The sequence below is a fragment of the Lepidochelys olivacea genome (genome assembly GCF_965140295.1).
Source record: "Lepidochelys olivacea isolate rLepOli2 genome assembly, chromosome: 4".
Taxonomy (NCBI): Eukaryota; Metazoa; Chordata; order Testudines; family Cheloniidae; genus Lepidochelys; species Lepidochelys olivacea.
The window spans coordinates 140,591,609-140,663,697 of NC_140414.1; positions in this window are offsets into that span (position 1 = coordinate 140,591,609).

The window sequence follows — 72,089 nt, forward strand, 5'->3', positions numbered from 1 at the left end:
TAGCTAGAGCCTCAGTATACATGTGTAGTGGGAAGAAGCAGCACTTATGAGACTTTGAGGTGAATTGGTTTTCACGTCAGCATCAGGAAATCTCTCACCTGAATGTGCTCACTCTGGGCCTCCAGGGACTAGCTACTGAACTTGGGAAAGTCTGAGACAGAAAATAAGGGAGCTTTCAGGCCAAGTTTCTTTCTCTATTTAAATACGCATCTGCATGTGAAGCATATTTGGGAAGACCTTCAAAGACAGTGAGTCCTGAGATGGCCTCCTGAACAATCTATAGTGCCTGGCACTAAACCAAGAGTGATATCAGTTCAAGTCTCCTTTCTACTCTGTAGCTCCCTGACTCTCACAGTCAGGCTAACATGTCCATACTGCACTACGCAGATGACCTGACTCTGATGTATGGCTTAAGCTATGTCTACACCACAAAATGATAGGGCTTGGATCTGAGTCACAGCAGGACTAAGACAGCTCAGACCCACCCCGTAGCATAGTCCTAAGACCCGGCTCCTGAGCGCTTGCTGACCTGAGTCAGACTGATTTATGGGAGGACAGAAGCAGGGCTCAAACCTGAGTCAGAGTCTGTTGTAGACATATCCCTAGGCACACTGCTAAATATGAGGCAGTGCAGATTGTGCTGCCCTAGGACATGCTAAGTAAGGGACAATCCCCCACTAGGGCCCTCATATGCAGCGAGAAAGCACATGTGCTGGACCCATCTTGTTCCTCCCTACCCTTTTTTGAAGGCAATGCTCATCCCAAGGGGGTGCATGGGGAGAACAGGCTGTGGGCTCCCCCCAAGCACAGGGACTGCAATTATTCCTTGCCTTTGTGAAGGGAGTTTGAGGAGAGAGGGGGAAAGATCCCTTGTACACCCCCTACCCCATGCACTTATGCAGCAGCAAGCCTCCAAGGCCAGGTCGACAGACTTGGGTCTATGGGGCTCACACTAACAATAGCTGTGTAGACAGAACTTTAAAGTTGTGGCTTGGGAGAGAGCTTGGGCTCTGAAACATGCCTAGGCTTCAAAGCCTGAGTGCCAGCCCAAGCCACAATGTCTACACAGCTATTTTTAGCACAGCAGCACGAGCCTGGGATCAATACCGTGGGCTGTGTGAGCATGCCAGTGAATCTTACAGAGACAGAGGGATTACACATTTTCCAGAAATGTCCTTTATTTCTTTAAAGAGTTTCTACTTCGGCAATCATAAATTACATCCAAAGGGGGGAGGGATAGCTCAGTGGTTTGAGCATTGGCCCGCTAAACCCAGGGTTGTAAGTTCAATCCTTGAGGGGGCCATTTAGGGATCTGGGGATTGGTCCTGCTTTGAGCAGGGGGTTGAACTAGATGACCTCCTGAGGTTGCTTCCAACCCTGATATTCTATGATTTCTGCTTGACCAACAGTCTAGAAATCTATCCATCTGCACTTCTAATGCTCTTGGCATAATATGTAAGTGCCAGAGAAATATTTAACCTTGTCATATTAACTGAAACTGGGTACTCAAATTCCATGTCCTTGGGCTTAATTCATACAACTCTAGCTCTGTGGCAGCACCCGAAGTTGATTTTATTATGTTGTTTTATTCCTGCAGCTTTCTGTCTGAAACTTTGTGTTCACAGCTCTTGGATCTGAAGCTATTTTGAAGGCTCTGGAAATAGAATCTGAAGGCTTCTTCCTAGTAAGAGTTTGCGGGGGAATATCCATGCTCCCAGTGAAGTTGCCAATTGTGCTAGTAAGGCTCAGTTGATTGGTAAGAAGAGCTTCTGGTCATCTAAGCCCAGGTCCGTAGCCACACCTATAAAAGGCTGTTTCAAAAGAAATGCAGGTCATTATCTCGCATCAGTGGTTCTTAGACTCCCTGTCAATCAAGAATGAACTTGGGTTTTTGAATGACAAGGTGAACAGGTTTCCTCCAACTTTTGCTTTTGCAGTATGTGCAGAGAGGCCTGCTACAAAGAGGCCTGAGTTCTCTTTCCCAAAGAATAACTCTGTTGCCGCACTCTGCTAAGACCTTTGTAGGTGACATCACTTCTGGCTCTTCAAGGTGGACTATTTGTCATGTCCGTTTTCTACCAGTTCTTCCATTTGCCGTTGGGCAGCAGCCTCCGCTGGCAATGGAATATGCATTGGAACCCCTTGTGAATTTTCAATAGCACCTCCTTTGGCAAAGATTTTGCTGTTACTATTCATTGTTACAGGAGCAAGACTTTTTAGCATATGAAGATCATTACATCCTTGTCAATGAACAACCTTCTCGACAGATGGCTCTGTCGTATAACTCCAGCTAGTTCTCTAGAGTCTGACAAGTTGCTGGCAGTTGTCATCCATATGTTGAACTGCCATTATTTGCTCTAACTGGCTGGAGGGATAGTCTCTGTCATTGAGTTAATATACGCTTGGACTCCTTCAAGTTTTCTCCTTCTTTGTCATAGGTTGCTTAAGAATAGCCCCAGAAAGAGTGACATCTGTTGTCAATTTCTTAAAAGTGCAGGTGTCTAAGAAGAAAACTTTGGATTCCCTGCAGAAGTTTAACCAGGGTTTTGCACTAAAAAATGTCAACAAAGGCTTGTGTGTGTTTTTAGATGGTTGAGACTTCAAATACATTTGCAATACCATATTACTGCAAGTGTTTTTTTTTCCTCCCCAATATGAGCATGTTCCCCCTCCCCTCTTTTATCCCTATAAGATCACTGGAAATTATGGTCACTGATCACCATGCTATCTTTTTGAAATTGCATAAGGAGTGACCCAAGTCCAAAAGATGAGGCATCTGCTCCTGTGCTTTAATATATCCACAGAAGTGGAATCATCAGTGCGCCTATCTTCCTAGCAGTTTTTCTTAGAATCATAGACTACAAGGGTTGGAAGGGGCCTCAGGAGGTCATCTAGTCCAACCCCCTGCTCAAAGCAGGACCAATCCCCAATTTTTGCCCCAGATCCCTAAACGACCCCTTCAAGGATTGAGCTCACAACCTTGGGCTTAGGAGGCCGATGCTCAAACCACTGAGCTATCCCGCCTCCACACTTTGTGGGTTATTCCAGGTCCCTACACTATGGTCATGAAGGAGCTCTCTGTGCAGTTGTATAACTTGTGCAGGTTCGAGCCTGGATTTCCCTGCAGATCGGAGTTTCAAAAGTACTCAGTGTAGACTTAGCTCTGTTCTCTTGGAAGTCAATGGGAGTTCTTCCATAGAATTCAGTGGTCTCAGACAGGCCAATAATGAGCACTTTTGGAATTCCCACCTATGGGGTCTTACAACAAAACAGTGGTATTTTATGAAAACACAATTTTATAAATTGCTAAGTGTACTCAGCACTTTAGAGACGTGGAACATAAGCTCACTGCTCAAAAAGGTTTAGAGGGTAAGCTTTTCAGGGCAAGGCCCATCTTTTTGTTCTGGGATTGTACAGTGCCTAGTAATACCAAAGCGTGTTTGAGTACTGGAAAGCCTAAGATTGCTTTTATCTTGTTTGGATCAGTTCAATCTATCAGCTTTGGGAAATTGGATTTTTTGTTTTGTGAACTCCTATTTTCAGTTCACAGTAACATCTATCAAGTGTTATAAACAGCTGTTAGTTTCGCACCTAGGCATGCTTTTACGTCATGAGGGACAGTCCCAGACATTCATATGAATGCTCTGAAATTATTTAAATATCTTCACTATACAGAATGCAATGTTCTTTTCTGAATTGGCTTGGTGTTGAAGTGCAAAAGAGAAATCAGTTGAAACAGTGTCTGCCAAAGAAAGTAATTATGAAGTGTAGTTGCCAGAAGCCAGCAACAGTACCTAATTTTGAGACTACTCAGTGACTATGGAACTTGCAACCATTTGAACCAATGTGGAAATGTACAGCCCTACCAAATTCACCACCAAATCAACCCAGTCATCTCTGAGCTCCCCCAACCTCAATCCCTCCAGGTACACCCAGCATTCCACATGTCATTGCTGAAGCCTGAGATGCAAGACCCACTTCATCACTGCTCCCAACCACCACCCACTCTTGTTCTCATCCAAAGTCACAACAAGGTCATCCATAAAATCCTCCACTCCAAAAGAAAATGGGGCAAACTTTGGTATTTGATTGACCGGAAAGTCTATGGACCAGAAAAGCATTCCTGGGATTCTGCAGATAACATCCACACTCCCAAACTCATGAGGGCCTGTGACAGGTCATACCCAGGGTGCCACCTGGAACTGGGGTACAGCTGAGCCCTCTCTCTCACCAATCTGGGTTCCCTCTTGCAGCGTGACATTGTGACAAGCTGCAAAGACCTCCAAGCTTGCACTCACACCAGCAGCCACAGGCAGGGGCCACACCCAGCTGTGTTCATGAATGTTCTGGCCAACCACTGCATGAACCAACAATAGAGAGGCTCCAGGTAAAATACCCCCAATTCCCCAGCCTAGGACCCCAGAGCTGTACCCTCCTATGCTGGCCAAAACCCAATCAGTATGAATTTATTAGACAGTCCTCCACTTCTACAAAGGAAAGTGGACACGCACCAACCCTTATTCCTGGGCTGAGGTTTTCCCCCAAGCATTTTACTCAAACCACACTGTTTTAGATAAAACATAAAATAGATTTATTAACTACAGAAAGATAGATTTAAGTGATAGCAAACAGATCAAAGTAGATTACCTAGCAAATACACAAAATTGCAATCTAAGCCTAATATACTAGATAGGTTTTGCATTAAGCAGTGTCTCACCCTGTTAGAGAGTATAAATAATCCCTCAAGCTTCCATACACAGCCTAGAAATCTCTTTAGCCTGGGACCAGAACTTCCCCCAGTTCAATCTTTGTTTCCAGGTGTTCTCTTGTGTGTGTGTGGGGGGGGGGGAGTCATACCCCCATTTTATACCTTTTTCCAACTTGCTGGAAATATCTTTTTCCATGACCTGGGTCAAACAGTTCCCATTGGGTAGTGCTATCTTTGAGCGGTTTCTATTGTACCCAGTTCCTGGGGTAATCCTTGTGAGTGTGTGTATTTCCTCAATGGCCAACACCATTGTTTGGCCTTTTTATTGTCATACCTAAAAGGCTGCTTGTGGGTGTTCCCAACCTCACAACATGTTTCAGTAGCACATACACAGCCAAACTTTATAACTTAATATACAATGATAACACATACAACTTAACAGGATATTAATGTTCAACCAATCAAGACTTTTAGAACAATACCTCACAAGGCATACTTTGTGCAAAACATGTCAATCATATCAGCGGGGTTGGAGCAAGGCCAGCATGAGAACAAGGCTGGAGCAAGAGCAAGGCTAAAGCAGGCTAAGGTTCGGGGAGGCTGTTGCCACTATGAGGCAGGAGAGAGTTCCAAGCTCTGGAGTGACTTAGAGCAAACTGAGCTCTTCCTCATTTGAGGCTTCCATACCTGCTCCGAGAGTCACCAGACCAGTTTCTGGCTTGTGGATTGGCTGGACCCTACCATCACCTTACACATGGCTTTGTTTCTGGCTCTGACTCCTGGCTTGGACTCTGGGTCTGACCTCCCTTGCTCCGACCACTAGGTAAGACTGCCCACATCCTAGTCCTGATACTTCCTTTCAAAATTTTGCAGTATCAAAGTACAGTTCCTCTGAAGCTTTCTGAAGATGGCCTCCACCTGTTCCCAATCACTGTAAAGCCAGTGCACTTCATCTAGAGCTCTCTCCATGCTAGTGGGTTATTTAGGGTGGGGAGAGAGGCGGTCCTCCTATTTCTGTCCGTTTTTTGCTCTTTACATAACCTTCGGTTATGGCCAGAATCCCCACCTTCTACTCTTCTAATAGTTTCCACTGGGAGGGGATGTTTTGCCCCCACTTTTTAAAAACACTTATTTGCTTTCCCACAGCTCTTCTCTCCTCCCCTTTGTTATTATTTACAATACTGAAGCACAGGCCCATTGTTCTGCAACCTCTAAAGACAGAGGTGGACATGGTCCCTTCCCTGAAGAGCTTACCATGCAGATTAAGACCCAGTTAGTAGGTGTAAGATTCAATTGGAGGGAAGAGAGGGATGTGTGTGCATGTGAGTGAGAGAGAGAGAGAGAGGACACAGTAATTAGGTCACACCATTACGTAGACTAACAATGTGCACAGCCTGATGGTTCCAAATCTCTTTTAAACCTTTGCTGATGACAGCGGACACCAAAAAGACCATGTTGCCCCAGCCATCACTTCCCTCTATTATTCCTGGTCTCACATGCATCAGCAGCTTACGGAAATTGTTTTCATTTCCTATTGCATCACTGCAGCACCACTTATTCATTGAATTCTGACCTTTTCTTTTAATTCTTGCTGTAAATTAAAAAATACCATACCGCCCATTTTAACAGGTGAATCATTTGTGCTGCTGCATTGGTTTACGCAGTGTAATTGGCCAGTTTGGAGTTACTGTGACATAGAGAAAAAGAAAAGAAGATCAAAATGTCTTCACCTAACAATGTTCTGGGAAGGAACAGAAGAATATTACAAGATTGAAACAGAAAGGGGGCATAAAAGGGCTAACTGACAGGACACCATAGAGAGTGAAAGCATTAGCACTAGGGAGCAGGACGTCATCTTTGGGGAATTGCAGTAGGTGGAATAAAACCATATGTGACACTAGTACATAACTGGGTGAACTGATAATAAAATTCCCACTGGCTTGAATAGAATAAGATAGAATTCAAAACCTATTAGAGAAAAACATCATTGGGCTAGAATACATAATAGTTTCCTATGGGGCACCACAAGTTCACATGGTAGTTTGAAAGGCATGGTCCTTGCCCTGAGGAATTTACCGTGTAGTTCAGACAGAAGTTTATGGAATGCAGCCAAAGCAAGTGAAACACAGGACGTTTAAAGGAAAATTGGAATGTGGAAATCACCAATGGAAGTTCTGATTGTCCCTCTCCTGTCACAGTGATTGTAACAACACAACCATAGGAACCTGACAGCTGATCAACTTCTGATGATACAGGCAAAAGTCCCAGAATATCAGGCCTTATAGGACAGAACCATGTCTCAACAGCGCTTGAGAGGAGGAGGGCAGAGCTTTAGTAAACTGAAACAGAATAAAATTCGATCATCACTTAGACAGTAACCAACTCTCCATGGCCAAAACACCCCATAAGTTCCCCCTCCTCAGCAAACCCCCACACCTGAAAGATCAAAAAGCGTTAATGCAGAAGAGAATTCAAAAAACATTTACAAAACAATCAGGTTAACTGATGAGTAAACTCAAATCCCTGTTCATATTGGGACAAACAGGCAACAGAGGGTACGTCTGTGATGGGTTGGATCACAGAAACCCCCTTGGGGCTGCCAACTGATGTGCCAAGACTACTTCTGCCCCTGCTTTCCCTGCCAGCTTGGGACTCTAGCACCCTGTCTTGTTGAGCCAGACATGCCAGTCTGCTCCAACACAGATCCAGGGTCTGAACCACATGCCCCAAAGCTGCAGACTTAACTGAAAGCAACTTAAGAAGTGTTCCTGTCTTTAACACTCAGGTGCCTAACTCCCAGTGGGGTCCAAACCCCAACTAAATCCAATTTAAACTCATAAACTGTTCATCTTCTATAACACTGATAGAGAGATATGCACAGCTGTTTGCCCCCCAGGTATTAATACATACTCTGGGTTAATTAATAAGTAAAAAGTGATTTTGTTAAATACAGAAAGTAGGATTTAAGTAGTTCCAAGTAATAGCAGACAGAACAAAGTGAATTACCAAGCAAAATAAAATAGAACATGCAAGTCTATGTCTAAGAGAACTGAATACAGACAAAAACCTCACCCAGTAAGCTACCTTTTACAGACTAGTCTCCTTCTAGTCTGGGTCCAGCAGTCACTCACACCCCCTGTAGTCACTGTCCTTTGTTCCAGTTTCTTTCAGGTATCTTTGGGGGTGGAGAGGCTATCGCTTGAGCAAGCTGAAGACACAATGGAGGGGTCTCCCACGGGCTTAAATAGACTCTCTCTTCTGGGTGGAGACCCCCTCCTCTCTCCTATGCAAAGTCCAGCTACAAGATGGAGTTTTGGAGTCACATGGGCAAGTCACATGTCCATGCATGACTCAGAACTTACAGGTAGCAGTCACTGCCCACATGGTATCTTGAATGTCTCCAGGAAGACTTCTTATGTGGATTGGAGCCTTCCAACATCCATTGTTTGTTAAATGCTTCTTGACTGGGCACTTAATTTGCACATTCCTTTCTCAAGAAGCAGACCAAATGCTTTACAAAGGCTACTTAAAAATCAAGCCAGTATACAGCCAATATTCATAACTTCAAATACAAAAATGATACATGCATACAAATAGGATTAATAGATTCAGTAGATCCTAACCTTTACAGAGATATGTTACATGGCATATGTAGCATAAAACATATTCCAATTATGTCATATATACATTCATAAGCATATTTCCATAGAGCCTTATGGGGTGCACTGTCACAACATCTATACTTCAAGTTGGTGGTGTAGCTAGAGGAGACATTCCCATGCTAGCACTGATCAAGCTGTGTGCTAAAAATAGAAGTCTAGCTGTGGATGGAGAAGCGATAAGAGGGATAACTGCCCCAGTGCATACCTTCCATCCCAGATGGGATTGTACTTGCGGTGGCTAGTCCCTTGTGCCGCAGTGGCTACACTGCTATTTTTAGCATGCTGGTTTGATCAGTGCTAGTGTGGAAATGTCTCCTCAAGCTGAAATTTACACCTTGAAGTATAGACTTACCCACTGAAGCTCATGCCGCTGCTCTGTGGAGAATATGAATGAACTGGCGATAGCATTTCCATATGAAGAGCAGGCAATCAGCAGAGACAGTTCTCCTGTTTGCTTCCTTTTTGATCACAGAAGAGCAGGGCAACTTTTTTCAGCAGAGGGAAACAGAAGAAATTTTTAGGTGTACCCCATTTTACAAAACAGATAAGAAGAGAGTTTCAAGCGTAATTGCAAAAAATTGAATGACTGGAAGAATCAAAACTTACATATTGACATGAATTTCCAAGTAAAATGATGCTGAATTATAAATGATCACCACATCTCTATATGAAGTTAAAAACCAGGTTCCTCTGTTATCCTCCATCATCTTAATCTCTAGTCAGACAGAACTCATATCCAAGCATCCGCAGCTACAGACAGACTGTCCAACCACCAAGATCCTTGGGAACGGTTGTCTACTGTGAGCCTATTGAAGTGAGACTTAGTCATTTCAGATACCTCATTTAACACTGTCAAGTGGGCTGCCTACAGGAAGTAAGCAAGAATAAGGTGCATCCAATAAAGGTGTTCGATGAAGCAGAAACCACTGTTCCATTCAGATTATTATTTTCCTTGTACCCATTTCAGACAATCCCTAACAAATTGTCCTACCTCTGTACTATCTGCACACTCTGAATGAAAAATACAAGTTACAAGGAAACCAGAGTTTCAACAGTTCAGGATCAGTGGTAGAAACACCAAATATGGGGTTTAAGCGGGGAGTAATTGTTGCCTAGGGCTTGTGCTAGCCCTCTGCACAGGGGTGAATTTCATCCTAAATCTATTAACACAGCAAGACAGACATTCACCAGAGACAAGCTTCTAGGACTGTACTGTAAATACTCTGCGCAGTCTGTTCCACAGTACTTGCTAGGACGGTCTCTCAAAGCCTCTTCTCCTTAGCAGTATATTCTGTGCCTGGATCTGAGGCCACATGATCTCAAGATCCTTTGCTTTCTGTTAATGCACTTTAACTTTCTTTCAACATGGAAGGGAGAGCAAATGGCATAGTCACAGTTGAATAATGTCTCCTTCAACACAGAGAGATTCTTTCCCTAATGGTTGTCTAGAGGGCATATATTTTTCATTGGAAAAATGACAGTAGTTTCCATCAGGCACACTGTAGCTGGAATTCTGATGTCCTCTAGGCTGTTGAACAATCTCCAAATAGCAGAGCCAGCTTTAGATGGGAATGAAGTTATGTCAGAAACTCAACTTATTTAATGCTTTTATCTATTTTATTACTGGGATTTACTGTAGTCATTTGAGATCCTTCACAAGGCCAGGTGCTGAATGCATGTAGGATATTATTATTATTATTTACAGTCTCTGTGCAACATTCCAAAGACATAGATTAAACTTCACTTACCCAACCACACAGTGGCTGCTCTGGTGGGCCTGGATGTTCTGCTTTGGCACTGTTCACTATGTGCCAATCCAATCTTACAGTTCATCACCAAACTGAGCACCTAACAGTGAAATACAATGGGCCAGATCCTGAAGCGGATGTATTATGTCATTGGTTCTCCTTTCTGTGTTGGAAGAATTTACACTTGCAAAACTTGATCTATAAAACAAGTATAACATATAAAGTTTACTATAAACAGAGCCTAAAAGGGTGTTCTCTACATTTCCCTTTAAAATATTTCATGACATGTCAGTGAACAAAGACGGTCTTGTGCTTAAGATATTAACCTGGCAATGAGACTGCATGTTCAGTTCCAGCTTCACCACAGACTTCTCGTGTGAACGTATGCAAGTCACTGTCTTACTCTGACCCTTTGTCCATCTTGTTGATTTAGATAATAAGCTTTCGAGCGCAGAGGGCTATTGCTGATAAGCTTTATGTTCTTCTCCTTGTATAATCAGGTTCTGAGCTCACTTGGGGCCGTGAGGTGCTACAGAAATGCAAATTAATGATCATTAAATATAGTCAGAAAATGGGGTGTTTTTCCACACACAAATCAATGCAAACAAAATAATTCATTTTCCCATTCTAAATTCCCATAGAAAAATTTGACTTTTCCTTAAAAAAACAAAAATATTTGAAAACGGTTTTGGTTTTTGACAAAATGTCTGTGCTTTCCCTGGAAAGCACGCATTTTCAACGAAAAGTTTCCATTGAAAGACAGCTTTGAGGGAAATTTTTTGACTAATTCTAATAACGGACTGAAGCCCTAGAAAAACTGCACCATAAACAATAACGAATGGGCCTCTGGCAAAGTTGCTTCCCCAACGTGCCCGCTGATTGACTGATTAACTTTTGCTTCAGCTGCACCTACCTTCTTTGGGTGTGCTTCAACCATAGGAGTGTCCTAACCTTCCAGCCAGGCCACTATACAGAATCCACCCCAGAGTCCTTCATCGAAGTCCAACAAAAATGCATATAAAATCAAACTATCAGCCCCGCTGGGCTCAGCAGACAATCAATCAGCACAGGCAGGTTGCTGCTGCTGCTCTCTGATTCGATCAGCCCCCCCAATCCAGGGGCTGGCACACTCCTCCCCTTCCTTAGGATTTCTAGCAGGCTCCAGCTCATCATTCCCATTCCTCTTGTCTTCCAGGCTGACAAGGAAAATGTGTGGTCCCGCTGACACTGTGGGAAACACTCACCCTTTTTTGTGATACGCTTTGTTAGGATACAGATACTCAGGCTTGTCTGTAAAGGCCTATACTCTAAGAATTTAGATGTATTTTTATCACTTGGCTAGTTATAGAGGTATAAAAGAAAGAATCAAAATCACTGTCTGCCAGTGTAAGGGCCTTCTCTTACTGTGGCAGTCTGAGGCCCTGTGTTTAAGCTAAGCCCTTTGGCTAAGCAGCCATAAGCTGGGAAGCGAACAGTCACATCCTCACATTCCAACCTAGTCACACTGAAATAAGGTGCTATTGGGCTGTTAGGAATACAATCCTGTCCTGATAGTGCCTATCACCTCCAGAGAAAGGGAAGTGCCTAGAAAATGTAAAAGGAAACTTAGTTTGATAGCACCTGTCTGGCAAGAACTCACTTATCAATAGCTGGGGTGTGAAATCCTCATTTCTGTGTTGTTCTATCGTTGTAGTCCCCATTTCCCTATTGTTTGTCTGTATAATCTCTGTCTGGTTCTGTGATTGTTTCTGTCTGCTGTATAATTAATTTTGCTGGGTGTAAACTAATTAAGGTGGTGGGATATAATTGGTTAAATAATCATGTTACAATATGTTAGGATTGGTTAGTTAAATTTCAGGAAAACAATTGGTTAAGGTATAGCTAAGCAGAACTCAAGTTTTACTATATAGTCTGCAGTCAATCAGGAAGTAAAGGGGGCGGAATGGAAACAGGAACAGGGAATGGGGGTGGGGAAATTGGAATCATGTTTTGCTAAGGGAGGGGAATGGGAACAGGGACACAGGTAAGGCTCTGTGGTGTCAGAGCTGGGAAGGGGGACACTAAGGAAGGAAACTGGAATCATGCTTGCTGGAAGTTCACCCCAATAAATATTGAATTGTTTGTACCTTTGGACTTCGGGTATTGTTGCTCTTTATTCATGCGAGAAGGACCAGGGAAGTAAGTGGGTGAAGGAATAAGCCCCCTAACACACATCATCTCAAAATTTCTGTTCTGATGAATGCAGAGCTTTATTTGGAAAACCAAATAGCCCCCAACTACATATTTCTGGTGAAAAACATCACGAAAAGATCACTCCGTAAATTTGGAAATTTTTACACAGCGTTGATCCATGTCGAAATGTATAAATGTTTCATAGAATCATAGAATATCAGGGTTGGAAGGGACCTCAGGAGGTCATCTAGTCCAACCCCCTGCTTAAAGCAGAACCAATCCCCAATTAAATCATCCCAGCCAGGGCTTTGTCAAGCCTGATCTTAAAAACTTCTAAGGAAGGAGATTCTACCACCTCCCTAGGTAACGCATTCCAGTGTTTCACCACCCTCCTAGTGAAAAAGTTTTTCCTAATATCCAACCTAAACCTCCCCCACTGCAACTTGAGACCATCACTCCTTGTCCTGTCATCTTCTACCACTGAGAATAGTCTAGAACCATCCTCTTTGGAACCACCTCTCAGGTAGTTGAAAGCAGCTATCAAATCCCCCCTCATTCTTCTCTTCTGCAGACTAAACAATCCCAGTTCCCTCAGCCTCTCCTCATAGTCATGTGTTCCAGACCCCTAATCATTTTTGTTGCCCTTCGCTGGACTCTCTCCAATTTATCCACATCCTTCTTGTAGTGTGGGGCTCAAAACTGGACACAGTACTCCAGATGAGGCCTCACCAATGTCGAATAGAGGGGAACGATCACGTCCCTCGATCTGCTGGCTATGCCCCTACATATACATCCCAAAATGCCATTGGCCTTCTTGGCAACAAGGGCACACTGCTGGCTCATATCCAGTTTCTCGTCCACTGTCACCCCTAGGTCCTTTTCCGCAGAACTGCTGCCGAGCCATTCGGTCCCTAGTCTGTAGCGGTGCATTGGATTCTTCCGTCCTAAGTGCAGGACGCTGCGCTTATCCTTGTTGAACCTCATCAGATTTCTTTTGGCCCAATCCTCCAATTTGTCTAGGTCCCTCTGTATCCTATCCCTGCCCTCCAGCGTATCTACCACTCCTCCTAGTTTAGTATCATCCGCAAATTTCTTGTGAGTGCAATCCACACCATCCTCCAGATCATTTATGAAGATATTGAACAAAACCGGCCCCAGGACCAACCCTTGGGGCACTCCACTTGATACCGGCTGCCATCCAGACATGGAGCCATTGATCACTACCCGTTGAGCCCGACAATCTAGCCAACTTTCTACCCACCTTATAGTGCATTCATCCAGCCCATACTTCTTTAACTGGCTGACAAGAATACTGTGGGAGACCGTGTCAAAAGCTTTGCTAAAGTCAAGAAACAATACATCTACTGCTTTCCCTTCATCCACAGAATCAGTAATCTCATCATAGAAGGCGATTAGTCAGACATGACGTTCCCTTGGTGAATCCATGCTGACTGTTCCTGATCACTTTCCTCTCATGTAAGTGCTTCAGGATTGATTCCTTGAGGACCTGCTCCATGATCTTTCCGGGGACTGAGGTGAGGCTGACTGGCCTGTAGTTCCCAGGATCCTCCTTCTTCCCTTTCTTAAAGTTTCTTTAAAACTATCCTGGGAAGCTACTCGAGACATGGGAGGGGAAGGTTCTAAGCAGAAGCTCTATAGTAAAAAGAAAGAAAAACAAACAGTGTGCTTGTTTCATTCACCTGTTGCCTCTTAACTATAAGCTTTTTGGGTCAGGGCCTTCATTTACTATATGTTTGCATAATACTTAGCTGTACAAGTATCCAACCAGTATGAAATCTCTAATCACTACCACCATATAAATTATAATGATAGATGAGTATGGAGAAAAAAGGTATATCAGAGCATACAGATACTAAGTTCTTCAGGATAGGAACTGTGTCTTAGTCTATGTAAATAGGGTGCCTACCATAATGGGAACTTGATCTCTGTTGGGGACTTTAAGTGCTACCAGACCACAATAATAAAATAGTAATTACTGAACTGTTGTGCCCCTGTGGTGACTTATGTAAAAAATGGGCACTTCCACATCTGAGTAGTCCTAGATACACTAAATGAAGCAGTCACAAAAGAAAGGTATGTTATTTCCCTACTGTGAAAAATATAATTGCCAAGTTACTGCTGCTACAATAATTTCTACACTGGAGGCAAAATCCAATAGCTACAGATGTCAATGGAAATCTTTCCATTGACTTCAGTGAGCTTTGGATCAGACCCTACATGGAGGTAGGGGATTTGGGCAAGTTCCAGTTCAACCCTACAGTGCCAAGCCAAACATGTTTACAAGGCACCAGCCAAGACCTTATTATTTCTTCCCTCCCTCATCTCTCCTCTATTCCCTTCCCTTTTCCCCTCCTAGACACTTTCCATTTCTATTATTTCAAAAAGGTATGCTCCATTAGCTAATGTTTGTCAAGCACAATATCCGGTAAGAACTATTATAACTCATCTGCAAAGATGACTATTAAGATTCTAAGCACAACCTGCAGCAGCTGTCAGAAAAAACATCTTGTCCTACTGATGTCCTAATAGGACAGATGATACCATGAGACACAAATGCATGCATTAGCTTTTTGTTGTGCTCACAAAGTAAATTCAAAAAATGATCCCAGTAGCGTTATTTTCGGCATTTCATAGAAACACAGAATCATAGAAGATTAGGGTTGGAAGAGGCCTCAGGAGGTCATCTAGTCCAACCCTCTGCTCAAAGCAGGATCAGCCCCAACTAAATCATCCCAGCCAAGCCAGGCCTTAAAAACCTCTAAGGATGGAGATTCTACCACCTCCCTAGGTAACTCGTTCCAGTGCTTCACCACCCTCCTAATGAAATAGTGTTTCCTAATATCCAACCTAGATCTCCCCCACTGCAACTTGAGACCATTACTCCTTCTTCTGTCATCTGCCACCACTGAGAACAGCTGAGCTCCATCCTCTTTGGAACCCCCCCTTCCAGTAGTTGAAGGCTACTATCAAATCCCTCCCTCATTCTTCTCTTCTGCAGACTAAACAATCCCAGTTCCCTCAGCCTCTCCTCGTAAATCATGTACCCCAGTCCCCTGATCATTTTCATTGCCCTCTGCTGGACTCTCTCCAATTTGTCCACATCCTTTCTGTAGAGGAGGGCCCAAAACTGGACACAGTATTCCAGATGTCACCTCACCAGTGCCAAATAGAGGGGAATAATCACTTCCCTCAATCTGCTGGCAATGCTCCTACTAATGCAGCCCAATATGCAGCCTTCTTGGCAACAAGGGCACACTACTGACTCATATCATGTGTTGTTGTCGTCATCACCGGATCAGTTTAACCAGGGCTAATATATCTTTATTTTGTGTACCTTTATCTATACTGTTAACAGAAGCAGGTATGGTAATTACATAGGTCATTCATTAATTTTAATAACTAGGGGGTACTATAAATTGTTTCCTGTTATAGCAGTCATTTCCGGGGTGAGCATTTCCTTGTTGAAACAATGAATACATTGGGCCAGATCCTCAGCTGATATAAATCAAAGTTGCTCCATGGTATTGCTCGGTGGAATTATGCTGAATTACACCAGCTGAAGAGCTGGCCTGTTATATTTGTAATCAATGAAGGAAGGAACAACCCTAGGATACAGCACGAGGACAGGGTTTTTTAAAATGTAAATATAGCTCTACTCTTCAATGTTTGGTTTGCAACTGAACTTTTCACTGACCGATTTAAAAATTAACTCACCCTATACATTATTAAAACCATCTCAAGTTATATTTTATATCATGGCTGAGTCATGATCAGAACCTTGCCACCATCTGTTCAGGATTTCTGATTGATTTATTTTGCCATTTTTTAATATATCCATGTGAACGGAAGGATCTGAGAACCGGGGGCCAGCATCCAAAATATGCACTGGTACCTCAATAATGAAGCTTCATCTCTGCCTCCGGAGAACCCTGATAACTTTCCAGACTGAAAAAGGGCTACTAGGAGTACTACCGGGAAATAAACTTGAGCAGAATTAAGTCAGTCTTGGTTCCAAGGGAAGGCATGAGAAGATCCAGGTGGAAGTTGTTAACTATGTTCTTTTGCTACTGAATTATTGCTGGTTGCTGTGGATGCCATTTATATTGTGGGAGCACCTCGAACCTTCAACCAAGTCTGGCCCTTGTTATGTGCTAGCCATTGCATGTGCAGAGTAAATAATGTTGATGCAGAGTAAAGAGGTGATATCACTAGTCTATTTCCGTGTGGTGTATTTTAAGTGTTTTCAAGGGGTGCCGAAAGCAAAAAAAAAAAAAGACAAAAAAGGTAGGTACTACTTATGAATGGTTGTATGTATAGGTCTAAAGAAATAAAATAAGATACAGGAGACTGCTCCCCTTTCAAGCTCATCCCGGACCCTGCTGCAGTCACCACTGGTTTTTTTCTTCTTTTCTTTCTTGCCTACCATATGTTAGCAAACCTATTTAACACTGTGTGGTTCCCTGGAGGACAGAGGCAGACTCTGAGGAGTGAGTGTGCCCATCCCAATACAGGAAATGAGGCAACCCCCCTTCAAAATATAATACAGCGTGTTACCATATAGAGTTTTGCTTGGAGGAGGGTCCAACAGAGACGTACGTGATAGAAATGGAGTTACACATTTGTAAGTCAGAAGAATCAGGTCCAAAGCTGGTATGAAGGGGACAGTGTGTAGGTAGAGTGGAATGAGTAAAGTCATCTTTGAACTAAATACGGAAATCTTGAAAATAATTTTCTTCTTTATTACCAAAACCCAAACAAATTATGGATCTGTAGAGAGCCAAACGTTTTGAATAAGGGTCGCAAATTTGCCCTCTGCGCAGCGAGCACGGTTGAAGAGATCACAGCTACACTTCAAAAGTACAACTGTATTTTCCATGTTGCTGTGCAACACTCTGCACCTTCCGCTGCCATTTCCACCTTGGTCCCTTAGGAGTTTTTTGTTAGTTTGCCTGTCCGGCCCCAGCTTTCAGAGTTGGTCCCTATGCTTTCCCTGCCCTGCCCCGCCCCGGCCTGTTTCCAGTCCATTCCCCTTCTTCCCCTACCTTCCCTTGCTCCCTGTCCCCTCCCTAAGCGCTTGTGCCCCTTCCCCCATTTACATTGCCCCTGCTCTGTTGACTACACCCCCCCCCCAGTGATATTGCAGTCCCTCCCCTTCCCAGTGCAGCTGGAGGAGCTGGTATCCCCACCCCATGCCAGTGATCGCGCTCCCCTTCCCTGCCTAGCAATTGGCATCCCTGTGCCCCCCTGCATTGGCACCCTCCTCCCCTGCCTGCAGCCTAGCGGGGAGGAATGGTTGGCTTTTCCCCGTCGCCTTCTCCTTCCCTCTCCCCCTCCCATCGGTGGTACCTCCTGCCCCTTTCAAGACTGGCAGGGGAGACTGTGGATGGGGCTTCTTGAGTGGACCCCCTCTGCCACCTCCCCCATCTGTCCCTGTGGCTACCCTCTCGACCACCGCTGCTGGCCCCTCTGCCAGCGCCCCTACTCAGGCACTGCTGGTGGCAGACATGGGGACCACCGCTGCTGCTGCTGCCATGGCCTCTGCCCCCTCCAATGTGGGGGAGCCCCCTTGGCTGGTAAAAAGGGTCAGGGGAAGAAAAAGGCCAAGAGCCCTGCCTTCCCCCTCCCATCCCACCCAGCCCTGTTACCTGCCACAGCCCCCGCTTTCCCTGCTGTTCCCTCCACCAGCTCTGGGGGCATCCTTCCCTTGGCCCCCACAGTGTATGCCCAGGTGGCCGCAGCCTCTCCATGCACCACTATGTCATCTGCTCCAACTGCCCACCTCCAGTTCCATCCTTGGCAGCTGGGATCCCTTCCCCACCACAGCCAGGAACCACGGCATCGGCTGCCTCCTGGTGCCTACCTCGCCCCACGTGGAGACCTATGTGCAGGCAGTGGCATGGATGGTGGGGGCCCACGGCCATGATGGCGGCCTCCAGGACGTATGGGAAGGTCATTGTCTTCCTCGCATCAGAGGCCACTGCCCAGAAGGTGGTGGGCAAGGGCCTGGCAGTGTGGGGGAGGTGTATGTCCCCCTTGAACCTTTGGAAGACCTGGGTGTACGGGTGGTCTTCCCCTCCGGCCGGCCCTTCCTTCCCAATGCTGCCCTTCTGCCCTTCCTCTCCAAGCCGGGGAAGCCCCTATCTGTCATCAGCCCTCTCCCATTAGACTCTAAGGACCCCACCCTTTATCACATCCTGACCTTCTGCTGGCAGGTCCAGATCCAATTGCTGCAATCAGTGCGTGATGGAGAGGCATTAGAGGGGTCCTTTCTGATGCCCCGGTAGAGGGGGCCAATTACCGGGTGCATTACTCGTTCAGGGAGGCCTGGTACTACTTCTGCACGGTAACGGGGCATGTCAGGGGAAGCGCAGCAACCGGAAGGTGCGGGCTCAGCACCTCCCCTGCAATGGGGAGGAAGCCCCCGCAAGACACTGAGGCAGGCTGCTGCTGCTGAGCCTTCTGTCGTGCCTCCTGATGGGGGAAGCAGATGGAGCTGGCTGAGGACGCTGTGGTAGCGGGGGGGGCAGTACCACCCCCTCCTGGAGTCCCTCCTTGAGGAGGCCTCAGATGGAGCCCCCCAAGCCCCCTTGTCATCTGCGCCCCCATCAACACCAAGGCAATTGTTGCCTTGGTTTCTAACAGGGAAGACTCTGGGGTGCTGGGGGGAAATTTTAGCTCCATTTTCAAGGAGATTGAGGCCCTGGATCTGAACCTGGACATCCAGGGGGAGGACAACCCCTTTCCAGAGGGTCTCGATCTGGGCAGCAGCTTGGTCATGCCGGCCCTTCCTCCTCTCTCTGCCTTACCCCAGGCCACTGCCCCAACGCTCGACCCCAGGACACTCCTGGGCTCGTCCATCTGCCCGGCCGTAGACAGCACCTTGCTCGTGGCCATCATGCCCCTTGTGGCGATGGCCGGTGCCATGCGGCCAGGCCCTGAGTCCTTGGGTACACCCCATTCTGAGGTGGGGTAGCTGCCTTTCTTCCCAGTCAGGGGCCCTACTACAGATGCCATTATGCCCAATGCCATGGCTGCAGATGCAGAGCTCGCAGCATCACCCAGGCATAGCATCGTTCAGGGCCCCCTGTGATGGTGGTAGGAGCATTAACCTGGTAATGTTGCATGGGAGTTTTACTAGTTTACTGTCTGCATTAATACTAGATGGTGGTGGGATATAAGGGTGTGACTTCACTTGAGGAAAGATACATGATGGCCAGCATGTTACCTGAGCCCAGGACGGGGTTGGGGCCAGGCGACATCTTCTGTCCTGGAAACTGGACAAAGGCTGGAGGAGGAGCCGGGATGTGTGAGTGGGTGAGATTGCTAGAGGGAGTTTGTTTGGAGCTGTCTGGGGAGACGGGAAGAAGTCCAGAATCTGGGTCTGGGCTCCACACAGCCCAAGATGGACCTGACTGAGGGGTCCTGTTTTCTGTACCTACAAGCTCTGTTTTAGATTGTTCCTGTTGTCTAATAAAGCTTCTGTTTTACTGACAGGCTGACAGTCATGGTAAATCGTAGGAAGTTGGGGGTGCAGGACCCTGACTCCCCCACACTCTCCGTGAGAACTGGTGGCAGTGGTGGGACGTACTGCACTCCATGGATGGTGCTTCCTTCAGTGAGTTACTGGGGAGCAGTAAAACGAAGGGGGATTAACGAAAACCAGGAGTGCTGACGGCTCAGAGAAGAGCGGTTTCAGGAGGCAAAGGAGCTAAGCTTAACCCCGGGAGTGTGCGACCAGCGAGGACTGTTGCAGTAACGGGTTCCCCCTGGGGACTGTGGTGAGTGGTTACAGGTGCAGAATCGTCTACGGCTTGACCCTGGGAGAGAGGTGGTGACCTGGAGAAGGGCTGGAACAGTAGGGGTTCTTCCTGAAAACCATGGGGAGCTGAGAGCACACAGGCCTGCAAGTCCACAACAACTTGGGAACAGTGGGAAGATGTATAACTATCTCCTTAAGAGGAAGGAGGAAGAGAAGGAGGATCGCTCAGAGGAGCTGATCCCTGCCCCGCAGGGAAGCACCCCGGCAGATGCAGTTTGGGCAATGGTGTCTGTCCTGGCTGGGAGGGGTCAGACTGCTGCTGAGGGTACTCTGAGGCCCCTCCTACGTATGGCTAGGGGAGGGCTGGAAGGAGCCCAGCGAACACCCTGGGCACCGTGACCCCCGCGGCCAGCAGAGGATCCTCACAGCCAAGCTCCCCATTGCTGGAGCTGAGGCAGCTGGAATGGGAGAGGAAGATAAAACTGAAAGAGCTGGAGGATCGGAAGAAACAGAGGCAGCATGAAGTGGAGTTGGGAAGGCTGAGGAGCAGAGAGCTCCCTGCTGCGGTGACTGAGGGGGGACCCAGTACTGCCCGGAGCTTTAATAAGTGCATCCTCTCCCAGTTTAAGGAAGGGGAGGACATAGATGAATTCTTGATTGCCTTTGAGAAGGCCTGAGAGCTGTACAGGGTTGACCCTGCAGACAGGCTCCGGTTTCTCACCCCCCTTACTGGACACCAAAGCCGTGGGGATGTACAGCCAAATGGAAGGGGTGGAGGCAGGGGACTATGAACTGTTCAAAAAGGCCCTGCTATGCAAGTTTGGGATGGCTTCCAAGACATACCGGAAAAAGGTCCAGAGTCAGTGTAAAACCCCTGAGGACACATATCTGGAACTGATCCTCTGAATGGAGGGATATGTCCACAAGTGGGCAGATGGGGTCCACACTAAGGAGGACATGGTTAAACTGATTGTACTTGAACACCTGTATGAAGATTGCCCATCCAACCTGAGGATATGATTGATGGACAAAATGCTAGAGGACCTGCAGAGCGCAGGGCAGCTGGCAGACGAGTTCGTGGACTACCGGTCAGGGGGTGGAAAGGAGGAGTCCCAAAAGAATAAGCCCACCACGGTGCAGAGAGAGGAAGAGAGAGAGAGAGAGAGAGAGTCACCCTAGGACCCCCCAAAGAGGGAATGTGGAGAACCCCCTCTCAAGGGGAACAATAAGCATCAGGACCAACCAACCAGCTTGAGGGGACCAACGGAATGTGACTTGTTATTACTGTGGACAGAGAGGCCACATACAGACCCAGTGCCCCAAGCTCAAGGACAGACTGAGCAAATTGAACCCTCACGGGGTTGACTGGGTAGGGACCCAGCCAGAGGAGGGGCAGGCTTCCCAGGCAGTGGGGGCTAGCAGCTTACCAGCCGCTCAGGAGGGAGGAGTTTCCCAGACCAGCTCCCCTGGGGGGCTGGATGCTCCATACTCAAGGTTCTCAGTTTACACAGTGGGCACGGGACTGTCCCTGTGGAGTGAGTGCCTTGTTCCCCTGGAGGTGAATGGGAGGAAAGTCAATGGATACTGGGACATGGGTGCTGAGGTGACGCTGGCCTGGCCTGACCCTGACAGGTGTGGGCAGGACCCCATTCAAGGTGCCCATGGCTAGGGTACATATGAAATGGGGGGCCAAGGAGGGCACCAAGGATGTGGGGGTGCAACATCATTTGCCCACTGTGATGTTGATGGGGGTGAGCTAGAGGATTGGCCAAGCAACCCCCAGAACGCCCTAATCATGATCCGTAGCCAGAGCCAGTGAGGGGCACTATACCCTAACATTGGGGAAGGTACCTCACTGGAGGCGCAGGACCGTACCCCGGTGGGGAGGGAGTGCCCAGGGACAAGGCTCAGAGGGGCTGTGGCTTCAGACCCAGCCAGCGAAAGGAGCAGGCCCTCATCCCTTTCCCAGCCACTGAGTTCCAGGCCGAGTTGCAGAAAGATCCCTCCTTACAGAAGCTAGGGGACCTGGGTGGCCTCAGTGAGGCACAGACCCTGGGGAAAGGCTGCCAGGAGAGGTTCCTAGGGGAGAAGGGATTCCTGTACTTAGAATGGGCTCTCCCAGGGGAAGTGGAATCATGGGAAATCCGGAGGTAGCTGGTGGTCCCCCAGAAATATCGCCCCAACCTACTGTACCTGGCCCATGACATCCCTCTCACAGGACACCAGGGAATCCGGCGTACCAGGCAGAGGCTGCTACAGAACTTTTACTGGCCTGGAGTCTTTAATACTGTCCAACAGTATCGCAGATCCTGTGACCCCATCAGAGGGTAGGGAAGGCCCGGGACAAGGGGAAAGCATCTTTGAGACCTTTGCCCGTCTAAAGGTATGGCTACACTATGAAATTAGGTTGAATTTATAGAAGTCGGTCTTTTAGAAATCATTTTTATATAGTCGATTGTGTGTGTCCCCACACAAAATGCTCTAAGTGCATTAACTCAGCAGAGTGCTTCCACAGTACCAAGGCTAGCATCGACTTACAGAGAGTTGTACTGTGGGTAACTATCCCACAGTTCCCACAGTCTCCGCCATCCACTGGAATTCTGGGTTGAGATCCCAATGCCTAATGGGGCAAAAACATTGTCGTGGGTGGTTCTGGGTACATGTTGTCAGGCCTGCCCTCCCTCCCTCCGTGAAAGCAATGGCAGGCAATCGTTTCACGCCTTTTTTCCTGGGTTACCTGTGCAGACGCCATACCACAGCAAGCATGGAGCCCGCTCAGCTCACTGTCACCGTAAGTCTCCTGGGTGCTGGCAGACGCGGTACTGCATTGCTACACAGCAGCAGCTCATTGCCTTGTGGCAGCAGACAGTGCAATAGGCCTGATAACCATCGTCATCATGTCCTAGGTGCTCTTGGCTGCCTCGGTAAGGTCAATCAGGAGCGCTTGGCAGACTGAAATAGGAGTGACTCGACCAGGTCATTCTCTTTAGTCCTGCCGGCAGTCATATTGCACCATCTTCTGGCGAGCAGCCAGGAGATGAGGGTGGCATGCAGTCCTTCTGCACTGTCTGCTGCCAGCCAAAGATGTAAAAGATAGATGGAGTGGATCAAAACAAGAAAGAGACCAGATTTGTTTTGTATTCATTTGCTCCTTCCTCCCTCCGTGAAATCAATGGCCGACAATCGTTTTGGTGAGGTCTGTCGGGGCACCTTGAAAATTTTAATGGAGATCAGTCCTGCCTAGAATACCAGGGAGAGGGATAGCTCAGTGGTTTAAGCATTGGCCTGCTAAACCCAGGATTTTGAGTTCAATCCTTGAGGGGGCCATCCTGTGTGACAGTTGTTTTTGTTTCTCCTTGATGTAAAGCCACCCCCTTTGTTGATTTTAATTCCCTGTAAGCCAACCCTGTAAGCCATGTTGTCAGTTGCCCCTCTCTCTGTCAGAACAATGGCAGACAATCATTCCGTGCAGACGCCATACCATGGCAAGCATGGAGCCTGCTCAGATCACTTTGACAATTAGGAGCACATTAAACACCATGCGCATTATCCAGCAGTATATACAGCACCAGAACCTGCCAAAGCAAAACCAGGCGAGTAAGCAAGGTCAGCGCGGTGATGAGAGTGATTAGGACATGGACACAGACTTCTCTCAAAGCATGGGCCTTGGCAATGTGGGCATCATGGTGCTAATGGGGCAGGTTCATGCTGTGGAATGCCTATTCTGGGCCCGGAAAACAAGCACAGATTGGTGGGACAGCATAGTGTTGCGGGTCTGGGACAATTCCCAATGGCTGCGAAACTTTCACATGCATAAGGGCACTTTCCATGGAAATTTGTGACTTGCTTTCCCCTGCCCTGAAGCACCAGAATACCAAGATGAGAGCAGCCCTCACAGTTGAAAAGTGAGTGGCGTTAGCCCTGTGGAAGCTTGCAACGCCAGACAGCTACCAGTCAGTCGGGAATCAATTTGAGTGGGCAAATCTACTGTGGGGGCTGCTGTGATCCAAGTAGCCAACAAAATCAAAGATCTGCTGATATCAAGGGTAGAGAGTTTGGGAAATGTGCAGGTCATAGTGGATCGATTTGCTGCAATGGGATTCCCTAATTGAGGTGGGGCCATAGATGGAATCTGTCATAAATATAAAGGGAAGGGTAAACCCCTTTAAAATCCCTCCTGGCCAGAGGAAAAATCCTTTCACCTGTAAAGGGTTAAGAAGCTAAAGGTAACCTCACTGGCACCTGACCAAAATGACCAATGAGGAGACAAGATACTTTCAAAAGCTGGGAGGAGGGAGAGAAACAAAGGGTCTGTGTCTGTCTGTATGCTGCTTTTGCCGGGGATAGAACAGGAATGGAGTCTTAGAACTTTTAGTAAGTAATCTAGCTAGGTATGTGTTAGATTATGATTTCTTTAAATGGCTGAGAAAAGAACTGTGCTGAATAGAATGACTATTTCTGTCTGTGTGTCTTTTTTGTAACTTAAGGTTTTGCCTAGAGGGATTCTCTATGTTTTGAATCTAATTACCCTCTAAGGTATCTACCATCCTGATTTTACAGAGGTGATTCCTTTATTTCTATTAAAAGTCTTCTTATAAGAAAACTGAATGCTTTTTCATTGTTCTCAGATCCAAGGGTTTGGGTCTGTTGTCATCTATGCAAATTGGTGAGGATTTTTACCAAACCTTCCCCAGGAAGTGGGGTGCAAGGGTTGGGAGGATTTTGAGGGGAAAGACGTGTCCAAACTACATTTCCCAGTAAACCCAGTTAAAGTTTGGTGGTGACAGTGGAAATCCAGGGTCAAAGGATAAAATTAATTGTACCTTGGGGAAGTTTTAACCTAGGCTGGTGAAAGTAAGCTTAGGAGGTTTTCATGCAGGTCCCCACATCTGTACCTTTGAGTTCAGAGTGGGGAAGGAACCTTGACAGAACCCATATCCCTATCTTGGCACCGGAGTACCAAGTCAGCGAGTACATAAACCGCAAGGGGTACTTTTCAGTAGTGTTGCAAGCTCTCGTGGATCACAAGGGACGTTTCACCAACATCAACGTGGGATGGCCAGGAAAGGTACATGACGCTCGAATCTTCAGGAACTCTGGTCTGTTTCAAAAGCTGCAGGAAGGGACTTTCTTCCCAGACCAGAAAATAACCATTGGGGATGTTGAAATGCCTATAGTTATCCTTGGGGACCCAGCCTACCCCTTAATGCCATGGCTCATGAAGCCATACACAGGCAGCCTGGACAGTCGTCAGGAGCTGTTTAACTACAGGCTGAGCAAGTGCAGAATGGTGGTAGAATGTGCATTTGGGTGTTTAAAAGCACGCTGGTGCAGTTTACTGACTCACTTAGACCACAGGGAAACCAATATTCCCATTGTTATTACTGCTTGCTGTGTGCTCCACAATATCTGTGAGAGTAAGGGGGAGACGTTTATGGCAGGGTGGAAGGTTGAGGCAAATCACCTGGCTGCTGGTTACATGCAGCCAGACAGCAGGGTGGTTAGAACAGCACAGGAGGGTGCGGTGCGCATCAGAGAAGCTTTGAAAACCAGTTTCATGACTGGCCAGGCTACGGTGTGAAAGTTCTGTTTGTTTCTCCTTGATGAAACCCTCCCCCCCATCCCCGCTTGGTTCACTCTACTTCCCTGTAAGCTAACCACCCTCCCCTCCCCCCTTCAATCACTGCTTGCAGAAACAATAAAGTCATTGTTGCTTCACATTCATGCATTCTTTATTAATTCATCACACAAATAGGGGGATAACTGCCAAGGTAGTCCAGGAGGGGTGGTGGAGGAGGGAAGGACAAGGCCACACAGCACTTTAAAACTTTTTGAATGCCAGCCTTCTGTTGCTTGGGCAATCCTCTGAGGTGGAGTGTCCGGAGGGCCCCCCCCCCCAACCACGTTCTTAGGCGTCTGTGTGAGGAGGCTATGGAACTTGGGGAGGAGGGCGGTTAGTTACACAGGGGCTGTAGCGGCGGTCTGTGCTCCAGCTATCTTTCCTGCAGTTCAAACATACGCTGGAGCATATTAGCTTGATCCTCCAGCAGCCTCAGCATTGAATCCTGCCTCCTCTCATCACACTGCCTCCACCTATCATCTTCAGCCTGCCACTTGCTCTCTTCAGCCCGCCACCTCTCTTTGCGTTCATTTTGTCCTTTCCTGCACTCTGACATTGTCTGCCTCCATGCATTCGTCTGTGCTCTGTCAGTGTGGGAGGACAGCATGAAGTCAGAGAACATTTCATTGCAAGTGCAGTTTTTTTTGCCTTCTAATCTTTGCTAGCCTCTGGGAAGAAGAAGATCCTGTGATCCTTGAAACACATGCAGCTGGTGGAGAAAAAAAAGGGACAGTGGTATTTAAAAAGACATTTTATAGAGCAGTGGGTACACTCTTTCACGGTAAACCTTGCTGTTAACATTACATACATAGCACATGTGCTTTTGTTACAAGGTTGCATTTTGCCTCCCCGCACCATGTGGCTAACCTCCCCCTCCTTCCCCCACCACATGGCTAACAGTGGGGAACAGCCCAGCAGGAACAGGCACCTCTGAATGTCCCCTTAAGAAAAGCACCCTATTTCAACCAGGTGACCATGAATTATATCACTCTCCTGAGGATAACACAGAGAGATAAAGAACGGATGCTACTGGCCTGGCATGGTAAAGTGTCCTACTATGGTGGACGGAATAAGGCTGCCCTCCCCAGAAACCTTTTGCAAAGGCTTAGGGAATACATCCAGGAGAGCTTTATGGAGATGTCCCTGGAGGATTTCCACTCCATCCCCAGACGGCGTTAACAGACTTTTCCAGTAGCTGTACTGGCCGCGAATGCCAGGGCAAATTAATCATTAAACACGCTTGCTTTTAAACCATGTATACTATTTAAAAAGGTACACTCACCAGAGGTCCTTTCTCTGCCTGGCGGGTCCAGGAGGCAGCCCTGGGTGGGTTTGGGGGGTACTGGCTCCAGGTCCAGGATGAGAAACAGTTCCTGGCTGTTGGGAAAACCGGTTTCTCTGCTTGCTTGCTATGCGCTATCTACAACCTCCTCATCATCATCATTATCTTCCTCATCCCCAAAACCTGCTTCCGTGTTGCCTCCCTCTCCATTGATGGAGTCAAAGCACACAGTTGGGGTAATGGTGGCTGAACCTCCTAAAATGGCATGCAGCTCATCATAGAAGTGGCATGTTTGGGGCTCTGACTGGAGTGGCCGTTTGTCTCTCTGGTTTTCTGGTAGGCTTGCCTCAGCTCCTTAAGTTTCACGCGGCACTGCTTCGGGTCCCTGTTATGGCCTCTGTCCTTCATGCCCTGGGAGACTGACAAATGTTTTGGCATTTTGAAAACTGGAACGGAGTTCTGATAGCATGGATTCCTCTCCCCATACAGCAATCAGATCCTGTACCTCCCGTTCGGTCCATGCTGGAGCTCTTTTGCGATTCTGGGACTCCAACATGATCACCTCTGCTGATGAGGTCTGCGCTCACCTGCAGCTTGCCACACTGGCCAAACAGGAAATGAGATTCAAAAGTTCGTGGGCCTTTTCCTGTCTACCTGGCCAGTGCATCTGAGTTGAGAGTGCTGTCCAGAGCGGTCACAATGGAGCACTCTGCGATAGCTCCCGGAGGCCAGTACCGTTGAATTGCGTCCACACTACCCCAAATTCGACCCAGCAAGGCCGATTTCAGCGCAAATCCCCTTGTTGGGGTTGGAGTAAGGAAATTGATTTTAAGAGCCCTTTAAGTCGAAAAAAAGGGCTTCGTCGTGTGTACGGGTACAGGGTTAAATAGATTTAACACTGCTAAATTCGACCTCAACTCCTAATGTAGATCAGGGCATAGAGGAGCCTTTTCAGAAGGTGGCTGTGGACATAGTGGGGCCTCTCAGCAAGATGACCCAGTAGGGGAAGAAATACCTTCTGGTGGTGGTAGATTTCGCTACCCATTACCCTGAGGCAGTGGCCTTGTCTTCTGTTGAAGCAGACACAATGGAAGATGCACTGTTGACCATTTTCAGCCAATTGGGATTCCCCAAGGAAGTCTTGACAGGCCCGCCTGGGAAGGCCCTTTCAAGGTTGTCAAGCAACTAGATGAGGTAAACTATGCGGTGGAGCTGTCTAACCGGGCACACCGCCACCGGGTGTACCATATGACTATGAAGCCATATTATGACAGGGGGAGTATGATGTTGGCTGTGTGTGGACATTGGGAGGAGCAGGGAGATGACCCTTTAGTAGATCTAATCCCTGAGACAGGGCTGGCTCCTCCCTAGAAACAATTCCCCTCTCTGATCAGCTAACCCCTGCCCAGCAAGCTGAGATCAGAGGGGTGCTGTACCTGTACCAACAGCTGTTTCCAGCCAGCCTGGATTCACTGGGTGGAGACAGGATTGCATCCTCCTATAAGGTGCTCCCCATTCCGAGTCACAGGGAAAACTGCTCAGGACCTGGAAATAGAGGTCAGTGACACGTTGGCTTTGGGGGAGATCCAGCCATCTTCCAGCCCTTTGGCCTCGCCTGTGGTGCTAGTATCCAAAAAGGACAGGTTGCTTAGTTCTGTGTGGATTATGAGAAGCTTAATGCCATCACCGTCTCGGATGCCTACCCCATGGCCAGGCCTGACGAGCTCCTAGACAAGCTGGGAGCAGCTCGATACCTTACCACCATGGATCTTACAAAGAGTTACTGGCAAGTACCACTGGATGCAGATGCCAGCCTGAAATCAGCCTTTATCACCCCTCTGGGGCTTTATGAGTTCCTGGCCCTGCCTTTCAGCCTCAAGGGGGTGCCAGCTACCTTCCAGTGCCTGGTGGATCAGCTACTGAGAGTTTTGCCGTGGTGTACATTGATGACATCTGCATCTTTAGCCAGACCTGGGAGGACCATGTGTCCCAGGTTAAACAAGTGCTGGACTGACTCCAGGAGGCTGGGCTGACCATAAAAGCTGAGAAGTGCAAGGTGGGGACGGCCGAAGTATCTTACCTGGGCCACCGGGTGGGGAGTGGCTACCTAAAGCCAGAACCAGCCAAGGTGAAGGCGATCAGAGACTGGCCTGCTCCTCAAACCAAAAAGCAGGTCCAAGCCTTTTTTGGGTATTATCGAAGATTTCTACCACACTTTAGCTCCATAGCCACCACCATCACTGAGCTATGCAGGAAGGGAAAATCAGACAAGGCGGTCTGGACCGAGCAGTGCCAGAGGGCTCTCTGCACGCTGAAGGAGGCTCTGGTCAATGGCCCAGTTCTGGTAAACCCAGACTTTGAAAAGCCCTTTATGGTGTTCACCAACACCTCAGACACAGGGCTGAGTGCGGTGTTAATGCAGGTTGATGAAAAGGGAGAGAGGCATCCCATCGTGTACTTGAGCAAGAAGCTGTTACCTCGGGAGAAAAACTATGCTGCCATAGGAAAGGAATGCCTGGCTATGGTGTGGGCCCTTAAGAAACTATAGCCATATCTATTTGGGCAAAAACTTCACTGTTTACACTGACCACTCTCCTCTGACCTGGCTACACCAGCTGAAAGGAACCAATGCCAACCTCCTGAAGTGGAGCCTGCTCCTGCAGAATTACAGTGTGGAGGTGGTCCATGTGAAGAGGAGAGCCAACATGATAGCTGATGCATTGTCCCGGAAAGGGGGTTCTGAACTTCCCCAGGTCACTGGTTAAAAGGGGGAGAGATGTGACAGGATAGGGAGTATTAACCTGGTAATGTTGCATGGGAGTTTCACTAGTTTACTGTCTGCATTAATACTAGATGGTGGTGGGATATAAGGGTGTGACTTCACTTGAGGGATGATACTTGATGGCCAGCACGTAACCTGAGCCCAGGAGGGGCTTGGGGCCAGGTGGCACCTTCTGCTTGGAAACTGGACAAAGGCTGGAGGAGGAGCCGGGGTGTGTGGGTGAGTGAGATTGCTGGAGACAGTTTCAGTTTGGAGCTGGCTGGGGAGATGGGGGGGAGGCCCATAACTTGGGTCTGGGCTCTGCACTCCCCAAGATGGACCCGACTGAGGGGTCCTGTTTTCTGTATCTACAAGCTCTGTTTTAGACTGTGTTCCTGTCATCTAATACACCTTCTGTTCTACTGTCTGGCTGAGAGTCACGGTGAATCGCAGAAAGTGGGGGTGGCAAGGCCCTGACTCCCCCACACTGTCTGTGACACCCCCTTCCTGTCCCAGTCCCCTTGACCCCTGAATCTGGTCAAGAGGTGCTGCACCCTGGTGGTTTAGTCGCTGGGGTTCCTAATCCCACTTCTGCCCACAATCTTTGCAACGTTGAACACCCAAGCCTGTAGTGTGGGTCTCCACAGGTACCAGGTGCTCTCCTTCCTTCGGGAGGGAGGGTACTCTTATTTTCCTGCAGGAGACCCACACGGATCTAGCCACTGAGGCCAGTTGGCAGCTGGAGTTGGGGGACAGGGTGTACTTTAGCCACCTCAGCGCTCATTCGGCTGGGTGCCTGCCCTCGCAGGAAGAGGCACCAGAGCAGTCCTGTCCATCTCCACAACTGCTCACCCACCCTGACCTCCAAATCCTGTCAGTTGTCCAGTGGAGAAAGATTGTGGCGGAAAGATAAACACTGACAAAGCAGTGGACCCACATTCAACTGGATGGATTGAAGCGCAGGTGGGAGGGAGCTCATCTGCCACCCATCCCAAACCATCAGGCCATATCTCTTGACCCAGTAGACCTTGGCAGTGGAGCCCACCAAGTAGATCGCCTGACAGGCCTCCACCCACACCAGGTCGCATGGGTCCTGGACCACAAGGAGCACATCATCAGTATACACTGAAAGGACCAACCGCAACTCCGGCTCATGAAGCACCAACCCTGTCATCCTCTGGTAGACAGAGACAGAGGAAGGGATCGATCACCAGAGTATACAGCTGGCCTGACAGCAGACACCCCTGATGTACCCCTTGCCTGAAGCTGACTGGTTTGGTCAGTCTCCAGTTGAGCCTGACCAAACACTCTGTGGAGGCATACAGCACCTGAAGAACTGGGGCCCAAAGCCAAATATCCACAGGGTGGCCAGGAGATACCCCTGGTCCACACGTCGAATGCCTTCTCCTGGTCCAGGGACAGGAGGGTGAACGATAGACCATCCCTACACCTGAGCTCCAGGAGGTCTCGGACCAGGAGGACCAAATATAAATGATCAACAATGGTAGAGACTGGGACGGTGTAGGTAGTCCGGCGTGGAGCACGTTGGCGCATGCCTTCCTCCGCCACTTCCGAGGGCTCCAATATGACCGGCAGCCCTTATCTCTATCCCATCTTCCGAGAGTCCTCTCAGAGCTGCCAGTCTCCCACCAGCACCTCCTCTGGACCTGGAAAGTGTTATCAGCCACCAGATCCACGTTGGCCACTAAGGGAGCAGACCTCCTCATGGAGCTCCTTCTATACAACTCCATCTTCATGTGCAGGGGCATGGCTCTGGCAGAAGCCACCAGAATCAGAGACCTCCTGGACTATGACCGGGGGCAGGGACTTCAGACCCCCTGCGTGTATTCCAGGAGGTGGGGCAACCTTATCACCCACCTCTCGGCTTTTTCTTGAGCAGGTCCTGCAAGAGTGCTCCTTGCACGCCCCTTACCCTCCTGACATTTTCATCGGGCCCTGCCCTGTGAGCTCCTCCCTCCATCTCCCTCCTTTCCACAACCTGAGCCGGTTGTGGTCCCTGCAGCCAGTTCGTTTTCGAACCACGCCAAGGGAACGCCTCTACACGCTTGTGCTCCATAATGTTTCTCTTCCTCATCCTCGTGTCCTGCCCCGATACCAAGTGAAAGGACCTTCTACCACCTGAGGAGGATAAGGAACTCCAGTGGGCCAGCCTGTACTCCACCCTGGTCTCATGGCCCACTGGGGATATCAGTTGGCAGCTCTTCCATGGACCCATGAGCATGGGCGTGTACCTGGCATGGTTCACCCCCATCCCTGATGCCTGCCCCTTTTGTGGCAGGCAGGAGACCCTGGTGCATGCTTATCTTGAATGCACCAGGTTGCAGCCCCTATTTTGGCTTCTCCAGAACCTCCTGTTGAGATTCTGGCTGCACTTTTCTCCACACCTGTTTATATTCTCACACCCTGTCTGCAGCCCCACAAAGTCACAAGACCTCCTCGTCAACCTCCTCCTGGCACTGGCCAAAGTAGCCATCTACACCGCCAGGAGGAGGATGCTAGATGAGGGGGTGCTCTGTGACCATAGGGCTTATTTCTGTTCCACCCTTGCCTCATGTATCCAGGCAGAGTTCCTCTGGGCGGTGTCCACTGGCTCCCTAGACAGCTTTGCGGGGCAGTGGGCACTGTCTAGGGTTCTCTGCTTGGTGTCACCTTCTGGATCCCTGGTTTTGAACCTACGACTCCCACTCCCGACCCTGTTATTTCTTAGTTGCCCCCCCCCACCCAGTCTTTAGTTGAGTTGCGGGTCCAATGGCTCCTCCCACAAAGCTGGGGGAGGGGCTTTAGACATGGGTGGGCTTGCACTCACCCACCTCCCAAAATTTCAATAAGGCCTTCCTTGTCACCTTTTAACAGGTCACCTTGTCCACCATGTGAGCCCTCCCACACCCCGCACGAGCACTGGGCCACCCTCTTGGCCCCTTACTGAATGACAAGGCCCGAGACTATGGCTGGATAAAGGTGGCTGTACTTGATGCACTGGACATCATCCCCAAGACCTTCCAGCAACAGTTTCAAGGGAAGACATAGCCCAGGAGCTGAAGGACACCCACTGGTGGTGGCTCCAGCACAGGTGGTTCCCTGCCATTGAGGTGGCCAAGCTGATAGCCCACGAGCAGTTCACCCACTCTTCCCAACGAGGAAGGGCCTGTATGGTCTGGCAACCTTGAGTGCAACAGTAGGCTTTATGGAGGACTTCCTGGCAGCGGAGACCCCTGTCAGGCTGGGAGCTTGGGCTGTGATGCCGGGAGTGACCCCACTGGGCCAAGAGAAGAGCCCCCAACACCCAAGGCTGATGTCCAGGCCAGCTCGAGACACTGCAATCGGCGAGGTGGCCCCAACCTTCAACATGCCTCCCCAGCATTTTGGGGAACCCTCGGAGGTCCCAACGGAGGGGAGGTCACCAAACCTGAGCCCCCCTGAACACCTGTCAAACCCAGAAACCTGGTCCGGGTGCTTGGAGCTCGGGCCCTGCTTCTCCTGTGGCCACTTTGGCCAATTGCATGAGAGAGTCCTGTAACGGATTGCAGCTTTTGCCAGGTCTACATGGGGGAGTCCCACACCTGCAGACAACCTGCTGCAAAAGTGTATGACCACCCTGATTGTGACAAGCTACAGATCACAGCCCTAGTCAACTCAGGCTACAGGCAGACCTTCATGTGCTGGGGCTTGCCTCCCCAAGCGTTGGGTCAGCTGTAGAGATCTGGCTTACTCCAGCACTCAGGTGCCAACAACAGTGAACAGAGTGACCTGAGTCGTGATGCTGGGATTGGTCCTGAGGGCCGCCTATCCCATCAACATAGGACAAAACTGGCCAGGGTTTAGACTGTTTCTTGCTCTGCCCTGCCTGAGGGCTTGAGCCTGCTAGACTGTTGCTCTGTCCTGCCTGAAGCCAGAGCCCTGGACCACTTGCTACTTGGAAAATGGAACAAATGGAGCAAAGACATGACGACCGATTGAAGCTCCTGGGAATGGACAGAAGTAGGTAATTTAAAGAACATTTTTGTGGGCTTGCTCTGTATGCCACGGCAGATATGATGGCTTTATTCAATGACAAATAATGATCCCAGAACCCTATTCCACATCTCCTCCTAAATCCTCATCAACTTTTAGTTTCTCCATATTTTAATTTTTATCAGTGGAACCTTAGTTGTTTGGTACTATTGTTTCCATTGACTACTTTAACTAGTCCTTTTAAATATATGAATTGATGTTAGTAATTTACTAAATAAAAATATTGCTTAGGTTTAAAATATCCTATATTAAATTATATAATCAAGTGGACTTGGATCTGGACTGGCCCCATAAAGTAACCAGGAAAGGGCAGGCAGTCACGCCTGGACATTCAAAATGTGGGTGTCCACAAATGGAAAAAGGTTGAGAGCCACTGGCTTAAGGCACTTAGGACATCTACCAGACTCTAGCTGTTGAGAAAAGACCCCTTGTTATTATTGTATAGTGAGAGATTGGAACGGCATGTGAAATACCAACTGTTGATTAAAGTCATTTATACTAAAAAAAATGTAAAAAACACAAACATTAACATTTCTGTATTAAATAGACGGTTCTACTCCTGTTCCCATTGAAATCAATGGTAATAACTCTCAGTGGCTACCGCCCACAATTCTACTGAGTTTATAGTACTTACTCACACTGAATAGACATTGATTTCAATGGGATTCCTTGAAGGAGTAAGGGTGGCAGAACCAGGTCCTATGTAGAAGTAAGGAGTCAGCATGCACTTTCAGGGGAGGGATAGGTCAGTGGTTTGAGCATTGGCCTGCTAAACCCAGGGTTGTAAGTTCAATCTTTGAGGGGGCTATTTAGGGGTTGGGGCAAAAATTGGGGATTGGTTCTGCTTCAAGCAAGGGGTTGGACTAGATGACCTCCTGAGGTCACTTCCAACCCTAACATATGATTCAGCTTTAGTCATTCTGATATGTTGGGCACCATTCAGTGCAGTTGTCGTTTTATGTGAAGTATTTACAAGGAATATTTATTTTTTCCTTTAAATGTCCAACTGCACTGCCTAGAAAACTAACAGGTGCCACAATGATCTTATGCAGGGAAAGAGAAATAACTGGCAGAATGACACTGCACCTTTTACAAAAGGGCTGTTTGTATATTAACTGGAATTAAAGTACCAAGCATCATTCCCCTCAAAGCAACTTCGCTGAGCCATACTGGGAATGACTGGTGTGATTGTACTAAATCAGGTCCCCCCCCCCACATGATTATGAAAAGTCATGTCTGAACTTGAAAGCATTGGTAATCAGCAAAAGATTTGTTGAAAATGATAAAACTTCACTGGCGGGGGGGGAGGGGAAAGGGAGGTAAAGAATCACAGAGCTGTTTGAAATTGAAATGAAAGCCATACATCTTCAATAAACCCGAGGCAGTTATTAGCACTTTGTCATCCTGAGGAATTTGAGCTGCAAACTTTGTTCCTTCTGGCAGAGTGTGATTTTACAATCCATATAAATACAGGGAGGTGTAAGGCAAATAAAACTTACATATCAGCCCTATTTAGTAACTGGAAAATATTTGACTGATTATTTCTGTCCCCAGTCTCCCGCCCACAAGTTCCCCCAGCTATATAATTTCCAGAGGCCTTTTCCTGAACCTTTATCTTGAGTGTTCTTCCCAGTGACTTACACTAGAACAGAATACCTGTTAAAATGAACAGTGCAGTGCCTCCTGGTACAGTATTAGGATGTGAGTTAATATATTTACTAATAAGCTGTAAAAAGGGTGAGCACTGAAGTGGCAACATTAGGAGTTGATACCAAATTAGTTCAGCAAGTCAAGACTAGAGAAGATAACTGGGAACTTTAGAGCATTAAAGCCAGCACATTAGTAGATGAAAAATCAGTGAGACAAATGCACAATAATGTACAATGGAATAATAACTTGCATGTGACCTTACTGAGCACTAAATGGACTGTAACTGCTTGGCAGTTTGACCTGGGCATCATTGTGAATAGCAAAAGCAAGATCTCTGCCCATTGTGCAGTAGTCGTCAAAAAGGGAAACAGAATATTAGGATTCATAAGGAATGGGGTAACATTACATAAATCAATGATATGGCATCAACTGAGTGGCTGTTCATTTCTGTATGCCCATCTCAAAGAGAGGAGGAATAATAGATGGGGTGCAGAGCACAATGATGAAATGATTTGAGGCATGGAAGACTGAAAAGTCTGGAACTATTCATTGAGAAGACTAACAGGGGAATGCTAAAAGTATATAAAATAATGACTAGAGAAGGTAAATCTGAGCTCTTCTTCACCCTCTCATAACACAGGAACAAAGGAACATCCAGAAGATACTGCAGAATCCAAGGAGATTCAGAGAAGGGTGATGAGAAGGCTCAGAAGCCTGGAGAAACTCCCATAAGAACAGATTGAAGAGATTGGGATAGTTTACCATACAAAGGAAATGAATAATAGGACTCATGGCAAATGTAGTGTTGCCTCTTTTGGCCATGAGTGGCTAGTCAAAGTCTGGGGACGTGAGGATGTTCCAGCTGGAAGTAGAAGCTGATGGAGACTGGTATTCTTTGATGCAATCTGGTTTATTTACAAGGAATGTACAATGTACTGCTTCTCAGAACGCAGAAGGAACTGAGCACAAAAGGAGCAGTTTGTTATCTTCCAGTTCCAAGCCTCTTTAGCCCACACCAGATGTTCTTTCTAGCTTTTGCCAGGGTCACACTGTGTTCTCAGACTACTTCTTGGCTTCCTTGCTTTTTGCCTCAGCCTCTCTCTCTGTTCTTGTCTGTTCTCAGTTTCTTCTCCCCACCCCCTCACACACCTGGTTAAAATACTTAGTGGAACCTCCTATGATGCTAGTTTCTGGGCAGACTTTTAGGTCATGATTAGGCCCCTTAACTGTCTCTTACAATTTTCTTAAATGAAGGTCACATTCACACCTCAATTTGAATGAGGTTTTAACTCAACCCCTAACAAGAATTAACCCTGCTCATAACATTAAATAACGAGAATCTAGAGGAAGCAGATAAGGAGAACAGAATATCCCATTCTCAGAACACAAGAACAAAGGGACATCAATGAAATTAAAAGGTGGCAAATTCAAAACTGATTAATGAAAAAAATTTCATGTGACATAAAAAATTGTAGAACTGACTATCCAAGGATGTCATTGAGGCAAGATTCAAAGAACAAGGTGTAATGGTCTCAAGTTGTAGTGGGGGAGGTTTAGGGGGTGGATATTATGAAAACTTTCACTAGGAGGGTGGTGAAGCACAGGAATGCATTACCTAGGGAGGTGGTGGAATCTCCTTCCTTTGAGGTTTTTAAGGTCAGGCTTGACAAAGCCCTGGCTGGGATGATTTAGTTGGGGATTGGTCCTGGTTGGAGCAGGGGGTTGGACTAGATGACCTCCTGAGGTCCCTTCCAACCCTGATATTCTATGATTCTATGAGTTTTATGGACAGACATGTGTATGGATAATAAGAACATCCAAAGTTGTAATAGTTTATCCTAAGACAGTTTTTGGAAAGGATATTAAACCTCATGCTTCAGACCTTAAGCCAATCTCTAACTATTGGAGATCAGGATGAGACCTTCATAGAGGTAGATTATACCACATCTGTCTACTGTGGGTCCTTGCACCTTCACCTGAAGCAGCTGGTACTGGTAAGAGATTGGATACCGAACTAGATGGATCTCAGGCCTGGTTTAGTCTGGCAATCCAAGAATATTGAAATGCAGCAAATTAACATTATTAGCCTGTGGAATGCATTGAAACAAGGTATCATTGAGACCAAAATTTAAAAAAGCTTGGACATTTTAACGGATAATGAGAATATTCACAGCCATATTGGAGGGGAACAACAGTTTTAGGAGGAATAAAAACTTCTCTGCAACCAGGACATAAAACATCCACTAGTTAATTAAGTTAAGAAGAAACCTCTCTGATAGGCAGGTTATTCCATAATTGTCCACAATGGGATTTTTTGCACCTTCCTCTTAAGCATCTGATACTGGCCACAGTTCAAGACAGGATACTGGCTAGATGAGTCATGGGTCTGATTTGGTATGAAAATTTCTATGCCACCCAAATCCACGTGCCATATTATTGTCACTACACTGGTTTTACATCAGCATAATAACTCCATTGATATCATCTGTGTCACTAAGATTTACACCAGTATAATTAAATTGCACTAATAAATATTAGGCTTCACCAACGCATCCTATTGCAATAGAGCAATCAAGTAAAGAAACAAAATCAACATTTGCTCTAACACTTTGCCTTTGAAGCTGAATTATCTATTTCACCATGGGCTTCATGCTGGCCCCAGGGCTTACATTCTTTGTTCTCAGATGTATACATTTATATTTAGCCAAATTAAAAACACACAGTTTGCTTGCATCCAGTGTACCAAGCAATCTAGATCTAGGATGCAGGATATTTTCCCCCTTTGTAGATCTTAGTAGCGTTATCAGCCTCTCGCAAATTTTTTTGCGAATCTTGTGTATTTGGTGTTGGTTTGGTTTTTTTATGATCCAGTTCCTGGTGATATGTGAATATGTCCGTATTTTACTCAAAGCAAAAGTGAGTTTCTAGCCATCATGGCTGCAGAGAAAAGCTTGAAAATGAGAGACCTAAAGGCTGAAATACCAGAATGCAAGGAAAAAGAAATCAGTGTTAGTGTTTATTTGTTTTTTCTTAAATCTCATTATTTTAAGCCAAACTTACGATTCTGGGGACCTGACTCAAATTTTGAATCATTGAGGCTGGCAACATTGCACTGGGTCAAACCCAGCCCATGTTAGTGAAAGACAGGCCAGTTATATAGAGGAAATAAATTAAAAGATTTTTAAGACCAGAAGGAACATTGAGAATCTATTGGCCTCCTGTGTAACCGGATCATAGACTCTGACCCCGTAATTTCTACATCAAGTCCATATCTTGGTCATCTAAGTCCATTTCCTAGAAGATGGAGATGGGCCAGAATCAAAACCCTGGAACCAAGTATCCCTGCATTTTATTAATTATTACGTATGTGTATTGCAGTAGCAACTAGCGACCCCAGTCAGACCAGGAGCCCATTGTGCTCTGTAAAAGCCCAACAAAAAGAATCTCTATTGTGACCGAGTGCACCCCTGTATTCATACCCTACACAATGTAGTAGGAAGAGTGCCTGAAATCAGAGGCCTGGGCTAAAGTAGTCAAAACTTTGCTGATATAAAGCAAAGTCAAGTTGTGAACAATAGGCAGGCCCTGCTCACAGAATCTGGCAAGAACAGGGCTGATATTGTAGAAACACATATTCCTAAGTAGTGCTAGGCACAAGAATATATATGCAAACACACTCCACAAAGGTGGTACCAAGAAAAGGAGTACTTATGGCACCTTAGAGACTAACCAATTTATTTGAGCATGAGCTCTCGTGAGCTACAGCTCACTTCATTGGATGCAACCGATGAAGTGAGCTGTAGCTCACGAAAGCTCATGCTCAGATAAATTGGTTAGTCTCTAAGGTGCCACAAGTCCTCCTTTTCTTTTTGCGAATACAGACTAACACGGCTGTTACTCTGAAAGGTGGTACCAAAACACCTCAATACCAAACACATTCCCCAAAGATAACAGGAACACGCTCACCCATCTTAAGGATAAGGTCATGATGACAGCATGATAGAGATGCCTTGATCAAACCAAGATGTACAAAGTAATGGGTGGCACCCTAATATGTCTGAGGCAAGACAATTTGGTGGTATCGGTGTATAAAGATGTATCTCAGAGGCAATGTCTTTGGCCAGCGTAGGGAGCAGTGGAAAGTCCCACCACTGACTGAGTTGCATCCATTGTCACAGGCATATATGTCTTAGTATCCCCGAAGAGTCTGCTTGGTGCTATTGCTATGCTTCGTCAACGATAAACCTGGCCGGGCACCTTCGCCACTAAACCAAGTCTTGTGATCTTATTGGGCAGTTTGATCAGAGCCTGCTGTGCGGGCGATCTGGCCTGAGCCAGTGCAGCACGCAGAGAGAACACACACACACACACACACACGCACACAGCAGAACATCTCACAACACACAGTATTGTAATCATCTGGGCAAAATATGCCTTGTGAGGTGTCATTTGAAAACTAATAACTCACTGGTCAATAATATCATGGTGAAATGTGTATATCAACATTATATGTAAATTATGAACATAAGCTGACATTACAACTGAACTTAGTTTACCAGACAAGTATGGGCAATAGATAAACCTGCTCCCCAAAGACAAAGGACAAGCTAATACCTCTATCCAGGTGTCAAAGCTGGTTGGCAATCACCTATCAAGTGGCCATTCTTTGACAATGGAGGGGGGGCAGGAAGATATCGATCTACATTTTAGCAAACATGGAACTTCTTTTACCACAAGACTCCATGTCTCTGTTCTCACAGAGGGAAGAACTTTATCTAGGGGTAACCCTCAGGAAAAAATGCATTTCCAAGGGTGACTGGACTATTAAAGTGAGGGGCAAAAAACACCCAACGTTCTCTCTCCTGCTCTCTTTTTTGCTTGCTCTCTTTCACCTAAGATGACAAAGGAACCAGCCTTTGGACTTTGAGAGGGACGTGGACCTGAGAATTTTTCACCCCTGTTCTGGGAACATGTGGTAAGGATTTTAGCTTGAACCACGTCTAGTTTGTTAAGTTTTAGCCAATAGAAAGCACTTTGTCTTTATTTCTCTTGTAACCATTGACTTTAATGCCTTATACTTGTACTAATTTCAAATCTCATTTAACTACAAACTTGTTTTATTTTGAAATCAATCAAAACTAATCCACTGTTGTGTTTAAACCAAATTGTTTGGTAACTCCAATTAAAGTAGCTAACTGTTGTATATTGACCCCCTTTAGGGCCACAGACCTCTAACACCTGCACTGTCCAGGAGAGGGCTGGACAGTGCAGAATACACATTGTGGGGGCGGGGGAGATTTGGGACTGCTGAAAACCAGAGTGTGGCTGGTGTGTTGCTGACAGGCTGCTGGAACCAGCGTTGTTAGACCAGAATACAGCTATACACAGACATCCCAGGGTGTCTGCATGCTGTTTGTGAGTGGCCTAGGTTGGGAGCCACAACAGCAAAGCATTGTGAAGTACCCAAGGTTGCAGGGCAGGTGGTGACAACCCCTCACCGGTCTGGACTGCACACAGGGAGGTGACACCTGTCCAGTGGAGCCTCATGGCAATGGTATCTAGAAAGTGAACCCGGACCTGAACGTCAAGTAACATTTTCAGTGGACCTTGCTGGCACTTTTAGAATGCAGGGACAAAAGGAATTTTAACAAAAAAGTGTTAGTAGACATTCAACCCCTATTTTGTCTCTACAAGTCTAGCGCTCTGTGCTGACCAAACCCAAAAGTGTTCTGTATTTAGGTTGAACCTTAGTGGGTGACTAGGTGGGCAGTATCTAATCAGGAATGGAATGTGTGTAAGCCCTTGCTCTCATCCATAGTAACAGTGTGCAGATGTCCAGATAAGGATCGCTCATGGTTGACAAAAACTATGGCTTGCTACACATGTTCTGTAATTGACAAGACACTGGTGATTTACAAGGGATGTTACCAGATATGTTAAATTAACCACTGATTGATGTTTAGATCAGTAAAAAAAAATCACTTCTTGTCACAGATGGTTTCTGTAATAATGGCCTAGTTACAGATGTCTAACTTATTGATTAGGTAAGTTGAGGCATCTGGGATAAAACCCACAATACGATCAATCATAGGAAAGGATTTTTTTTTTAGTCCTGAACACTATATAAGGAAAGGGGCTTGGAAAGTTAGTTAAGAACGGACTGAGCTGCAGTCACTTCTCCAGTGTTCAGGTTGGTTGGGTAATGTATGAAACCTTCCTTTTTGTATTGCATTGCATTAATCTTTGACTAATAACCTTTGATTAAATAAATGCCACTTGATCCTGTTATCTGACATCCCATATTATTGTTATTATAAATTTGAACCTGTAACAGCAGGAAACAGTTGGGGTGTGTGGAAGAAATACTAATTTACAGAAGATATAATTATGCTAATTACATTATGCAAATATAATTAGGGAAATGCAAATAGTAAACCTGCCTTCCAACAGTGTGAGAGCTACTTACAGAAGTCAGCCTTTCACTACAAAGGAAAGATTTTTAGGGATGTGGGAGTATGTTGGCTTTTGCAGTTTCCTTGAGTTTTGCAAAAGATTTTCCCTCTCAATTTAAATGGACACTGTCAGATTGCTTTAAGACCAAATGTTGGTTTTGTAAAAGCATGATTTTCCCAAATGTATGGTATTTTATGCATTTTCCATGATATTCATGTTTTTTTTAGTTTAGTTTTTGGCTTGGATTGCAAATATTCCCCTGCAGAGCTTACAACAGAGACACTCTGGAATTAGGCATAACATGCAGAAAGTAAAACTGACTTCACCTCCCTAAACCTCAGTTTTACCATCTGTAAAATGAGACTAATCATACCAGCCTCTCTTGTAAACTGCTTTGAGATCAAAGGATGAAAAGCACTACATAAAAGCTAGGTGTTATTATTCCCCTTCCCCTGACTAAATAATCAGGATTAATGTGCAATTCATAGATTTTATGCCAAAATAGACCACTAGGATCATCCTCTCTGATGTCCTGCATAACACAGGCCATAGAATTTCACCCAGTGATCCCTTCAGCAAACCTAATGATGTATATAACATTACAGTACAATCTATTTTTAATTTTACACCCACTTTATACACATTACCCTGCACCCTTGTATAGTCTGACCATTAATGCTATTTGTAGCATTGGTAAGGAACTTGGCCCCAGTTCTCCCCTCAAATCAGTTTAACTCTCTGGGATTATTTCTGATTTACAAAAATGTATGTGAGAAAAGAATCAGATTCTTAAGATAGGATTTTTATCTTGGATGTCCCTTTAAACCATTGCTTTTAAAGGAAAACTTCATTAAGAACAGTTATTTCTAACTTACTGGAAGAAATATTTTCTTTGCTTCCAGAACTAATTGGGAGCTGTTGTTTTTTTAAAAATGCAATGGCCCAGAACTCATGTTTGGGCAGAGCAAAACAAAACACTCAAGCAATCTAGATTTGAAATTCTCCTCTGACTCTGAATCAGATAGTGTAATTGTAGTTAAGAGTCACTCAAACAGCTACATTTTAAAGAATTAGGGAGAGCCTACTAAAATCCAAAGCAACTCACATCTTTATCCAGAACTTCATCTCAACCTTTACTGGGGTTCTGAGAAGTCTGATTAGTTAGTTTTTTCTGCAGATGACTCTGTGGGAAAAGCATCTTGGCTCAGATAATTCAAAGCTTCTCTTCCAGGAAAGGACAAAAAATTTCATACGCACCCCCGGGGCACACTGTTAGTAATACCTGTAGATATCGGGCGGTGTGGGGGGACTTTTGCTTCTACAAGCACTCTATTAGCATTGAGATAGGTCTCTCACTGTAAATGGTAAACATTTTAAGATCCTTGTCTGAAAGAGTTTATAATCTATACTAGCTAGAATAAAAGACAACCCGGAAAGGCCAATTGCCTTAGGTTTCAGAGTAACAGCTGTGTTAGTCTGTATTTGCAAAAAGAAAAGGAGGACTTGTGGCACCTTAGAGACTAACCAATTTATTTGAGCATAAGCTTCTTGTGTATATATAAAAAGATCTTCTACACTTTTCACAGTATGCATCCGATGAAGTGAGCTGTAGCTAATGAAAGCTTATGCTCAAATAAATTGGTTAGTCTCTAAGGTGCCACAAGTCCTCCTTTTCTAATTGCCTTAGGGAAATTTAGTGATAAAAACATTTTTCCCCTCTCATTTCCCTCCCTTTTTTCTTCTATCTGTTCTGCTTTCTCCTGTCTAGCTTCTTCCTATTCTAAGTGCTGTGTCTGATTTTAAAAGCAAGCCAACTTGAGGACACTCCATTTATAAAAGAAGCCCCCTGCCATGGGAGGGTTTTCACTAATTGGAAAGGGGTGGGGCAGGGCTAAGGCCCTATATATAAAACCCTGCCCAGCTCCAGCTGGCTGTTGCTAGTGGTTCAATTTCTTTGCTTTAGGGAAGGAAGGTGCTAAACAGGTAAGAGTAGGGGTGGGTAGCTAGCTATAGCTAAAAGGTAGACTTTAACCCTAGATATCACTAGGGTTTTGATTAGAGCTAGCCTGGAAACTAGGAGTCTTAGTTGATCACTGTATAACACCTCTTGATGATGAGGTTCGTGCTTTCAGAATTCTCTTATTGAAGTCGTATCCCTTCACCAACTCTAAGAGCAGTAACTCAGAAAAACACAGCGTCATTGACTTCCATTTTTGTTTCTCCTTCCTGAGGTTCTACTGCTACCCTTCCCTTAACAGTAGACACGCTTAACTAGAGCCTTTCAGTTCAAGATCTCAGTGGGTCCTGATTCAAACTCAAACACACCAGGCAGGCTCTGCAGAGTTGTGCTATGTCACCCTTTCAAATGGCTGAAGCTGAGGCATGGAGAGGTGAAGTAACCTGCCCACCATCACCCAGTGCTGGACTGCAGTAGGTAATGCAGGATGGCATTGCCTAAGGAAGAACCCTTCCCATGTGCACAGAAAAGGTAAAGCTGCATTGTAGGCAGTAGCTCACTCCCCCCTTGCCTTTTGGGGCTGGGACAGTGCAGTGTGGGGGGAGGGGATGCAGTGTATTAATATTGTGCTCTGTTTCTCTGCTCCTCATTCCTACTCACAAATTAGGGTACTGTTTAAGCAGCTACAATGTTCTAACAGCTGTAAAAATCCAAGACAACCCAGAACACTGCTGAAGCGCTGCAGGGATTTCAAAACCCCTGCAGCAACCACATCCTGCTCACTAGAGCTGCTGGGGACCTTTCTGGTCCGAGGGCTGGAAATCTAGCTCTGGCTCTTTACCCAGTTTGTGTTAAACATGCTCGGTTTTCCAAAGGAAACAGGATTCAGTGAACAACACATCTGAGCACTACACCAAAGCACAATTCCTCCTAGTCCTTATTTAAGCTGTTAAGTTAGAGAAGGAAAATTCCTTCCAATTTCCTCTATAATGGTGGACCTATATAAGGACCAACCAGAACAAAACCCAAGAGCTCAACTCTTTGGAATTGTCTCCCAGGTTTTCCTCCCTGCATTCATAACCCCTTTTGCCAGGTCTTGATATCTTTATTTGTGTTAAGACTTCTTGCTATGAATTCCACAAACATGCATCCGATGAAGTGAGCTGTAGCTCACGAAAGCTCATGCTCAAATAAATTGGTTAGTCTCTTAAGGTGCCACAAGTCCTCCTTTTCTTTTTACAAACATGTCTGCTGTTTACTCAGAGAATAGGAACCAAGTTAGAGACCATTTTTATTTTTTTTTTGCAATTACTTGCGCCTAGTATATCAAAATCGGCTTCTGAATAGCTTTGTTGATGTAAATTGAATAAACATTTACATCAAAGTGGTTCTGATTAACACCAGCTGCTCTAATGCAGTTGAAAAGTTAATCATGTTTGAAATTAGGGAGCCAAATCAAAATGCTGGTTTGGAAACACAAAAGCCTGATCATTTAAGGAGAGAAATGGGCTCAAATAAATGTATCTATATAATTTGACAGGAGAATGGGTGGTTTCTACTGGAGGCTGAGTATGTGACATGAATGTATAGATTCATGCAAAATTATCAATTGCTTGTAGCAGTAGCGGAGATAAAGTGAATGGGGGGGGGAGAGGAAATGGTGTGTGGTTTGTTTTTTTTAAGAAACAAAACAAAAAAATGCCACCACCAAATTAGATTCTGAAGAAAATCCTCAGAGCTGAATGAGTCCCCAAGAATCTGTATTTTTTTTTAAAGAGACCAACTCTAGCCACTGCTAAAAGCATGGAAAGAAGTAAATAAATGGTGCACCAGTTAAAATAAGGTTTAACTTCATATTGGCTCATTAAAAAGCCTTGGCAGCTAAAATGCCAGATCTGCCTGTCCTCTTATAACACAGCAACTGAAATAATATGAATGTAAATACCTCATGCTTTTAACAACTGCTGTCTGTGTGAATGAGGGAAAGCCTCAACGAAACAATAACATGACTTATGATCATGTTTTGGCCTAAAACTATGCACTTTCCTGTCAAACCTATTGCTGATAAAATGATTGTGGGTATGCACTGGGTCTTATTCCCGGGTATTGGATTGTTATATATCACCCTCCCCCATCCATGTGAATGAAAATTAGCTTTCTATTCTGTTTATATATAACACATATATTAATTTGGTTTTCCCCATGTTGTCCCCTTTGTCAGAAATATCCTTCCTGTGGCCCCTGCTGCCTTCCTCATCTTCAAATCCTTCTTGAAAACACACTACTTCCAGATCACCAGCCTTCCAGGGATGATTTCCACTTCATTGCTCCTGCCGGCTTCTGCTTCCTCCTACTAGTTAGATATGCATTAAAACCTACTTATCTAAATTGCATGTATCCAACCACCTTGGGAACGTGGGGGAAGCAACTTGCAAGATATGCATGTAACAAAATCATCTCCCATGGTCTTCTAAATAATACTTCTAGCACAGCTGAAGTTCCATAGTTTAGAAGGTAGCACACTGGTCTTATAAACCAGAGGCTAAGAGTTCACCTCATATTGGAACCTCAAAAATCCCTTGCATCCTATAGAAAAACCCTTATCAAGGGGAGAGGTGGAGTCTTCATCATGGAAGATCTTTAAATGAAGCCTGAATGTCTCTTGAAACATACCCTGATTCAACCACAAGTTATGGACTACATGCAGGATTAGTGGGTGAAATTCTTGAGGAAAGTCAGAGCACAATGGTCCCTTCTGGCTTTAGTCTATGGCTCATGCCCTTTCATTCCCACTACTTCTTTCTCCCTAGCTACACTGGGTTTATTTAAGGCTCTCATCCTGCATCAGGATCCACTGTCATAGATCCCTTCACCTATATGAAGTCCCTTTGGGGCAGGAATCTGCACTGGAAGGTTCTAATGCAAGATCACGTTCTTACACCATAAACTCTTCAGGGACCTCTTTCTATTTTGACATAATCCTTGGCTCTTACAGCAGAGTGTAAATAAATTAACCTCCTCTATTATAGGGATGTATAATTATATATAGCTTCTGGGAGTTTTAGTCAGATGAACTGTGATCATGCAACCCTAAAATCGTGAATACTCACACGATGAACTCTCGAATGTGCTTCAGTTGTCCCCGTTGAATTCCTGAGTTCCAGGATTAGTCACAAGGCCAGGTGTGAGAACACGGACCTATTGAACAGTCACTGGTCAAATGCAGCCCGTCTCCATTTTGAATTTTTGTGGGAAATTTTAGTGCATGTGCGAGGACAAAGAGAAGCCTGGTATGGGAGATTTTTCCCCCCCTATTTGTGATAGCAATGATTGAAGAAATACTCATAGCAGAGAGTGAGATCAATGGGGTTGGGACCATCTTTTTGTTATACATGTACTGTACCTAGCACAAAGGGGCCTCATACCCGGATTGGACCTCTGCCCAGGAGTTCCTTTCACCCTTCATCTTTCCAGAAAACCTCTGGAAAGCCATTTCTTCCCTTTTCACTTCTCTCCACAGCTCCCTCAGGTGCTGAGCCCCTGTGACTCTCTCACTTCAGTGACCAGGGTTCAGCACCTCTCTGGATCAGGCCCTTAGTGACTATTGGAAAATAATAGAGGTGAAGGCTCAAGAGAAGTCCAAGAATCACAACAGAATCCATTTATTTTACAAGAGCTGGAGGGAAAATAGATCACTAAGTCCCCTGGGTAAACATGTGTCTTATGCCCCAGGATTTCATGTTCTTGTTTATGCCTCTATGATGCTTAAAATTACTCTGGGAAATGAATACACAGGTTATAGTTAGGTTATGTTTCTTTATAGCTCAGACGAAGCAGTGACCATGCCCAAGAAGGGGCATTTGTACTCCCTATGGATTTCTGACTTGTTGAATCACAGCCATGCATAGAAGTGGCTTAAGGGAATCTGCATGCAGTGTATTGATCGGAATTGAGAGAGAAATAGTCCTGCAGTGAAGTGGACTTTACTAATCATTGCTTCATAAACAGAGGACCATAGCCCACCTCATCCTCACCCTGTCAACTCATATCTACTGAAACAAGATACGATTGGTTAGCCCTCTGTGGATGCTGCTGCACAACCTGTGGGAGATAAACGCTTTATGTGGCAGGAGATAGTGTCACTGCTTGGGAACCGAGAAAGGAAGGCTCCGGTCCCAGACAACTCCGAGGAATAGAGAGGGTTCGTTTCTCTTCCTTTCCAATTTGAGAGGCAGAAGAAGCTGCCCACTCTGTCTCAGTATTTGCCAGTTGTCTTCCCCTCAAAAGTTCTTCCATGTCTGTTGCATTTCTTCTTCCTTTAGTGTAAAATAATCTGTCTTGCTGCTTCTCTGAACCACAAGCTGTGGTGGTGTGGTTGGAAAAGGATTGAAAAGGGAGGACTGGCTGGGAAGAGACTAATTCCTATTTCAGATTGCGTTAGGCTAGTTATTTCCCAGCTCTAGCTCCTTAGATCCAATGGTGAACAGAACTATAAAAAAAAAAAAAAAAAAAGAAAAGAGAACCTGAGACAGAAGACAGATTTTTACTTCTCCAAAAGGCAAGACTTCCATCAGCACCAAGCACCACTCAGAAGTGGTGTTAGGCAGGTTTGAAAACATAGGAAGTGTGGAAAGAGAAGAAAAGTTCAGACTCACTGGAGTCAATATTATTAAATATGAAGGAAAGAGGCCTGTCTAAAAAGAGGGGGGCACGGGAGATTCTTCTTGCTGAGAATAAACATAGGAGATCTTTGAAAATAAAATCTGATATCAGTAGCAAATTTTCTTTGTAAGAACCCTCTGAATGCACTATTAAGAACAAGTTTATCCTATTTACCGGGAATATGAAACACGGAGTACTTAGAGTCTGAAACGCTGGCACTGAGCTGGATATATCTACCCTTCTGAAGTCCTAGAGCTGTATCTATCTTTCATGTGTCTCCCTCATCTCCTGATTTCCTTTCTGAAGGTCAGAGGCATCAAAGACAATAAGCATGCAAACAGTTTTACTCCTTCAGAGGCTACTACAATGTACTTAGGTCATCTGTCTGCTCTGTGAGAAGACTCCAGCTCTTTTGATTGGCTATATGCTCTTCTGGTCCCATCAGCTGTTGGAGAGTTGAACTTTATTCCCAACGACGGACAAGGATGGGAAAACTTTTACTGTGGGAAGAGAAGAATAACAGAAATAAAGACATTTCAGTCTGGTATTGATCTTGGCAAGTTCAGCAGCTGCAGGAGAGAATTGTTCCTTTCAATGAAAAATGATTTTGCAGAGAGAAACCTCCCTAGCCCTGCACCCCTAAGCCACTGTGCATTAGCATCATGAGAAGCTGCTGCTCACCCAGGGGATAGGGTTGTAGGTCATCTTTAGAGAATGTGTTCTGACATCAAAATTACTTCTGCAAATGTTACTAGTATTTTAACCAAGATGCCTTATATTTCTGCTGCCTTTTCTTTGAGATGGGGTGACCACAGTATTCCAGGTGATATCTCTGGTGGCATTATAATAATTTGTATCCCATGCCTTGTACACCCTTACTTTTCACTACATGTTGAGCAAAGGACTTCAATGAGTTGAACACCATGACAGAATGAGACACAATTCATTTAATTCTGAATTATTCACCCTACTCTAATCCTGCTAAAAGGTACCAGAGATGGAAACTGATGACATGAGACCTGTTTTGTATAATTGTACATTTCTATACTACCCATGTGAGATGTATTGGTGGGTCTTAGGCCAGTCTATAGGGCTGTCAGCCCAGTCAATGGCTCACACTTGTTCCAAAATATAAATTAAAACATATACATTATGCCCACTTGCAACAGTAGGCAATTAAATTACACTACAGTGCTCACGACTGGGAAATTAAACCTATCCACACTTGAATGTCCAGCAGCATTTGTGCAATACAGAATAGGCAATGCTGGGATAAGATCAGAAACCACTGTGTAGTGTTCTTGTGTGCTTCTGGGATATTTAACCCAAAAGCTATATGCAGATTTCTTAGCAAAATATTTTTAAAAGACCCCACCACCATGCAGTGGATATCTTTCCCCTATCTGTCATGGCTATTGAATACAAGTGTTCAAGTCTGGTGATTTCTGAGTTTTGTTCTATATTTTTTTTCCTGTACATTTAGTATCTCGGATTGGTCCTTCAGTCTCTCCATCAGGAGCACTGAGGCCAACAGGAAGATGAGTAACCTAGTGAATACAACTGGGACTTGAGAGACTAGGGTTTTAGTCCCAGCTCTGCCACTGACTTTGTGTGATCTTGGGCAAGTCACTTAATTCTTCAGTGCCTTGGTTTCCCCGTCTTGTCTGCAAGGTACAATTCACCCTTGTGCAGAGGGTCAATAAAAGGCTCATGCATCGCTAAGCCCCTCCCAGACTAGGACTTGAATTATACTTAAGCAGTACATAGGCCTTGTGCTGCCTATCTATGCTCAGGGAGAAATTCACCCACCGTGTGCGGGTTATGTGGTGCACAGTGTGTGTGGGAGACTCATGTGTTGAACAAAGAGGATAAAAATACATATTTTACAGCTGTCTCCTGCAATGTCTGACCCAACTCCCATTGATGTTGATGGGAAGATTTCCATTGACTTCAGCAAAGGTTGGGTTGGACCTTCATGTGCTGTCCAACTGTTGCTAAGGTTTTCGCACTGTTTAATCCCTACTAATCCTTGGGGCAAATGTGTCTCATTAAACTGATTCTCAACACTAAATCCTTTTTACCATGGTTTCTTTGTGTGCAGAAGCAGTTCGGCCATGCCAGACTGGAGATGAGTGTTTGATGCCTTAGAGTAGTGGTTTTTCATTTGCAGACTCCTACCCAGTTTTGAATAGCGGTATGGACCCCTTTGGAAATCTTAGACATAGTCTATGGACCCCCAGCGAGCCACGGACCACTGCCTTCGGGTACATCTGCACTACAGTGCGCAGCTGTGCCACCTTAGTACGGTAGCAGATACTTACTACAGAAAATGAAAGGGGTTTTTCCATCGCTGCAGTAAATGCACCCACTCAAGGGGCAATATCTAGGTTGATAGAAGAACTCTTTTGTTGACCTAGCTGCATCTAGTATGGGGCAGGCTGACCTAACTATGTCACACAGGGAATGACATTTTTCACAGTCCTGAGTGATGCAACCAGGTCGACTTAAGTGTTAGGGGTAGACCAGGCCTCAGAGTCATGGAACTGCCTGGGCGTTGCTGCTTGTGTAATGCAAGGGAATGAAGAAGAAAACAAAAGCTCACATGCATCATTTACCAGATCAACTCATCTAACCAAAGAGCTAGCATCTTTCAATGACTGCAGTCAGGGACCAATCAAAAACTCATTGAAATCAATTAAAAGACTCCTAATTGACTTCAGTGGGCTTTGGATTATGATATGCATGGAACTATAGGGTGCCCACTGAAGGCAAGGGTGCAACAGTGAGAGTCGCTTTATTATTATTGTTTGTGGTAGTGTCTAGTACCACCAGTCATGGACCAGGATCCCACTGTGCTAGGTGCTGTACAAACAGAACAAAAGATGGTCCCTGCCCCCATTGAGCTCGCAATCTAAGTTACACAGAGCCCTTCAGGTCTTGTGAAGGAAATCAGTGTATCTGAGCAAAATACAAGTTGGGATGGATCCTGAAAGAAATGTGTCCTGAACCCCCATTTCTGGGCTTCAAATACCTCCCCCCCACCTCATCAAGCTCATCAGAAACAAGCTCCCCACAGATCAGTACACATCAACTCAAAGCAGCACCAGACACTAGCAGAACAAGAAGTGCAAAAGCTGCAGACATATCTTCACTGCTAAAACAATCACTACCACCCCTCACACAACACACCTTTCAAGATTCATGGGTCCTATACATGCTTTTTCACATGTGGTATACCTCATGCATTGCATCGAATGCCCCAATAACTGTGTGAGTGAAACCAGACATTGACTACACTCTTGAAACAATGGACACAGAAAAATAAGACAAAAATGCCATATAATCTGTGGGCAAACACTTCACAGAGTGATCACTCTGTATCTGATCTTTCAGTACTCCTCCTCAAAGGAAACCTATACAATACCTTCAATAGGCAAGCCTGGCAACTTTAATTTATAACTCTGTTAGAACCAAAGACCATGGACTCAACAGGGACATTGGTTTTATGGCTCATTACAACAATTTGTAACACACCACACTGTCTGCTATCCTTAATTGTCTATTTTAAACCCTTATGCATAACAATCTAACCCTCAATTGCCCACTTCATTTCAAGTGACTGTCTACAACATGCATTACCCCTTATGCTTAACAGTCTGTCCCAATTTCTATTTAGCTCAGATGCTCTTCTTCAGGTCTGGGGAAGGATATCAGAGCTCTGTGTATCTCGAAAACTTGTACCATCCACCAACCAGACGTTGCTCCAATAAAAGATATCACACCTACCTTGTCACTGTCATATCCTGGGGCCCAATACACTGCAAACAACTTAAATATGAGAAAAGGCAACAGTTGGATACAGACAAATAAGGAAACCATATTGGTCAGCATGATAGACAGTGATCTCCGCATACCTGCTGCCTCTCACATGGGTACATTTCTGTTCTGGGAAGATTTTGACAGACCAGTGATCACTACCGATAGTGTAATATTGATTGACTTTGGTTGCTCTTAGCAACAATTATGATAATAGGCCTTTTGCAGACCTGTGCAGCCTTAGCATGACTAAGCCTCTTGCTCAACCTTTGCCTGACCCTGCACCCCTCTCTGATGAAGTCTCTGTTGAACATGCTGCAGGTCTGTGTTTTAGGAGAAAAACAAGAATTATATTTGCCTTCTTGGATATGTCTTTCAGGGCCTCAAAGCATGCAGATCCTGCAGGAACACATCCGTCTAATTAGTGGTCTGAGGAAACTTCTTGCTTAGCTTTTGAAACTGCTTGCCTAACAAGTTTTTTGATTGATGTGTCATTGGCTACTTTCAAGGACAAATGAGGGGGGAGTGGTTTGGACTAGTGGGATTTCTTCATGGACACATCTTAAGTTGTCCACCAGCAGATGTAAGATTGGCCATTGGAAGGCTGCCAGTGTACTACTCGAGAGCAACACTGAACTTCGGTAATTATTGATGGTGGGGATGTTTTATTAACCTATTGCAGACATGTCTAAGTACTTGAGACTAAATAAAGTATAGCTTTAAGTGAGAGCACTCTTGTATTGCACAGTTTGTGCCAGCCATCTGTCGGTCAGATGGGCATGTCTACATTGATTTATTTCCTGAACCATCTCGTGCAGAGTAAAGTTACAAAGAGCTTTGGGTTGAAAGAACCCCAGGTAACAGAAGAACAAGCCATGTTCCTGTGGGTCAGCATTTTGCTGACCAGAAAAAAAAAAAACAAAGAACTCCTTTATAATCCGTCATGTTTCATCTGTGGTTTCCACAGATGGAAAGCAGAGAAACCCAGTCAGTAGTATGAAAACAGACCCTCAACTTGTGAGAATAATTTTTTTTAAAAGACAAAATTTCTCTTGCTGTGAAAGATGCAAAAAAGAATCATCATCACTCTCATAGTTGTTATAATGAAAATATTTGTCAAACAATCAGAGGAGAATAGAGAAAGCTCTGTACTGCTGTTTACGCCAAGCCTACGAGCCAAGCAATTCTATTAAAATTTGAAATGTCCCAAACCATCACCAGATTGTGAACCCAGTCTGAATACTCTACTGAAGCATATCGGTGCACGTCCTCAGCTTGTGTCAATGCACTGAATCCACCAAGGCTAATCACCAGTTTTCACCAGCTGAGTTCATTCGTTCGTTTGTTCTTTCTTGTTCAAAAAAAGTTCAGCCAATTTTTTTTTTCATTTCTTGTGTGCCTTTCCAAACCAAGTTTTCTAGTGTGAAGTGGCTCTTGACATATCTTTTAAACCAGTCTGCTGCTCTTAACTCCTTATAGTTCTGTAAAAAATTATCTATAAGGGCCTAATCAAAGAACTTAGTATAATATGAGCAGTGAGTACTTGCCTTATGCATAGTCTAAGATAGATCATTCATTAGACTTTTTCCATTCATCCTCTTTTCTCTATTAGATAATAAGAGGGGTTACAGATGGAACAAGATAGGCCTTAGACAGAATCAAGATGACTTTAGGTTATTAAAATATTGGTTATTTCTGGAACTTTCCAATCCTAGTGTGAGTGTCTTCCAACCTCATAATGCTTTAAGTGAACCGTAAAAATACAGGGCATCTCCTCTAACATGGGGATGTTTATATTTTCTAACTCAAGTGGAAACATTCCTAAATCTTCAAATGAAATGCAGCAGTAAGAGGATCTGGACAATAAATGTGTGCCATACTGCACAATTAGGCACCTATATAACTGACCTAATTTTCAGAGGTGTTGAACATCCGCCACCTTCAGGAAACTGAAGGTGCTCAATACCTTCAAAACTCATGCCACTTATATTCTGGTGTCTAAACATGAATTGTGGTGCCTAATTTTAGACACCCACATTTGAAAACTTTGTAAAATTTACTGTAGGAGCTATAGTGTTTAACAACATAATTTAAATGGAAAAAAAGCAGAAACATGGTGCTTCATTTGCACTTTCTCCCCATAACCCCAATGTGCACCCAAGCTAGGGCCCTGGTCAGTCGAGCCCCAAATATTTGATGGGTATGAATACAAAAAATGTATGGGAATCATTAAAGGAGTTAAGGGTTTAACTAAGAGTAACTGAATGAATTTAAGCAGAAGAGAATTTTAGACTAAACATCCCGACTGTGAAATCCATTAGAGTGTGGAACGGTCTCCCAAGGGAAGAGAGCAAAAGCCCTTTGGCTTGGACAGCGTACTAAAAAATGTCATGTGGGGAACAATCCTGTATTGGCAGCTGGATGGATGAGATGACCCTATGGGCCTTTTCCATCTTTGACATTGAGTCTGCGCACAGAGAGCCTCAGCATTTTCTGGGGTGGAAAGAGGCCGATGTTCAATAATGAGTTGACCAAAGTTAAACAAAGGGGTGGGCCAGGAATATAACCCTATCCTAGTGAGTCAAACATTGCCAGTGGACAGTGGAAAGCCCTGACCGGGATGATTTAGTTGGGGATTGGTCCTGCTTTGAGCAGGGGGTTGGACTAGATGACCTCCTGAGGTCCCTTCCAACCCTGATATTCTATGATTCATATCTCTTCCCGACCCCCGGGCTTTCTTGAACACTGAACAAGATAAAGAAGGACTTACAGCAGATATGGAAGATCTGTTCTTTACATCCAGGACTCTAACTACCGATATTCCATCTAGCAGACATTGCCTAAAATCCTCCAAGACCCCAACCACAGTCACTTGACCATAGCTGTGGAGAGATGGCTAGAGCAAAAGTCTTTGGCCCAACCCTATGGTGGAGCATTACTCTAGCTATGTCTCAGTAGCCATCAGCAGGTTGGGGACCAAGCACAGGGACAGAGCAGAAGACAAAAGCATACAGAGAGGGAGGGGGGAAATTATAGCTATAATGGGAAGGAGAAGCAGGGAATCGATGGATTTGGAGCACAGCTCAAAGGGTAAACAGAAAGACTCACTGTGCAGAGTTATGCAAATATGGAGTGCCTGTCTAGCAAGATGCAAATTAGGTCACTGCATCATCTGTGTAAATTCTCCAGTCTTCAGGGTCGAAAGTCTTAGGAACATGAAGAGTGGAAGTCTGGACAGCTTTGGTATTTGGAGTACGATACAGCCTTGGAAGGAGGGAATCAAGCCCATCTGTAGAACCTGCTCCTCGTTCCCCATATCTTTGAGGAAACAATTACTCCACCGGTGTTGCCAACCCTAATGATTTTATCATCAATGTACTTATATCTGTGGCTTTCCTTAAAGCCCCAGCTTCTGGAATCATGTTGGTGATTATTTGTATTACCATAGCATCTTGAGTTCCTAGTCATGGAACAAGACCCCAGTGTGCTAGGTGCTGTACAAATGAAGAACTAAAACTCCCTACCCCAGAGAGCTTGATTAGGTGAGAATCTCAACTTACATTTTTTAAAAAGTGTCAGTTTCTATCCTTCATGGTTGACAAGCTGGAAAAGGTGAGCCCAGAAGGCTCCAACTCTAGAATAAAAACCCCCAAATACTGCCCTCCCCTCCAGTTTATTACTTTTTAAATCTTCTTTGCAGTATTGTTATAACCATGTTGGGTCCCAGGATATGAGAGAGACAAGGTAGATGTGGTAATATATTTTATTGGACCAACGTCTGTTGGTGGAAAGGATGAGTTTTTGCAGATGCTTGTCCTTCCCAACAATACAGGTTGATCTAATCAAACATATTGCTGCATCTACCTTGTCTTTTTTCAAATCTTGTGTTTTTAAGCCATTTTAATTATTTTGGGGGCCTAATTCAAGCATTCAAAAATCATGTGTTCAGCAATGCAGCTCCGTTCACTCTCCCCAACTTGTGTTGACTGTGGCTGCATTGATGCCCCAACTGGGAATTTTAGTTTAATGTGCATTGTGGTGTGGATATATTTCCTTGCACCATCTGGTGAATTGTAAATGGAACTGCAGGAAATGACAAATTAGTAGCTTGACGTGCTTGATCATTACAGACAGAAAATTGTACTAAACCATTAAAACCACTCCCTTACACATGCAAGGTACAGTCCTCCTATGTTACTGTTTCTCAGCACCCTGGCGAATGATAGTTTCCTCCTCCCCCTCCTGAAATCTAACTTGTGTTGTGACTTAAGGGTCCAATCATGCAATCCTTGCTCAGGTAAAATTTCCATTAATTTCAGTTGATGTCAATGAGAGTTTTGCTTGAAGAAAGGAATGTGTTTGATTTGTGAGTTGAAAAAACTGGACACAAAAGCCAAGTGAAATTGATCCTTACCTATCATTTTGCTCCTGCCATAATATGTTAAATTTTTAAGATACTGTATATCCCTTGTATGCAGAGCGGTTTTATGTTGAAATATTTTTTATTTCTGGAAATTGTTCTCTGTTTCATTTGCAATAATGTTTGTGTTATTAACCCAGACACTGATGACCACAGAAGTGTAATTATTAAATAGGTCAGTATTGTGGTGATAGAATCTAGAGAAATGGAAAAAAGAGCTCCAACTATGACTTCCTTCCTTTAAGAAAACTTGATCTGCATATGTATTAAATTAGCTGCAACTCTAACCTTAGCATCCCATTTACTTGTGTTATGTCTTTTTTTGTTTTGTTTTGACACTTTTAGGAGTGATCATTTCAAAAGAAAGCACCGTATCTTTGGCAGGTCCTTTGCTTGATTTGTCACCCTATTAATCTGATCTAAGTAGATAGCTCTGAATTCCTCACTATGTTGGATTGATTGCCTTTCTTTTGCAAGGAAAGCATTAGTAGCCACACGTTACTAATTTCCCACTCCTTGCATATTGGTATTTTTGTTATGGCCCTATAAAATGCACAATAGATAGTGACGACTGCATTCTTGCTCTGAATTTAGAAACCCTCAACCCCCAATCTGAAAGCATGGACACTAGAGAGTTTTATTGTTCGACAAACAATTGTCTTCCTAATGGGGAGAGTTTTATTGTTCGACAAACAATTGTCTTCCTAATGGGGAGAGTTTTATTGTTTGACAAACAATTGTCTTCCTAATGGGATCAGGCAAACTTTATATGGAAGTTAAGAATGACTGGAGAGGAAACACACAGAGTAGGCCACAAACCTCTTTCGCACTGGGGAGAAAGTGACAGAAAAAGTAATTTCATTGTTCAACGATCCTTAGTTGCTAGGATCAGATGCCCCAAGTCTTACCTGCTCACATAAAAAAACACAGATAAGGAGCTCTGAGAAGCTACGCAACCACTTTTCATTCCTTGCCTCATTGTTTTATCCCCTGTGGTAGTCAGAGGGATGGAACAAGTGGATGGATTGTCCAGAGTCTGAGAATCCATAGATTTGTAGAGGTCAGTCCCAAAGATCTCTGCATATCTATAGCCAAGACAGACACTGGCTTTGTGACCAATCCCCTTTCCCTTCCAGGACTGGCAGCACAGCTGAGATAGCTAGCCTCTGTTTCCCAGTTGTATAATAGAACTAGTGACAATTACCCACCTCTGAAACAAATCTGAAACAAACCTGCAAACCATTTTTGTTTGTTTTTAGCAACCCAAAATTGAAATCCATTAAATGTTCTGTTTGGGGAGGAGGTTGCTTTATTACAACAAACTGAAATGTTAACAAAATTGATTTTTTTTCCCATGAATATTTGCATTCAATTGAAAGGCCATTTTTGATCATTTTTTTTAAAAGTGCAGCTGTAACATTTTCAGCCATTTTTAACATGAGCCCTGTTTCTCCCTCTTGCTGCTCAGATTCCTGAAGTGTCCTCTGGTAAGTGAGAAGATATTTCATGACAGATGAAGTTGTGACTCCTTGCTTTATTCTGTACGCTGTAGCAGTATTGTTAACTCATGCATCAAAGTCAATTGCAGAAGCTGATGAGTAGGGGGAAGGCACATGTTTGCATAAAGTTGCCTATTTAAAACTGGCAGGTGTAAATAAAGCTTACATAGAGAATTTGATGTGTTGAGCCCATTTGACAGAGAAATGTCTGTACATGGCTACTGTTAAGGGGGAGAGGGGGGATTGTGATCCCTTTTCCTCTTGCTGCTCCATTCCCTGCACCATACTCATCTTCCTTTGCATTCTGTCCAAAAAATGTTTCCTCTGATGGTTTGCCCTGCCTTGCATGGCATCTCACTGTGTGTGACATTCCCCTCTGGTGTTATCTGGACTGGTGATCTGCTAGGTCACTCCAATCCTTGACTCTGGGAACCAGCTTTACCCTGCTCTACTGTGAGAACCCCCATTCCTGGGCTGTCCATACACAGCCTCTGCCATGTAAGCTGCTCCTTGGATTGTGCAACCGAATGACACTAGCCAATATCTCCAGATCCCAGACACAACTCTCGGAACCTCCCTCTTGCAGTGTCCAGTTATGCCCACTGGGCACTGCAAGCTTATATGAGTTTGTAAATTTAACAAAGAAATTGATATGTACCAGGCTTGTTATCCCAAGGGGAGTCTCTGACACGGTTCAAACCAAATGCGTTACTCCAGGTAGAATAAACAAACAGATTTACTAACTACAAAGATTTTAATGATTATATCTAAGTCAAAGCATAACAAGTCAGATTTGGTCAAATGAAATAAAAGCAAAACACATTCTAAGATGAGCTTAACACTTTCCGTGCCCTTACAAACTTAGATGCTTCTCACCACAGGCTGGCTAGTTGCTCTTCAGCCAGGCTCTCCCCTTTGATCAGCACTTCAGTTGCTTGGTGTGGTGTCTATAGATGTAGGTGGAAGAGAGAGAGAGCATGGCAAACCTCACTCCCTTTTATCATGTCCTTTCCTCCCTCTTGGCTTTGACCCCACCCTTCAGAGTCAGGTGAGCATTACCTCATCACAGTCTCAAACTGTCCAAAAGAAGAGGGGGAGACACACTCGAGAGTCCAACGGCTTCTTTAGTTGCTGCCTGGGCCAGCATCCTTTGTTCCTATGAGGCTGGGCTGGGTTTGTCCCATACATGCCCTGATGAGGTGTGAACTTTCTCTCTGCTGTTGGAGAGTTGTTTCTTTGGCTTATTTTAAATCATGAGGATACATTTTCAGCCATGAAATTATAACCTATAGCATTACTGTAACAACAATTACTATAACATCACTATGACCACAATGCTCAGTGCATCATGAGCCTTCCGAAGACACCCGCCATGACAAACTTTGCATTAGATACCACACAATCATATTATAAGGATGAACATGGAGGGTTTAGGGTGTTCCCATGAGGTACAGAACGTCACACTGTGGAACTGATGGGGGAACAGAGAGGGATTCATGATTACTTTGCTGGATTCTCACTCAGTGTCAACATCCGAGTTTGTTCAGCAAAAGATGCATTAAGATCTTGGGTTCGTCCTCCACTGGATTCTCTGATTAGTGATTCAACCAGGGTTTGTTCTATGCTTGTGCCTGCCTGAGCATAACCGCTTGCTGCAAGTGCTAGCCAGCCCCTTTAACCTCTTCAAATGATGGTCAATTGCAAAATCCGAGAGGTCATCCTGGCAGTGGTGGTGCAGAAATGTTAACTTCCACCATCTGTGATGAAGCCGAGGCAGGGTATATTTCAGACAAGAAAGGTAACACATCAGTGGAGGGCTTGGTTTCTTCTTTTATGGCCAAGCTGATAGGTTAAAAGGCAGAACTTTGATTGTTGAGGCAGAGCCTTTGAAGAGCTTTTACTTTGCCTTCCCCTCAAGGCGTGTGAAGTCTTATGTGCAGTCAAATTGTCAGCCCAGCCTTAACCAGAGCTCCATTTTTGTGGCAGTTAATAGTTGCAGATACCATGTCATTGGCAAGCTGAGCCCTGCTTAGCTTATAAGAATTGCCACCTGAAGTCAAATGGTTGCACAATATGGTAGCATCTTTAGCTTTCAAAATGCTGGAAATGACATGAATATTTCCTGTCAGTAATGACAGGAAATATAAATGGATAGTTCCCCTCATAAATGTTTATTCACTGAAATGCTTTAAATGTGATATTATTAACTTGTCATGATTCCTAAGGAGAGGAGCGCATGTTGTTTTAGGAAGGATTTCAATCAATACCAGATTTAATAGATTTATTTCCCCGCAGCCAAGGTTTCAGCATGAAATTGGTTGGAGCGAAAGTTAATGGTTTTTCAGTAATGTGAGAAGAACTCTTTGTGAATTGACAAATAAACATTTGATGCCAGTAATAGCAGAACATAGATATCTGCCCCTTGCAACCTCTGGGAGGCTGTTATGAAAATAAATGGGATGGATTCTTCATTAACGTAATGTCGCCTTCGATAAGGATTATAATTGGAAAACTCGTCAGAAAAATGAGTATGTATGGGTGGATCTATTCCACTCTATAAGACAGCAGAGCTAATGCCAGAGAAGGTTTCTTGTCTCTATGGGAAAGCATGCAATCAAGTATGGTCACTGCAATTGGAAAAGGCTAATTACTTTCCGATGCAAATTCTTAAGTCATGGGTAGCGATGCTTAATCAGTATAATCGGGGGTTGTTTTCATTGGCTTGATTACCACAAAACATCATTTTAGATATTCATCTTTATTGAGCTTTTTGAGCTACAGAATATGGCACTTGAGGAGTTGTGGTGATGGAAATTTACAAATTGGCCCGGCGTTATGTATGTGAACACTTCAAAATGGCACAGCATGGGACAAAACAGCTCAATCTCCCAGCTGCTAGAGATGGCACCTCCGCCACACCCCCTGCAGCCTCCAGTGTAGTGGGGTTTCTTGTGCAGCCACTCCCTGGCTAGGAGATGCCTCACAGGGGGTTGTAGCCAGTTGGAATATATTAGAGCTGCTTTGGCATTGCTCTAAACTACAGCGAGGCTGGGGCCATTCTAGAACCAGCCACAGAATCAGGGGGCTGAAGCCAGTTCGTTTTTGGCTGTGCTCAGTGGGAGCAGCTGATACCCTAGCCCCTTACTTCTAAAGCTACAAAGACCAACAAATCCGAGGCAGAAGGCCCTGTCCGCTTTGTAGCCTCCACAATCTTCAGCTTCATCATTAGGATTCAGAAACAGACCCACAGAGGCAATGGATTTCTTATTTTGTTTTCTAAACCTTTAACAAGTACAGTGCATCCTGTCAAATGACCTTGAGTTGGCTTGGCACCGCAACCAGAATATTTAAGAGCTCTGTGGGCATGCAGCAGAGGACATAAATAGGGACAGCCATATATCAGATATTAATAGTCTCCCACTTGGGGCCCAATCTTCCCAGGAAGTGTTTGAAGATGGTTCTGAGCCTTTTCATCTGCCCCTGAAATCAACGGGGCTGGAAGGCGCTCAACAGCTCCCAGGAAATTGTCAGCAGGATTGGGCTGTAAGTGAAATGAAATTAATACAAAGGCAGTCCTACATTATTCATCAAAGGCAGAGAAAGGGAAAGTGGGTGGGGGAAGCACAGAATAGAAATGTCGGACTCTGCTCTAGCTTTCATTTTGATTTGTGTTGTGAACGTTACAGAGAGTGACACTGAGGAGGTGGAGTTGGGAGCATGGAAATACTTGGTACCAAGAGAAATAGCTTCATGACTTTTCAAAAACAAACATGTAATGAAAACCACATCCCTCTCAAAAAATTAAAATGCTTCCGTGTGGTGTCGATAACCCAGGCCCTGCTGTACTGCCCAAGCATCAGAAAGTGAAACTGACTAGAAACTCACCGTACTGATTTCACCATCCAAAATGAATTGACAGAACTGAGCAGACGGCATCAAGGGCCACATGTAAAATAAACTTTTTAAAACTACTTTCTGCTGTAATAATCTTCGGTGGTGGTAGTAAAGTCAAATAAAGTTATTAGTAAAGTCAAGTCACTGGGCCAGATTTTCAGCTGGCAAAAAGAGTAGAGCAGAAATTCCCGTGTTTAAAAATTAATGATCCAGAGACGCAGCTGGTATAAATCAGCATAACTCAATTGACTTCAACAGAGCAACTTCGATTTACACCAATTTGAGGATTAGACCATATACACACACACACACACACACACGCATTAACCAAAGCGGATCATGATTCCTGTGCAGTGACAAAATAAATGTGTGTGCACAAAAATGACAAGGAAGTGCATTTTTACAGGAAAAGGGTGGAAAATTGTTTTTCCCGTTACTGAACTGCGATTACCTAAGTTCTGAAATCATCTGCTTGGGCCTAATTTTAAAGCCCAGTGCAGAACCAAACCTGAATCGAAAGGATCAAGTTGTTTTCAGGCCCGACCCAACCCAAACCCATATGTTCACTGAGCCATGTGTGCTGCAGAGTGTCAGGTGGCCACAGGCCCCATCCCTGCCAGCCACCACCACCTCACCGTGCCATGTACAGCGTGGAGTGAGAGGTGCTGCGACTTGTCAACAAGCTCTGCAGAGCACACAGTGAAGTGAGGTGGTGGGTGGCTGGCAATCAAGACCCAACTCAAGCCTGAGAGGGTCGGGTCATTTTCAGAGCCTACCCCAACACTTGTAGATGGGGCCTGCTAGGTTAAGGTCAGGTGGCTGGGCTCTGGTGATGGCACCTCCCTCAGAACCATGTTGAATCTTCTGGGAAGTGGTGAATGGCCACCAAGCAAGATGGCACATGGCACTGCACTGAGGAGCAAAGCAAAAATGTTGGCCAAGGATTTCTGGACAAATATCGTGTGCCATAAAATGGTAAACGTCCCTCCAGAGCAGGTTAGAAATCTGGCTGAGGTTTTCAAAGCGGTCTGAGGATTTAGACTTACATATCTATGAAACTAATGGAAGCTGTGTCTAAGTCCCCTAGGCTGCTGTGGAAATCCAAACCGGAGTGCTCAAAGTTTCATCTGAACTTTCCATGGGCAGTGAACTGCATGGAACACGGTGATCTCCTCCACAAGGATAAGTGGCTGAGTCGAGGCACCTGTTGTATTTTCAGGAAGTCTAGTTTATTATGTGTATTATGATAGCACCTCGGTGCTACAGTGATGAACCAGGGCTTCATAGCTAAAAGTGTTGCACAAACATAGAGCAGAAAGTCCCTTCCCCAAAGAGCTTAATCTAAGTATAAGACAAGTGACAACAAGTTGAGACAGACAGAGATGGGGGAAGAAAAAGGAAACAATGTGACCATATTTGTCAGCATGGTAGTTATCCTGGATACATAAACCTTAACATATGTCCTTGATGAAGCCATTTAAGGAGAACTACCCAATTGGCAGGTTGGATGAGGACTGGTTAGGAGCAGAGGGAGACCTGTGGGTATTTAACGTAGTTAAAAATCCAAGATCTCATTTTGGAAGCAGCAGAGGGAATGAACTGTTGGTTTTTATTAAAAAACAACTTTGAGCAAAGTGTCAGCTTATCCTGGATGGATGTGCTGGGGTAAGAAAGTGCAATATCACCCCTAACCTAAAAGCAAATTTGTATTTTTCAGTTTAAGTGACTTTTTACACATTAAGAAAAGTAACAAAGAAAGACAGGATGCCCATGAAAAGGGGCAAGAGCAAACACAGAGACTTACAGTAACATTCTGCATCTCAGTTGCAACACAAAGTGGCAGGGGCCTTTGCAGTGGGGATCAGGACTCATAACGATGTGGTGCGTAGAAAACAGGCTACCCTCTCCTTGCAGTTCCCTAGCTGTATGTGGTGGAGATGGTGGGCTGGTCATCTCACCCTCCCGCACCCCTACCAGGAGCTAGGCAGCCTGCTGATTTAATGATCCCTAAGGCATACAGTGCTGAACAGCTCCAAAGATGGGTGGTCAGATACATGGGGAGGGGGGTTACCATCTTTCCCCTGCTGGCATCTGGAAGCAGAAGTTGAGGGTGTGTGGGAGGGAGAATTTCACTGCTCCTTTTATTAATATTATTAATAAATTATTGTTAATATCAATAATTATTTATTAATTATTAATTATTTTTATTAATAATAATGAATTAATTAATTATTGATAAATATTAATATTATGGGCCCCTCGCAGATATGCTACCTGCATCTTCCCTGCCCCAACAGAATCACTGAATGATCCTCCAGTTGGCTTCTTCAGCTCCATTCCCCATGTCCCCTCCAGTGTGGTCTATGGTGGGGAAATCCAGAATTACTTGAGTTAAGTGGGATCACTCAAAACATATTGCCAGTTAGTTTGAGAGCAGCCATAAGCAGTAGTCTAGGCTCCTCCTAATTAGATTCTCTATCACTAGTCGTGTCTGGTCTCCTGCCTTGATGGCCTGCTGCATAGACAGGACACATGGATTTATTTTATTTTTAGGCGAGCAGAAAGGAAGTTTTCATATCAATTTACCCTGTTCACATTCAAGGCATGTGTTACTATTTCCCTTGCAAACTTAGTAGAGTCAACAAGTTCCCCACAATTCCCATATGTCTGTCTGACACTGGGCTTTTCAGAGGAACGAGCTGCAGTTTCTCATACTGTAACTCCTTGAAATTCTCTGTTTTCAGCAAGTATGATGTCTGTGTCACTACGGATACTCTTACTCATTTGTTCTATCATTCATTAGTTCTTAGAAAAGGCAGAAGCATCCCTGGGATGGAGTAGAACCTTCATCCTTCGGAGCTACTGAAAACAAGTCACCAAGAGCTTTTGGTCCAAATTCTTTCTTCAGTTATTGGTATGCACTGAATCTTAATGCCATCCATGGGGTTGCATGGCTATAAATGAGTGCAGAATTTGGAGCGTAGTCTAACAATGTGACAGATACTTTGTCCGGGAATGTAGAGCTGTTTGGGAAGGAGATGTAGGAAGAAGAGCTTGTCTTGCTTCTAATTCTCCCAGAGGAGAAGAGGAAAGGTTTAAGGTGAGCCAAGTGGATACAAGGAGTAATTAGGTCAAATTAAATACAGGGAATTTGAGTCTGAATAACAGGGTACATTTCTCCATGAGAAACCTGTTAGCCCAAGGTTTCCCACAGTTTTCCACAGTGTTAGACCTGCTCTCAGGAGACAGATTCCCTCATGGATGGCTCCCCAACAAATCATGCTCTCCTCTGTAGTCACACAACATCTCCCTAGCAAGACATATCATGGGGGAATTGCTTGTGTGCGGTGGGGTAGGGAGAAGTTGCATTGCAAAAGCAATCTCCTGCCCATAACCCACCCCAAAACAATTTCATTTCACACTCCCATCCGTTTCTGACACATAATTCCTTGCTCCTTTCTGGATCATTCCTGCTTAGTCCAACTCTTCCCCATCACAAAACTGCACATGACGGTAAGTACTTCTCCAACCACCATGTGCTGCTGGGGTGAGGATGCTATGGAGACACAGGGGTTCTACATGGATAGCTCTGGCTTCCCACAGATCCCTGGGCACCTGCCAGGCTTGTAGATAGGCCTCATGGCTTATTCTCTGCAAGTAACCCCCTATCCCTCAGAGAACAGCAACTGAAGAGTTCTACCAGTGGAATGAAAACACAGATTCCCAATTTGTTAGTCCTCCCTAATACGAGTTACAACCACATCCTTGTGTTCCATGCCATACTCAATCTACTATTTAAATATTTAGTTGGGTGAGGGGGGACCATAGGTATGACTTATCAGTGGCCTAGGCCGCATGATATAAAATCAAAATACATTAAAAAGACTCTGGCCTGTCCTTTCTATTGTTCTGAGTCTATTTAAGAAGCTGTTATTATGGGTTTCTTTTCCCCCACTGGTAGGAAATGCCAAAAATTCTTGAAACATCTTCCAACATCTTTTATTGGCTTGTAAAGTTGTTAAGTTATATTTTGTCTGACATTTCCTCATTTGGGAAGAATCCTTAACGGAATGGAAAAAGCTTCCACTGTATGGGTTTTGAGTCCTGTTAATAAAAGTTCCATAATATTCTACAGTGATGGGCATGGTGTAGAATGGAATGATGCCTCTACAAATCATTCTATAGTGGGCAAAACAGAGCTGCCATATATACTTTTCTCATATGTTTTGGAAATTTGTGAGAGATCCTCCAATAGTTTTCAGATTTTACTCTGCTTTATATATGGTATGGTAGAATGTGACACCTTGTGTCTACAAAACTCGCCGTGACTGTGGAGTTAAGGTAGGAGGTCCTCCACAATGCCCTGTCCTCTTCATGCTCTTCCAGAATATGACAATCACTCAAATGTTGGAAAACCAGGACATGTGGAAATTAAGGTCCTTTAAATGCCCCCTTTCAATGTAGTAGGTAGTTGTTACCATAACAAACAAAACACACATTCATAGAAACCCAGCTAATGCAGAGTTAAGGTGGCACTTCCCACACAACAGAACAAGAACACCAAACTAGAGGAGATACAAATAATCATCTGAGGATCTTTCTGTTCCTTTTTATCATTCTCCTTGTAGCCCTTCGCTTGTGAAATTGGTGTTATGTAAATCCTGAATCAGCACCATCATGAGCATTCATTGCTACGGACTATAGAAGACATAAGAAGGATTCAAAAATAGCTTGTCAGCTTTGTGCACAACTGCCTTTGCACTTTCTTCTAAGGGGTGACTTGATTACAGTCTACAAGTACCTACATGGGGAACAAATACTTGATAATGAGCTCTTCAGTCTAGCAGAGAGAGGCCTGACACTGTCCAATGGCTAGAAGTTGAAGCTGGGCAAATTCAGACTGGAAAGAAGGCGTACATTTTTAACAGTGAGGGTGATAAACCACTGGAACAATTTACCAAGGGTCATGGTGGATTCTCCATCACTGGCAATTTTTAAATTAAGATTTGGATGTTTTTCTAAAAGATCTGCTCTAGGAATTATTTGGGGGAAGTTCTGTGACCTGCATTATACAGGTCAGATTAGATCACCACAGTGTTCTCTTCCGAGTTGGAATATATAACCTTTTCTTCATGTAGCATACTCCCTGAATTAATTAGCTAAGCCACTACCTGCCCCTCTTTCAAATGCCTTTCCAAGAGCCACCTGTGCCTCAGTGCTCCTAAGGGAGTTGTCCAATTGCCGTCGGCTAGGTTGAGTGGCAGATAGGGTGAGCTGGCTGGCTCTTTATAATGGTAAACGTGTGTATAAAGAGGGTGTGGATCTGACTGCATACCCCTCCCTTCATCCCTCAGATGTCATGTGTCATTGAAATCAGTGGGACTGTAGAGTAAGGTGTTCCTGAATGGGAGGCTAAGCGGTGGAATCATAGATGTAAACTCCTTGGGACGGAGTCTTCATTTATGTTTGCAGAGCACCAGTATGATGGACCCTCTGACTGTGGCCTCTGTATCTATCGAGAATACTTCTATGGCCCCTGTTATCTGAGCACGTTGCGCACCTGAGTACACTCCGGGGATGTAATCGTGACACTCTCAGCAAGGAGAGTGCTCTCAAACATCCAGAGACTCATCAGTGCATGAACTGGAGCTCACTGGCTTAAGTACATGCCTAATTTTAAGCATATGAGCAATCCCATCAGACTCAATGGCACTGAGGGCTTAAAGTTCGGCACGCACTTAAGTACCTTTCTGAATCAGGGCCTACGACAGGTTATCCTTAGAGGAAACAGAGCAGTGTTGTCTGGTTTTGTTCCAGATGGGATGTGAGCACAAAGTGTTTATGCCATTGCTTTGAGTACCAGACACGTCCTGCAGTAAAAGCAAAGAGCTATTATGCAGGGATCTGAGACGCTTATTTTGCCGATGAATTTTCTTAAACTTTTTCAGTGACTCCTCTGGAGGAGGAGGAGGAAAAGTCCCCTGTGCTGTCCTTTGTAAACTGTTCCCACACAGACAACAATGGCTAAGAAGCCCGCCAGTGATTTTCTTGCAGATAGGGTCGTGAAGGCTTCTTAGGACGAGTTAACTGCTGTTGAAAAGGACTCTGGGGAATGATTAAAAATGTTCACTTGAGCTGGTTCAAAGGGCCAGTGGCTGCCCTGACAGCTGGAATGTGCGGGAACTTTGGGTCATCAAGAGACCTCCAATCCTCCCTCTCTTTGGGCTGCAGCATGCCGTGGTGGCGGCTCAGTTGAGAGGCAGCAGCTGCACGATTTACAGAGACACCTTCTCCCAGCTCTCTGGGCCAGAAGCACTCCACTTCGGAGAGACGTTTGCTGAGCGAAAAGCTCTGAATGCTGCTGGAGGGACGCCAATGCCCAAGCGGTGGCAGTGTAGCAGCTTTTGATGATGGCGTGGATGAGTGTAGAACCCTGAATCTGCCCCGAAAGGGTCTGAAATGGGAGTACCAGAGTCCTACTAAGGCTGCCAGAATGAAAGGTACGTTTAAGAGCGATAAAGGCTCAATAAAAACTTTGCAACGGAGCTGCCTTTCTCTAGGCCCCCTACCCTCCCTTAAAGTGACAGGCATCATTCTACACAACAGAAAGTGCCCTAGCCAGCTCCCCCCATTCACATCCAGCCATAACTAATATAAACAGCCAGTACCCCATACCACCACGGACCCTCCCCCTCCCTCCCCAAAATACTTCCACCCTCCCCAAAATGTCTGTGAAGCAGATGAGCCTGGCAGCATGCTCCAAAGGTCAGCAAATTGCAGTACATTCAGGTGCCCATGGCATTGTACAGACAAGGAGGAAGACAAGGGCCTTGCCCTGAGGGAATGTGCAGTCGAAAGGTCAAAGAGTGCCTGACCCGTGCACAGGTGTAAGAGAGGGGGAAGGACACAGAGACACCCCCCTCTTCCTCACCACCACATGCGGGGTCCAATGGGAGGCCTAGGGTTCAGGGAGCACAAGGAATCTGCAGGGAGAGCTTCCTTTTGGGAGAGCTAAAAAGAGGCCAGGCCATCCCCGGAAAGAAGCACAGCATCCTCCCTCCTGAAGCATGGCACAGAGTGGGGCTCCCCGGCAGAGATTATCCAGGGCTGTGGCTTCGGCCCAGCTAATCCCTGGAGTAACTCAGTCGGAGTCGCTGGAGTTAAACCAGGGCAGGATTTAGTCCACTGAGGGGAGCGGATGAAAGAAAGCAAGTTGAAAAGGAGAACTGCTCGTGGCAGAGCAATATTTACACGGGATTCAACTGCTAGTGACCGGGACACTGCTACAGTCCCTATTGCAGCCCTGAAGCATCCCCAGAACTTTGGGTGGCTGTCCTGAAATGCAGGCACAGGAGAGCCAAAGAGCATGCAGGCCCGATTCTCCGGTGCCTAGTCACTGGGACCTGTGCAAAGTCAGCGTAATGTGCTGTGCTCAGCGGTGGTCTCACACCCTCTTTGCACCCATGCAAATGATGAGCCAAGGTGCAAGGCAGTGGTGAATCAGATGTGTAGCCTTTGGCTGCTCAGAGGCACACCTCAGATCTCTGCTATATACAGAGCATGGGAGATGAGCCCCGTAAGTGGCTCAGGAAAACAATAGTCTAGGTACTTAACGCCACCATCACAACTAACTTCAGGACAAATACTAAGAAGGGAGAAAAGGAGAATGATCCAGGCTGCTGTAGGTCTCTGCCTGAGACTTTCCTCCCTTGAGTTCATACCCTGCTTTTGGTCAAACGCTTCAGGGGACAGCAGTGTTGTGGTCTCAGCCTACCACAAAGTACCCATGCGGCTCAACCAAAGATGAGGCCTGATTAAACCTTGGATCTGAACATTTGGGATGTTTGGGCCTGAATCCAGATCCAGAGGGTTTTTTTTTTTCTCAACCTGTTTCATCTCTAGATTCAGCAAAATTGCAGCATGATTGTCAGTGTCTTCTCGAGACAAAGCTGAGGTCTGGGACAGCAGCAGCAACCATTGTAAGTCAGGACCTAGGTGCTCTGGCAGAGCTGTCTGGGCTTAGGGCGGTGGGGTGCGTAGCCCTTGAGAAACTGGAGTGCAAATGATGCAAGTAACAAATAACAGGTTCTTTTACTCAGATGGCTGTGTAACAAGTTTTACTGAATTGGTGAGATACAAACAGAAACCTGGAAATTTTACTTAAAACCCAAACCCTTCCAAGGCTAAACAATAATGAGCACTAAATGGCTTGAAAGTATAAATCAATCCCTAAGTCGACGTGCACCTTCATGGAGACTGGTGAAAACAAAGGTGAACAAACAGTCAGTGGAGACCATCATAAGGGGAAATGATGTCTGGGTTGTCGTCTGCTTATCATTCCAATTACAGGATCCCAGTTGTGAATATACATACATCGGCTTTTATTTTTGTTCATACATCTACATAGCTATAACTGTATTAGTTAAGTCCTGGACCCTGGTGTATATTTGGCTTTCCAGGTAACCCTAACTGGGGTCTGGATTATTCTCATAGATATTTGTGTCAAAATATTTGTCAATATTTTCCAATACCTCAATGTGGTTAACGTCCATGGTACATGTTAACTAAAACAAAAATAAAATACAATACATATATAGTCATTAGGCTAGTTCTTCTGTGGCTAACTGGTTTATCACAAAACACTCTTATAATGCTGGGTCACTTAGTTGCGCTATCTCTTCTGCTACTTATGTTAATAAACCTATGCTAACTGCTACTAGACCTCAGCGTATTGCCAGACCTACATTAACACTAATATGCATAGTATATGTCCTCCTACTTGCATTTCAGCTATATTTGCCTCACTCGTAACTATCAAAAAGTAATTTTGTATATGCTATATGATTTAACCTTGCAATTATACCTTCTCCTGGATGAGTTCATGGAGTCACAGGTCCACAAATAGACACGTGCCCAATGCCTTGCTGCAGTGCTCAGACCCGGGAGATTACTTTCCTCCTTTCATATGCCTAAAACCACACACACACATCTTCCAGAGAGAACTAACAAGTGGGGGAGGAGCGGGGGGATCAACAAACAAGAGAGGAAGGATTCATGGAAAGAACATTGGTCCCCAACGTTCAGAGCAAATGACTTGTCGCTCTTTAAATTAGCAGATGTGGTAGTTTAAGCCAAATGAGACCTTATTAATTGAACCCAGACTTCCTCTCATCCCGTTCTGCTGGCCAGTATTTTCTCTGGTACGACTGGCTACATAAACCAGAAGAACTTTAGGAACCGTAAAAGTCCCATCTGGTCCATTATTTCCTGCCTCTTCAAACTCTACCTGGGAAGAAACACAGTGTAATAATTGCCTTATTATTGCCTTGTGCTTCCCTTGTCTGTTACCCTCCTGTTTCTTGTCTTACACTTAAACTGTAAGCTCTTCAGGGCAGTTCATTCTGTGTTTGTACAGCACCTAGCACAGTGGGGTCCTGGTCTCTGATTTGGCCCGTAGGCAGTACCATAATAGAAATAACATGATAGTCTGAACACAAGACTGGGAGCCTGGAACGCTGGGATTTTAACTACAGCTGTTTGAACACTTCATTGTGTAGCTGATTAATTTCTCTCTTATTTCTGTTCACAGACTGATTCTGATTCCTCCTCATGGATTTATGTAATGTCCTGAATAGCCTCTGGAATGCTGTAATGCTCCCATGTCCACGTTATCACAATAACCTGCTTACATTTAAACAAACCTATTTGCAGAGTTTAAATGTTTGCTAAACTTCCCATGCACGTATGTCAGTTTCCATTTCAAACATTTCCAGCCTCAAGCCTCCTTGCCCCACAAGCTGTCTCCTCGAGGACAGGAACTCCCCATATGCAAGCCTATTTACCATCCTCCTCTTCATCCATCCCTGGGGGGAAATGCCAGCATTTCAACTGCACCCTCTTGACAGGTCTCCCTAGGAGCCCTATTTCCCCATCCTTTCCTGCAGCTCCAATCCCTACGCAGCTCTGACCCCCG